The following is a 60,948-nucleotide window of genomic DNA, read 5'->3' on the forward strand; positions in this document are numbered from 1 at the left end:
GAACAACCTCAGGCACAAGTACATGCTGGGTGCTGAACCAGCTGAAAAGCAGCTCTGCAGAGAAGAGCCTGGGGGCCTGGTGCTCACCTAACTAACTATGAGCCAACCATGTGCCCTTGCGGCAAAGGTCAGCAGCTTCCTGGGAAGAACACTGCCAGCAGGTCAAGGGAGGTGATCCTTCTGCTCTACTGAGCTCTGGTGAGATATCTATAGTGCTAGGCCCAGTTCTGAGTTCCCCAAAATCAAAAAGACATGGACATACTGGAGCAAATCCTACAAAGGGCCACAAAGATGATGAAGGGACTGCAGCATCTTTCATACAAGAAAAGGGTAAGACAGCTGGGACTGTTCAGTTGGAGAAGAGAAGGCTCAAGGGGATCTCATCAGTGTATATAAATATCTGATGAGAGAGTGTAGAGGAGACAGAGCCAGGCTATTTTCAGAGGTGCCCACTGACAGGAGAAGTGACAATCAGCACAAATTAAAACATTACATTCCATCTTAACACAAAAAAGCACTTTTTTACTGTGATGGTGGTCAAAGTCCAGCACAGGTTGCCCAGAAAGGCTGCAGCACCTCCATCCTTCAAGATACTCAAAATCCAACTGGACATGGTCCTAGGTAACTTGCTGCAGGTGACCCTGCTTGAGAGAGGTAGGTAGACTATGTGACCCCTTCCAACTTCAGCCTTTCTGTGATTCTGTGACAGTGGTATTGACAAACTTTTGGGAACTGGAATGAAGTTTACAGATCTACGACCCTGGACAGACACCTCTTCTAACTCCATCTGTGCCAGCAGGTTTTACCCTTTCCATTTAGGAATTTCTCCTGAGTGCCCTTATTTCTCAAGTTATCAATGTTACAACAGGTATAGGCTTGTTGTATATCTGAGGCAATTGAATCCATTCTCAAGAAAAGATCAGATATGGCGGTCATCTAGAGCTTTTTAAGGTAATGTTGATATTTAGCTAAATATTATTTTACTTGCCTTTCCTTTACAGCCTTTGCTCTTCAGGGCAAATAAAGGACACAGGTGAAAATACATTACAATAAGAAAGTCTTCCACAGAATGGGAACCTATTCTACAATATTCTCTTAGATGCTATTGTCACAGAGAATGAGCACTTGGATGTGGCACAGGGAGGCACAGGCATGCTAGCTTTGACCTAGTGAGCCTAGGGAATGGCAGAAACCCTAACCTGGATGGGCAGCCAAGCACTGTGGCAGAAGACTCTACTTGCCAGACCGAGATGAAGGCTGTGCTGCCATCACTGCCCGTTGTCCTTACTCAGACTACCTTAATTTTTAATTATATTTTAATAATGTACCTTTATTTCACTGCATAAGCACGTCTCTAAACCCTGTTTTCATTGGCAACGCTGAGCTGTAATTTTTCCGCAATTCTTTTGAATCTGCTGCCATCTAGTGACCAGAAACCAAGCTGAAATGCATGGGGTTTGCGGCCAGCAGTGGGGTTTGGTCTTTTTTTAGTTTCTAAGACATAGGATCACAGAATCACAGAACGGTTTGGGTTGAAGGGACCATAGAGATCATCTGGTTTCAACTCCCCTGCCATGGGAGAAACATCTTCCACTAGAACAGGTTGCTCAAAGCCCCATCCAACCTGGCCTGGAACATTGGCATGAATGGGGCATCCACAGCTTCTCTGGGCAACCTGTGCCAGGGCCTCAACACCCTCACAGTAAAGAACTTCTTCCTAATATCTAATCTATATCTCCTCTCTGTCAGTTTAAGGCCATTTCCCCTTGTCCTGTCACTACATGCCCTTGTAAAAGGTCCCTCTCCAGTTTTCTTGTAGGCCCTCTTAGGGGCCAATGACACCAAGCTGTGTGGTTCGGTTAATATGCTGGAGAGAAGCGATACCATCCAGAGGGACCTTGACACGCTTGAGAGGTGGGCAAATGCCAACCTCATGAAGTTCAACAATGCAAAGTGCAAGGTCCTACACCTGGGTCAGGGCAATCCCAGGCACAGCTACAGGTTGGGGGAAGAATGGATTGAAAGCAGCCCTGCAGAGAAGGACTTGGGAGTGTTGGTTGATGAGAAGCTCAACAGTACATGGCAGTGTGCACTTGCAGCCCAGAAACCAACCATATCCTGGGCTGCATCAAAAGGAGCGTGACCAGCAGGTCAAAGGAGGTGATCCTGCCCCCCCACTCTGCTCTTGTGAGACCCCACCTGCAGTACTGTGGGCAGTTCTGGGGGCCCCAACACAAGAGGGACATGGACCTGCTCGAGCAAGCCCAGAGGAGGCCACAGAATTTATCAGAGGGCTGGAGCACCTCTCCTATGGAGACAGGCTGAGAGAGCTGGGCTTGTTCAGCCTGAAGAGAAGGCTGCAGGGAGAACTTGCAGCAGCCTTCAAGTACCAAAAGGGGGCCTGCAAGAAATCCGGGGAGGGACTTTTTACAAGGGCAAGCAGTGACAGAACAAGGGGGAATGGCTTTAAACTGACAGAGAGGAGATATAGATTAGACATTAGGAAAAAATTTTTCACTGTGAGGGTCGCAAGGCACTGGCCCATTTGTGTCTGCCCCATCCTTGGCAGCGTTCAAGGCCAGGTTGGATGGGGCTTTGAGCATGCCAGGGTGGGTGGAACCAGATGACCTTTAAGGTACTTCCAACCTACACTGCTCTATGATTCTATGATCTTTAACACCCAAAGATTTTCATTAGATTGCTCTCCACTAATAAATCCATATTTGAACACCTCAATCAAAAAGTTGTGAACATCAAGGATTTTGACTGGGTGCACTAGTTTTTTCTAGGATAGAGTTAAATTTCTTCATAGTAGCTAGTATGGGCTATGTTTTAGGTTTGTGCTGAAAACAGTGTTAATAACATAGGGATGTTATAGTTACTGCTGAGCAGTGCTTACATAGACTCAAAGCCTTTTCTACTCCTCACCCCACTCCACCAGCGAGTAGGCTGGGGGCGCACAAGGAAGGTTGCTCTGGGGGCTGCTGCTCAGGAATGGACTGGGCATTGGTCAGTTGGTGGTCAATAACTGTTTTCATTTGCATCACTTGTTTTTTCTTGGGCTCTGTTTTTCTCTCTTTGTTTTTTTGTGGGGAGGGGAGATTCCCCCCTTTTTCTTCTTCTTTTTCTTCTTCTTTTCCTTCTTCTTCTTCTTTTCCACATGGAGGCACCAACTATGGATGGATTGGCCAGATAACTCCAAGAATACAAAGATAATCTTGCTGCCTCCCTACAGGCCTGTGTCTCAGCTGTGAAGGAACCGACCCAAAAATAGCGTGAGCAATCCAAGAAGGATAGGCTTTCCTCATCCACACCCAACAAAGCCTCAGCAATTATGAGTCAGCCTTTGTCTGTTCAAGGCAGAGGGTAGCCACATGCAATGCTGTCGTTCTTCCTGCATGACCAGGAGGAGGATGTGAGGAAGTAGGATGGTGAACCCACCTGGAGACTAAAAGCTTGTATACAGGAATTGCACAGAAAAGCAACAGCCAAAAGCCATCCATCCAGTAAAATTACTGCTCCATCTGGGCAGAGTAGAAAAGCTGATCACACTTTGGACCCTGATGAAGGGACTTCTGGTTTGCCGTTACAAAAATCAAGTATCAAAGACTCTGACCAGGAATAGAGGGGTCCTCCCTTTGGCCAGGTGGAGGAAGGGGACAGCTGGGTTTACTGAACTGCGTGGGTTTGATTGCCTACCACATCAGCCCCATGGGAGGGCTGTGAACAGCAGTGCCCAGTGTTCTCTAATGCCATCAGATTACCAAGGGGCAGAATCCATCTGTATTTCTGGAGTGATGGGAAGATCCTAAGAACTGTCTATGATGGAGGCTAAGGTAGGTCTAACTGGAAACAAGTAGAAGAAGCATCCTACTGTGGCTAGTCCAGAGGCTGCATGTATCCTTGGCATAGACTTCCTCGGGAGAGGGTACTTCCAGGACCCAAAAGGGTGCTGGTGAGCTTTTGGTATATCAACCTTGAGTACAGAGAAAATTAAAGAGCTGTTTAACTTTCCCAGTCTCTCAGAAGATCCTTCTGTTGTGGGGTTGCTGCAGCTTAAAGAACAGCAGGTGCCAATTGCTACCATGACATTGCACTAGCAGCAATATCGCACCAACCAAGAGTCCCTGATTCCCATCCATAAGCTGATCCAGCAACTGGGAGAGTCAAAGAGTGATGAGCAAGACCCACTCATCCTTTAATAGTCCAACATGGCCAGTGCAACAATCTAAAGGAGAGTGGAAGTTAACAGTGGACTATAGTGACCTGAATGAAGTCACACCACCACTGGGTGCTTCCATAACAGACACACTAGAACTTCAATATGAACTGGAGTCAAAAATGGTATGCAACCATTGATACCGCTAAAAAGACGTGTTTTTCTTGATCTCTTTGGCAGCAGAGTTCAGGCCACAGTATGCTTTCATGTGATGGGGTATCCAGTACACATGGAATTAACTGCCCCAGGAGTGGAAACACAGCCCTACCATTTACCATGGATTGATACAAACTGCACCAGAACAAGGTGAAGCTCCAGAAAAATTTGCAGTATATTGATGATATCACTGTGTGGGGCAACACATCAGAGGAAGTGTTTGAGAAGGGGAGAAAAATAATCCAGATTCTTTTGAAAGCTGGTTTTGCTATAGACAAAGTAAAGTCAAAGGACGTTCACAGGAGATCCACGTTTTAGGAATAAAATGGCAAGATGGCCATTGGCACTTCCCAATGGATGTGATCAATAAAGTAACAGCAACGTCTCCACCAACTAACAAGAAAGAAACACAAGCTTTCTAAGGTGGTGTGGGTTTTGGAGAATGTGTATTCCTGATTACAGTCTGACCATAAGCCGTCTCTACTGAGTGATCCAGAACAACTTTGAATAGGGCCTTGAGCAGCAGCAAGCCTTTGAACAAATTAAATGGGAGACAGCTCACGCAGTAGCACTTGGGCTGGTCTGGACAGGAAAAGATGTGAAAAACATGCTTTACACCTCACCCAGGGATAACGGGCTCACCTGGAGCCTCTGGCAGAAAGCGCCTGGAGAGACTCAAGGCTGACCTCTAGAGTTTTGGAGCTGCGGATATAGAGGACCTGAAGCCCACTACACTGAAAAAGAAATATTAGCAGCATGTGAAGGAATTTGATCCACTTCAGAAGCAGCTGGTGCTGAAGCTCAGATCTTTTTGGCACCTTAATTGTCTGTGCTCAGCTGGATGTTCACGGGGGGGATCCCCTCTACACATCATGCAACTGATGCTACTTGGAGTAGGTGCGTTGCACTGATAATGCAACGGGTTTGAACGGGAAACCTTGACTGCCTGGGAACCCTGGAATTGATTGTGGGTCAGGCAGAGGGCCCAATTTTGGAGTGTCGCCAGAGGAGGTGACTTGTGCTGGAGGTTCCACTGTATAATAAATTACCAGAAAATTAAAAGCAATATGCCCTGTTTACAGGTGGATCCTGTTGTATTGTGGGAAAACATCAAAGATGGAAAGTTGCTGTGTGGAGTCCTACACAAAAAGACATAGAAACTGGTGAAGGAAATCGAGTCAGCTTATGGAAGTGAAAACTAACAAGCTGTCTTTAGATACTGCTGAACGAGAAAAATGGCCAGTACTTTATCTATATACTGATTCATAGATGGCAGCAAATACCCAGGGAGGTGGTTGCAGCTATGGAAGCAGACCAACTAGCAAAGCAGAGATAAGCCCATCTGGGCTGTTGAACTGTGGCAAGGTATTGCTGCTTGGGTGGAGAACGTGGTTGTAAAAGTATGTCACGTAGATGCTGACATACATAAGAGTCAGGCCACTGAAGAACATCAAAACAATGAGCAGGTGGACCAGGCTGCTAGAATTGAAGTGGATCAGGTGGATCTGGGCTGGGAACATAAGGGTGAGCTATGTATAGCTTACTGGGCCCATGACACATCAGGATATCTAGGAAGGGATGTAACATATAAATGCCTCATGATCAAGGGGTAGACTTGACTATCGAGACCATTGCACAAGTTACCCATGAATGTAAAAAGTGGGCCATAAACAAACAAGCCAAATGGTTAAAGCCTTTTCGGTATAGGGGACGATGGCTGAAATATCAGTATCGGGACGCGTGGCAGATACATTACCATAAACCCACCACAGCAAGCACTGGGCTTACAACAGCAGAACCAACCACCAGATGGCTGGAAACATACCCTGTGCCCCACGCCACTGCCCAGAACACTATCCTGGGCCTTGAGAAACAAGTCTTGTGGCGATACAGCATCCCAGAGAGAATTGAGTCAGACAATGGGACTCATTTCTGGAACAACCTCATAGATACTTGGGCCAAAGAGCATGGCATTGAGTGGGTATATGACATGCCCTACCATGCACCAGCCTCTGGGAAAATCGAACGGTACAATGGGCTCTTAAAAACTACACTGAGAGCAACGGGGGTGGGACTTTCAACCATTAGGATACACATTTACCAAAAGCCACTTGGCTAGTTAACACCAGAGGATCTGCCAGTTGACCTGACCCTGCCCAGTCAAAAACCCTGTGCACTGTGGAAGGAGATAAGATCCTCATAGTAGATCCTTGTAGTACATGTAGAAACTGGCTGGGAAAAACAGTGTGGGTAACTCCCTCTTCAGGAAAGGGTAAACCTATTCATGGGATTGTTTTTGCCCAAGGACCTGGGTGCACTTGGTAGGTAATGCAGAAGAATAAGGAAGTCCAATGTGATTTAAACCTGGATAAAAATAATCTGTGATTTAAGTTGTATGATGGCAGTGTTGTATGATGCTCTATTATAGCAGGAACCTCTCGCTGCTTCCCAAGCAGCAAGAGGAGGAATTTATTGCAATTCACTAGTCCAAAGGAATTACAGATTATTGTTATGCCATAGTCCAAAGGAACCAGGGTTGGAGAATGTAATGGATATACCTTTAAATTGTTGTAACCCATGATTTGAGTTGCATGTTACTGGAATTACTACAGCACAAACCACCTGAACCAAAAAAGGATGAACCTCACAAGAATCAGTGCTAGTGCAGCAGTGACCTAAATTGAGCTAGTTCTAGTGCCCAGTAACTCTGCACAACACACCACTTCTCTTACCTGAGTGAATACTGTAACAAGTGAAGCCCAAAGTCATAGACCAAATAAAGTCAATGAACATTTTGTGGATATCTATGGACATTTCACAAACATTTCTTCTGGAGCAGTGTGGTTAATGAAGATGTATTGCAAGAGGGTAGGACCTGAACATGATGTAAATGGTATGTAATAAAGTATGTAAATGTGCTGGGTTTGGCTGGGATAAAACTAAATTTCTTCACAGGAGCTTGTATGGGGCTATGTTTTGGACTTGTGCTGAAAAAGGCGTATACAACACAAGAATGTTTTCATTATTGCTGAGCCATGCTTACACAGCATCAAGGCCTTTTCTGCTCCTCACCCCACCAGTGAGTAGGCGCGGGGTGCACAAGAAGCTGGGAGTGGACACGACACTGGGCAAGATCTTTTCAGGTGTAAGTGGGTCAGCTTCACTGTCTTCAGGAAAATTTCACGATAAAATATCTGTGGACAGGTTTCCTGAGTTATCTGCAGGTGATTAAATCCTCCACTGCTGTAGACAAGCAGCAGCATTTTCAATACTTCATAGTAGCTTTTCAAGCTGGAGAGTGTTACAACAGTGAAATGCTGAGGTGACAAAGACAGCAGTTATGGGTGAGGTCCAGGAGATGGCTGAGTCACAGTCAAAACAGGCTCTCCACCTCTGCTTCCTACCACTCCTATGCCTGGGCAATCCCATCCCCACTGGTACCAGTCTGGCAGGTTTCTGATCCCAAATTAGCCTGATCTCCAAAAAAACCCACAGCAAACCAATCTTTTTTTTCTTTTTTTTCCTTGGTGGGCAAGCTTTCCTAAAGGAAAACAGTATCTGTTGCACAACACAAAACAAAACTATTTAAAAGATGTACCAAGTACTTGTTAGAGCTAAGTAAATGCAGTTAGAGAGAAACTGGAAATCCAATTAATTAATATAAGCTGGAGCAAAAAGTCTGTGTCAGATTCTAGATCAGTGCACAGAAATGCCACAGATTACATCTCTTAAAAAAAAAAAAAAAATTATTCTGTGATGCTCAATACTGCGATTTGTTGTGTTCAGTCTTATCATTTGTATGTATCTAGCTCATCTTACTTGATTTAGTGAGTTGTACTCTTCTAATGTTTTTCAATATCTCCTTCTTGTTTTCTTTTATTCCAGATAAATTTACCAAGATCTGCTAATTCACTTTCCCATTTCAGTATATTTGTATTCAAGATGCTAAGTTTACTTTTTCTCACAAAAGCTGACTAATGTATCTTGATGCTACCTATTTAGAACAAAATCTCAGCTAATAAAAGTTTGGGTCTTCCAAGCATCATGCGTATTAAGGACATATGACCCTTTTAGCTTACTTTCTCTTGTATTAGTCTGATCATAGAAAATGCTAGTAAGTAAGTGCAAATTATCCGTCTAATTGAAATCTAAAGAAGAATCTGTGAGTTTCATAAAGACAACAGGAATTTTAATTCATAAAAATTACAGGAACTTGAGACAGTCTTGCATGGGTGCACTAGTGACACCAGATCACAAGACATAAGACCAGACATTGTCTGACCCACGGCAGTCACTATGACTTGAAACGTGCCGAGCCTGTAGCCAGTCAAACAACCTTATGGAAGAAGGAGGCAAGACAAGGCTCAGAAATGTTTCTGTGTTTGGCACCCCAGCCACATCTTCTCACAATAGTGGTTTTGGTGAGTTAAGCTATCGTCCCATACCACACCCTCTCCCAAGAATATCTTGCCCAGAGTTCGTTCTTATTTTGAAGGGGTCATATAGGAGAAGGCAAAAGGTAACTTCCAAGTGCTGATGCGAAGCAGTAAGCTATAAAGCTATTATGTCCTGTCTTTGAAAGATACCATAAGTAATTTTGGGAAGTCTCTGCTATTTATGTCCCTTCAGAATCTGTATACTTGTACGCATTTTGCTGCGGAAGTCCGGATTAGCACACGAAGGAGAATTCTCATGAGGTCCATTTTATGAGGTGGGTTAAGAGCATCTCGTTTCCATAAATACGAATGCAAGTAAAGAACTCAGAAGAGACCCTTCTGAACTAGTCAGCAATGAGTGATGAAGAGGGCATGCAGAAACAGGAGGAAGTGGGGGAGCAAGTGCAAGCAACATCTACAAAACACACAGGTCACCTAATTCGGTGAGAAGGGTCATTTAGTGATTAGGGAAGTAGGAGCTTTTCTTTTACAGGAAACCAGGTACGTGTCCACTTCCCCACCTGCCACGGGTTTTCCCACTTCCTGTAGTTTGTGTTTCTGGTTCTCGTAATTAGCTCTGAACATTAGCTACTTGGACTGCGGTGGTTATTTTGGTGAGACATGCGGGGTATACGGGGTTGGGTTTCTATCCAGCGGCGTGGCGGTGCCTTCAGTTCTCCAACCGACGAGCAAACGACGTTACCTGCAGGTACAAGGCGCCCGCTCACCGGGGGAGCCCGCCTGGCGGCCCGCAGGGGTCGCGGGTCCCCGGGGAGCAGCAGCCCCTCCCAAAGAACCGTCACTGCGGGCGCTCCGGCCCGCCCCCAGAGCCGCGGCACGCCCCGGGGGGCGGTGGGGCGGAGCCGCGCTGCCGGAAGACCCGTGCGGCTCGGCCGCGCGGAGGCACCGGTGTCGTTTCCGCCGGGGCACAATGGCGGCGCCGCGGTAGCGGCCGGGCTGTCGGCGGCCGGTGAGTGTCCCTCGCTCGGCGGGTGGCGGCCGGGCGACGCCTGCACCGGCCGCGGGCCGTTTCCTCCGGCGCCTTCTCCCTCTTCCTTCCCCCCTCCCTCTTCCTTCCCCCCTCCCTCCTGAGCCTGGACCGCGGCCCCTCGTCCTGCGGGCTGCCCGGTTGAGGCGGCGGGGCGGGGCAGGGCCGGGCCGGGGGGGGGGGGGGGGGGCTGCGGCTCCACAGGCCACGCCGCTGCCCTGCTCCACTAGTCCCCCCGCCTCCGCCAGGCCTTTCCCCGGGCCTTGGGTTGTACGGGGCGAGAGGGGCAGGAGAGGGCTGGGGGCCTTCGTCAGCCGCGGGGAGGACGGGAGGGACGCGGCCGGGAGCCGCGGCGTACAAGCAGGGGAGCCCCGGCCCGCGGAGCGCGTTTCCTGCGTGGTGGTGACGGAGGCCGGTGTAGTGCACCGCCGTCCGGGACCCGTTGACAACTTGGCTGGTGTTGCCTGCTGTGTCTGGCCCCGCGGAGAGCCGTGCGGTCTCCCAGCGGCGTGGCTGCGAGCCCTTGGGGCAGTCCACCCCCATGTAGCCCCCGCCCCGCTCCCGGCCAGCTCCTCGCGTCGTGTTTGGGAGCCAGAGGCGAGCGTGGACTTGGTCTCTTTGCTCCCTTGCAGTGCCGGCAGTGTGTCGTCATCCCGGCTGGTGGCTGGGTGTGGGCGTTGCTTGTGGGGATGACTCTAAAACAGGCTGGTTTCAGGTCACTCTGAAATTCAAAGGTGACAGCAGTTTCCTTCCTAAAATAGGAAGCAAATTCACTATGTTTGGCTGAAACTTTTCTTTCAGGTCCTAGCTGGAATAGCTGCGTCTCTGCAGTCATACATAACAGACTGTGAATTCAGGTCATTAGGATAGGAATCCTGCTTGTTTTGTCGCTCTCTTAGGAGCAAAAAAACCCTCTTCTGCTTAAGAGGGGATAAACACTGAAAGCCTCAAGCCCATAGAAAGCAGACACCGAGATGCCTCGGGGTACCTTTGGGGTCTGCTGAACTTAGAAAACGTTTCAGAAAATCAGATACCCTACTCCCATATTAAAGACAACAGGACATTTCCTGCTGTTTCAGCGCTTCTTGTAAATGCTCTGTGGCCTTCTCTATGTCCATAATCATATACATGTGTTTTGAAAGAGCAAACCTTTTTTGTTTGATTGTATGTGGCTATATTTAAATCATACAATACTCGGTGTTGATGTGACCACTGCTGCTTATGTGTGTGCCTATGTCTTTTCCAGGTAACTCCCCCTTTCACAATCCACAAAGGGTTTATGCAAACATGGAGCTACAGCTGCCTGGAAATGTTTTACAAAAAAGAACATGGATGTGACCAACTGTTGGGAGGGGAGGAGGAGCAAATCAGTAGCCCAGATGTTTTAGAGAATACTAAAATAATATGAAATATGAATGCTTAATACTGAGTAATGTGAGACTTCAGAATTGTGGTCTAGGTAAAATGTGCAGAGTGCACTAGGAGTGTAGCATTGTTTCTCATTCATTGTGTCATATCTGTCTGACAGACATGTAGAAGTTGAGTAGCAACTATCTCCTCTGATCACAGTTTTCATTCTTAACAAGGTGAACAGTGTCTAGTGTGGGGAGAGGGGAATATTCGGATGATGTAGAATGGTTTTGGGGCCACTCGTGTTACTGCCTCCTATATTCTTATATATTGAACATGCTACAGAGTTCCTTTGGTTATTCTTTCAAACCTTTCCTGTGCTGAGCTGAGACTCTGATGTGGACTTTGAAAAGTAGTCATCTGTCCTAAAGGCATCTAGACCTTAATGCCCAAAAAAGCCGTAGGCTGTCTCTGTATTTAGTAAACCACCCATAGATGTTAGACATTTCAAGAGAAGAAACTTAGCAGAGTTTTGAACTGCCTTTCATTGGAGAAAATTTTGCTTTTCTCAAAGACTTGCTTGCCTTATGGTGTTATAGAGCTACGGCTTTGATTGTTGGGTTTTCCATAACAAATAATAGCCAGTGTTTATCACTTGATTAATTTCGAAATACAACTTTTAACTTTTTTATTTCTAGGTGCGAATCACTAAATTGAACAGCAATAACCATGGGAGATGCTGCAAAACCTTTCTTTGCCAAACAAAATCAGGAACAGGAAATTTTACATCAAGAATTAAAAGGAAGTTCCTTACAGAAAGACTACCATGACTTCATGGACGAATGCGGACATGGCCATAGCAATAAAACAGATACCAGCCTGCAAAAAAAAAAGGGAACACCAGGTCACTATGGAAGCAGTCCCAGGCGAGGGCCATGTAGTGTTTTGAGTAGCTCACATTCAAATAAAAATGCAATATACAGTCAAAGGTCAAAGTTAAATGATACCCAAAGAGACCAAATGAGGAAGTGGGTATCTGATGACCACCGTGGTACTTATGACGGCTGGAGAGAATACAGATCTGTTGCCCGGATTCCTGTGCATAGCAGGACAAGAAAGGACTCTCTTCATGAGGTTGAAGGTGCTGGAAACAGAAGTGGAAGACAACTTCAGGAAGACTTCATGAGTGAAGATGTGCCAGACATGCAGAAAGGAAGCTCTGGTAATCAATGTTTGGTTTCAGGGGTATTTTGCACAGCTGTCCAGTAAAGTAGCTTGCTGTGTCTGTTACTGAAAAGTAAAATTTCAAGATTCACTGTTAGAGCAAAAAAATAATTTTTGCTCTGTCATATGTTGCAAACTATGGACTGTACTATACTGCAGCATTTTAAAGACATTGTTACAGTGAATGATACAGAACTTATTTTATAAATTGTGGTGTTAGCTTATGAGTGGTAGGAGTAGGTAGATTGCCACATCTGTGCAGTGCCCCGTTTTCAGTTTTCCAGGTATGACGCGATTGAATCTGTTAAGGTTGATAAGGGATGTTTAAGTTGAGGTGATGCAAGTGTTGTGGTTTAATCCCAGCCCAGCAACTAATTACCACAGAGCTGCTCACTCACCCCTCCCTCTCCCCCAGTGGGATGGGGAGGAGAATCAGAAAAAAGGTAGAACCTGTGGGTTGAGATAAGAACAATTTTTAATAATTAAAATAAGGTATAATGTAATACTAATGCTACTAATAATAATGAAAAGAGGAATTACAAAAAAAGAAAGAGGGAAAGATAAAACAAAGACAAACAAAAAAAATCTACGAAGTGATGCACAATACAATAGCTCAACACCCGCTGACTGATGCCCAGGCCAACCTGTGCAGCGATCTGCCCTTCTGGGTGACTCCCCTCAGTTTATATACCGGGCATGAGGTGCTGTGGTATGGAATACCCCTTTGGCTAGTTTGGGTCCTGTCTTTGCGCTCTCACGGCACCTTGTGCACCACCTCAGTGGCAGAACATGAGAGACTGAAAAGTCCTTGTTCAGGATAAGGGCTCCTGAGCAACAACTAAAACATCAGTGTGTTACCAGCCTTGTTCTCAGACTAAAGCCAAAACACAGCACTGCACCAGCTACTACGAAGAAAAATGACTCTGTCCCAGCTGAAATCAGGACAACAGGGTGAGATTTTGGAGCTACTGATGAGGTCTGTAACAACATATGTTAATGAAGATAGAAGACAATGCTGCATAGGTATTGTGAGAACTTAATGCTAGCAATAGTAATACAACAATAACACAAAACTAATTATCCATGCATATTAAACTTCTCTATGGGCAGTTGATGCTAATAATGAGAGTACAAGCCCTGAGTACTGAAATGCAAGGAAGGACAGGCTGAGGGAGGATAAAATGATCAATATCATAAGATCTTCATTGAATATGAGTACTAAAAGGAAGTGTAAGTAGAAAGAGGAAGCTTTAAAGAAGAGAATATAATTAAATACGAAGGATTAAGGCATAGACGAGGTGCTGCTAACATGGGACAGCTGCCTATTCACGGGAGATGTTGTTTTAGTTGAGAGGGAGGCCAAAGACAGTATTGGTCTGCCCCCCTGCTGAGAAGGAAAGCTATTGCTGGTTGATACTGGAAAGTCCAGGAATTAAATGTCCTTTCCCATGGTATCAGCTGCCACTAAAAAGATAAAACTGCGAGCAGTGTCTCTTATTGTTAGAACTAAGTTGCACACTTAAACTCAACCTAAGCTGAGGAGAGAGCAAAGGAGAATGCTTTTACAAGTTTGTCATTGAATGTGCTGGGTTGAATGAACTTTTTCTGTGAAACTTCAGGAAGTCACTGAAGTAGATTTTTGGAACCACCGGCAATCGTACCTTGAGAACTTACCCAGAAGTGAGCTACTGGCATATAGGAAAGGGCAAACATCTCTTAAAATTGCAATTTTAAAGTATGCAACTTTAATCTTAGAAATCCATTCTGGAACAAATAATGTAACCTAATATAAATATTTAAAAGATAACAAAGAGATGAGTAGCAGTAAACATGGATTTGTCAAGAAGAAAGTATGCCAGCTCCTTCTAATTTATTTCTTTAAAATAGTTGTCAGTTCCCTGTGGACGTGGGAGAAGCTGCTGGTACTGGTACAGTAGCACTTCAGACACTATGAGACAGTTTTGTAAGTAGAGGAAAATTCTCTAGATGAAATTAGTACAAGAGACTTACAGAGCTATAACTAGATATATACCAAATATTTACCAAAGATTTTGTCAAAATGATAGGAAGCATTGAGCAAGCATCTGTGAGAATTCTATTCTGTTCAATGTTTATTACGTTAGTCTGATGATGAATGAAAACAGCATGCTTATTAATTGTGTGTTTTTAAATTTCAGTATGCTGTGGAGCTGGTAGAAACAATGCAGAAAAGCAGGAAGGTCAATTAAAATAACTTTGCACAATTGGCAAAATGACCTACATATAGGATGAAATACAAAATACATGTGCAAATGCCATTGCTTAAGTAGGAATGTCAACTGCACAAATAAAGGAGGAAAAGTTATTTTAAAGTAGTATTTTTTTCAGAGAGGAATCTGAAACTGTAGTGAATCAGAAAATGATCATGAGTAGTTAGTGTCATGGCACTGTGAGGCATGAAAGTGCCTGAAGTACTCACAGCCTGAAGTACTCCTGTTTCTGTAAGTCTTTGGTAAATTCAGTTGCAGTACTCTGTCCAGCTTTGCACCCCACTTGAATGAATAAAATGGAAACAGTCCAAAGAAGAGCGAAAATAATGCCAGGTCACATAGAGAACAGAAACCACACAAACTGTAAACAATCACCATTCTCTCTGCAAAAGGGAAGAATAGGGAGGCATGATAACAGTCTTCAACTATCTAGAAAAGGTATTAAAAAGCTAATGAGGTAATTGCCTTGTGTCAACACAAAGCAATGGGCTTAAAATTGAGCAGGAAAGGTTCAGATGAGGAATAAAGGGAAAGTTTCTAATGGTAAAAGGGAAGTACTGGAGAGGTTGTCTGGGCAGCTCGGGAGCATGTACCTGAGGGCCTTTAAGAACAGGTTAGGTGAGCATTGCTAGGATTGACAAAGATAATTTCATTCTGCTGAGAAGCACAGGCATGGCATAGCCCATCTCTTGAGGTCTCTACAAAAGCTCTAATTCTATATCAAGTAGCAAACAATTACTAAAAATGTGTCACTTAGCATTTCTTTTTACTTGAACTCTTCTATGCAGTTGTCCCTTTCCTTTATGGCTTTTTACTCTAGCTTATAAGGAAGGAGTTCACCAAATCTCTGAGGCACTGATTTTTCTGCAGAAGCTTTAGCTTGTCTTTGGTACTTCATTTAGTCATTAACCTGTAATTAGATTGTCACTACCATAACTACCAAATACTAGAAGTGTTTGTTTACTTTGGAAGTTTGTTTTTAAGTTACTGAGTGGTTACTGAAATAATTGGTAGGTAGGTAGTTGTGACACGGTTTCCTGCAATGACATTAATGTAATAAACATTTTTGTCATAAGTTCTGTTTAGGCTGATCAGTAAAATTGTAGCCAAAGAACTGTGGCAGTCTTTGGAGTTTGAGCAGGAGAGTCAGGGTGAAAAATGGAAGGAAGGGAAAGATAAAGTTTAGAAACTCAGACTTCTGTTTCTCCTCCTTGAACTTCTTTTGGAGTACTGTTCCCGCAACCCTCACAGCCTCAGTTCTGTTTATTCCAGCATAAACTTGTGGTGCTGCTGAAAGAAATTATATTGCCATTCTTGGTCTGGTCCTGTTTACAGCACTAGCACATGCATGCTGCTTACTGAACTGAGTCAAACAACTGGTTGAAAATACACAACCAGATAGTTTCCCTTTTGCCAACTGTTAGAGACAAAAATTGTGGTCCCAGCATAGAAACTTTTTAAATGTGTTTGCTAGAGCAGTCGTGTTACCTTTTTAATTATTATAAATTAAAACCTAATGCTATGATAAGGGTTTTGGAGTCTTAAGAAGTTACATAAACTTTCCCAGAAGCAGGGAACTTTAGGAATTCCATGCATTCGGACATCCTGTATAGCCGTTCAGGTGAAAGGTAAGACGTGATCTAAAGTAATGTGTGAAAATCTGGCCTGTGTGTATTCATACCCGGGATTATTTTTTACAGGTATTCTTTGGACCAGTAGCAATTCCTGCTTCAAAATGATGACAAAGTTTGCTTAAAAGTAGAAGTTGAATTTACATTCATGTGTGCTAGAACTTTGCTGTCAATGTAACAAGCTTTCTAAGCATGTTTATTCTGCCCATTTTATAGCTTTATTAAGCAATGTGTGCAGATACTTAGCAAGTTCATTATTTACTGATTTATGTAGCCAATAGAGGTTGGTTTTGGGTTTTTGTTTTGTTTTTCACTTGTCTGTTTAAAAATGTAAAGGCAATACTGATTCATATGCTGGTTTAATTGAAAGGCAAGTGACATTAACAGCCTTTATTGCTGGTGATAATAAATTTTTCTATGTCACCTAAGCCAAGGAAATGCTGTTAGCTCATACAAATCATTCAGATTGGCCTACGCTCACTAATTCTGTGATACTCACAGTGGTCTATGGATCAGTTAACTTTCTAGTTTGTTTGTCTACCTAAGCCTGACCAGGCATCCTGAAATCTTTGGTTATTTTCTACTTTTTCAATATAGTGATATACAGGTATATCTCACCTATTGCATTTAGTTGTATGTTTTTAGCCAGTTTTTACAAAGCTATTTAAATAAGGTCAGTGACTTCAATGGGACAAATCAGTGTTTTATAGTAGTTTGGAACAAATGCGTTATGACACAAATATACTTTTGCTATTATCAGACTTGCACGTGGCAGATTATGCAACTGTGCAGGGTAGATGATTTGTATCTTAACTTTGCCTTGCACATAAGAAGAATGGTAAATTAAAGAAAAAAAGAAAAAAATGCTTTGTGGTACTCTGAAGTTATTTGACATATTTGCTTTTATAACTCTTTTATAAGAAATGAAGAAGTTTAGGAAACCAAGAAAATTGAGAAGAAATAGAAAAGATGAGTGTGATCACGATGAAGCGGATGGTCCAGTCATAGATGAATCTGTGCTGTCAGAAAAAGAACTTCTAGGATTGCAGCAAGCTGAAGAACGATTGAAACGAGACTACATTTATAGACTGAAGAAGGTGCCATTGTCTTTACTTGTATAGACCTCTCCTTTTTTTCTCTGTAAAAACAATATAGAGGGTACACTTTGAGCAGTTTCTCTGATTCTAGCTAGAAAGTCTATTTATAGAATTGATGTAACATACGAAATGGGTGCTGTTAATGAATTCTCAAGAAAAGGTAGATTATGCTTTGAGTATTTTTTTACTAGAATAAATCTTCGTTTGGCAGCAATTTAAGCACAAAAAATGGCTACTCCTCTAGTTCATGAATTAACATTATATCACTAGATGCTGGGGTAGTGGACGAGAAAAGTTTTATTGTGTGTTTGTTCAGTGTTGTGGTTTAAGCCCAGCCGGTAACTCAGAACCACGCAGCTGCTCGCTCACTCTCCTGTTTCTCCCTCCCTGCTCCCGGAGGGATGGGGAAGAGAATCAAAAGAATGTAAACCCCACGGGTTGAGGTAAGAGCAGTCCAGTAACTAAGGTATAATACAAAACCACTACTGCTACCACCAATAACAGTAATGATAAGGGAAATAACAAGGGGAGAGAATACAATAGCTCACCACCCGCGGACCAATACCCAGCCCGACCCGAGCAGCGATCTGGGCCTTCCGGGTGACTCCCCCCAGTTTATATACTGGGCATGACGTGCTGTGGTATGGAATACTCCTTTGGCCAGTTTAGGTCAGGTGTCCTATCTCTTGTTTCCTCCTGGCTTCTTGTGCCCCTTCTCACTGGCAGAGGATGAGACTAAAAGTCCTTGGTCGGAGTAAACATTATTTAGCAACAACTGAAAACATCGGTGTGTTATCAGCACTGTTCTCAGGCTAAAGTCAAAAACACAGCACTGCACCAGCTACTAAGAGAAAAATGACTGCTACTGCTGAACCCAGGACATACAGTTAATCCATTCTTCCATGGGCATTGGGTATTTTCCACTGTAAAAGACAGGGTGTTGATCTTGATTGAGAAAGGTCCACCATTCTTCTCATGTTATATTTGATATGTGAACTTTTTGACTGTAAAGATGGAATTAGGAAAGCTAAAGTGAGTATTTCTGGATTTCGGAGTTAGTCATTCAATTTAGCAAGGGTATTGAATGAAGTGAAAGTAGTATCTTTCTATATTTTAGGGTTTTTTACTGTCTTTGTTTTAGCAATCTCGAAGCTACCCATCAGCAAAATATACCTGCAAATTGTGTGATGTTTTGATTGAGTCGGTGGCTTTTGCTTATAAGCATATTAAAGAAAAAAGACACAAGAAAAGCCTAAAGGTGAGTTAAGAACAAGAAAAAGTTCAAAATGCACTTTTATGAAACTGTCCTCACCCTGCTAAGTACAATGAGACTGCACTGCTTCAGTGCAGTCATTCCACACTGATTTTTTTTGCTATGTTTGAATCTTCTTTAAAATTATTACTTAATGATGATGGTAAAAAGAGTAAGCTGAGTAAACTTGGGACCTGGACTTTACTTTCACCCTCAGTTTTGGAATTTAATTTGTAGTTTTTCAGGCGTATTCAAATAAGTCCTCATTTTAAAGTATGACTCAGTAATATTTTGTTAGTGGTGATTGAAGTATAATAAAAGCTCGGTACCAGCTGACTCTTCTGTTTTGCTGTTCTGTAATTCTTGTCATAGACTAGTTGTGTGTATTCTTCTTGGTGTATATTTCATTGGTATATTTCAACAAGAAAGAATTTTGATCAAGTCCAGAGCAATAAGGAGTAGCAATAAGTAAATACAGTTGGTATGACAGAATTAGCAATTATAACCTGTATGTCATAGTGAAGATTTCAATTCAAAAATACTATAAAAAGAACTTGTGGAGTATTACAGACTTGTTTGTATGTAAAGGGAATAGGTTTGTTTTGAACATAAACATCAAAGTAACTTCCAGCAAAATCTGAATTTTATTTTACTCTTTTTTTTCTTTTTTTTTTTTTTTTTTTAAGTTAAATATCTTCTGTTCCTTCTACTTTCTCAGCTTTAAGTGGACAAAAATATTTGTAGTCCTCAGGTTTTCTATTTCTTCAGCTCTTACCCCTTCCCACTTCATAGATGATGAAAGAATTGGTGACTTTTCTTAATGTTCCAAATACGTGTATATATACCTCTGCGCATTACTGAAGCCTTCTGAAATATCTAGTTCTTTATACTTGTCACAGTTTCTCTTGATGTTCTTGCTTCCAATTACCTCCGCTATCTGGAAAACATGCAGTGGTGTTACTTGTGAGGAGTTGCAGGCATTCATTCTAGCATATTAAGCTTCTCAAGAAAATCATTAAAACACCAGCCTTACTATCTTTAAAGGAAAAGCAAGAAGAACAGCTGCTGACTGCTCTGCCTCCTCCAACACCTTCCCAGATAAAAGCTATTGGTGTTGCCATTGAAAATGTAGTACAGGAGTTTGGCTTAAGTAACGAAGATCTAGAAGAAAGGCTCAACATTAAAACAGTGATGGAAAACTTACTGCATCAAAAATTGCCAGGTATTATTTGCAATTTGTTTTAAGTGCTAGATATGCCAACTTTAAATATATTCTTAAAAAAAAGGAGGGGGGGAGAGGACCCAAAACCAACACCAAAAAACCCAAGAAAAACCCGACAAATAAATGAAAAAATAAACAAACTAAAAAAGGCAGACAAACAACAGCATAGAAAGTGAAAACTTAATTAAAAACCTTGGCTATCTAAATTCAAAACAGTATGTTTAGTGGAACAGCATGATGTGGCAGTATCAGAATTAAATTACAATGGTGCTCATGACCCAAACAGACCTGTAGTAAAAAGTGAAGATGAACAGGACATGGGAGACATTTGACCTTCATGGTAAGTCTTTGCTAGCAACAGCATGGAAGGCAGGATTTACTGACATAGGTCTGTGCTGTTGGAAGACTCTTCATTTCCTGTAGTTATCAAAACTAAATGTAGGCTTAAAAATCTACTGACAGTGCTGTACAGTAGTTACAGACTTAGAATTAGGTATAGAGTAAATGCAGTATGATTCTTCTTTGTTGCAGAGTGCTCATTAAGATTGTATGGCTCCTCCTATAGCAGATTTGGTTTCAAAACTTCAGACATAAACATAGATATCCAGTTTCCTGCCAATGTAAGTAAGACCATTTTATTAAGTATGTCTAAGTGGTTTTAAATGTTTGCACCTTTATGAGGTTATAGCTTAAATATAACTTACGGTGTGGTTGTAGCACTTTCTATGAAAATGCATGGGGTACAACAGAGCTATCACATTAAAATGTCTTAAAATAACATTCCTTGCTTCGTACACTAGTAATAGTCCGGCAGTATAATACAACTTTGTGTTATATTAAATCTGTCTTCTCAGAAATTGAAACATCTGTACTCCTAGCGATCCTGTGAGACAGATCATTATTTACCTTCTCTTACAGCTGGATTAAATGCATGGGACTTCCATGATCTTGTTTCTGTACTGATATATGCACACCAGAGTTTTTGATTTCTAGGATATTTTTGAGCCATGAAACCATCTTAGGTTATTTATATGTGAAGTAATTTAAAGTCTTGATTTGTTGTGCTAGTTGTTTTGTATACATCTATGTGCTTGAACATTGAAAAGAAATTAGAGACTGTGAAAAGCTTTTGTTTCCATACTTAAACTTATTCCTGATGTAATTAATTTGGCAATAGTTACAATTTAGTATTTCCTCTAGGAAAAGAATATGGAAATGTTGTAGGAAAAAGTTCATAAAGCACGTATAATTCAAAAAGGCTATGATGCCAGTCTTTGACATGTCGTAGATCCAGTATGTCAGAAGGCAATCATATTTAAGCACACTGGAATAGTGTTTCTGTTGGTGGCCTTTTTCCACAACTAGGGCTTTGACAGAGGTAAAAATAGCTTTCCTTGCAATTACTTCAGGATGTTTTTATTTTCTTCAAAATAAGCAAAACTCTGTTCCTTTGATAGAATTTAGCAATAGCCAAAGACTAAGAAGCTTTTTCTCAGTTGCTTTTTTATTATTTCCTTCTTGCTGCTCTCCGTGGAAGAAAAACAAAAGTGGCCTAGGGCTGATGTTTTAATTTTTTTTGAGTTGTGGAAAATCACCTTTTTGACAGCTATGAAAACATCTTTATTACTTTTATTGACAGATGACACAACCAGATGTTCTCTTACTTGTGCAAGAAAGTCTTCAGAACAGTGGTAAGAAAAAATTGCTGCCTTTTCAGTTCTGTTAAAGTATTACTGCTTAGTATTGTTCAATTCCACCTTGAACAGGTAAACCATGTGCTATTCTGGGTTTTTTTTTGAAAGATGTGAGACAGAAAAATACTGCAGGAAATAATATATTGTCAGAATTTACTTTAGTATTCACTTTTATGACTATTGAAGTCCCATTATTTGTGTTGATATGAGAAACTCCTAGTGGGAGGTTTTCTTCTACATTATGAGTGAAGATGTCATCAAACTTACAGTAGACAGTGTTGCTTTTCATTCCCTAGACTGTTCTATTAGCCATGCATAGAACAGAAAGTAGCCTAAGCTCTTCTGACTCTGACAGAAATTTGGTAATGTCCTTTCGGGTTGTGGTCGTTTTTCCTATAATGTGCACATGCCTGCTAGTGCAGGGAGGCCATGTACAAATGACTGCATACAGACACATGTGTTTTTCAGGTAGTGAGTATAACTCTCTGCACTAATATAGGCAAGTGAAATTTAAGATCTTAAAGAAAAAAATTGCACTTATTCAAACCAGTTCAAGCATATGCAGGTAAAAAACCAAAAAGGTGGGAAAGAAACCGTCTTTTTTAAATGCAAATTGCAAAAAGTAGCTTTACTACTTTCTTCCTTGCTTCATGCCCACAGTTGGGAAATCACACCATATGGTTCCAATCATGTATATTAAACATGCATATATTTACTAACCTAGATTTTTCTCATTGCCATCCCCACCCACATTGTATGTGCATCTTCTTGTCTGGTCAGATAACCATTATAGTCTTTGAGAATGGGATTATTATCAAACCAGACCGGAGAATGAAGACTCAGATCCCATAGAAAGTTAGGATCCCTAATGTGTTTGGAAAACAAGCAATATTTGGATTAACATCTTGTGCAAAGTCTTTTTCTGTGAGTCAGAAAATATAGAGACAGAGCATTAGGCATTTGAGGTACCCCAGTGGCAAAAGCAAGATGTTTTTCAAACAAGCCAGGTGTCCAATTGGCTACGTAACATCAAGAAAACCTTGTCATTCCAGAGTTTTTGAGCTGGGTATCTAAAATTGTTTCATAGTTTCCTTTCTACCTGGCTCAGTGGAATAGTGACACATCAATAAACTCCACTTGGAGAAAGGACTACAGTGGCATCTGAACTTTTTTAGTGTTGAGATAAAAATGTAGCTGAATTGTATTTGGAAAGAATAAGGAAAAAAAAAAGAATTAATCATAGCGAGAAGACATTGCATCATGTCAGTAAGCCTGTTCTATACTTACATAGAACATTTCTAGATTACCAGGGAAAATAAACTTGGATATTTTCTTTCTGTCTAGTACTGACATAATGCTCTCATCTTTCACATTAACATTGTTTTACAGATGTCATTGGTCTGTGTATGCCTGGATCATCGAAGCCAGCACTTAACCAGAATATACCTACTTAACTATACCTACTGTGTATATGAATTATGAAAAGTTCCTTTTTTTTCTTGAGTATTTTCTTAACAGTGCTTATCATACAGTCTAGACCATACTCTTCACATATGAAAAACTTGCTTTAAAAGGGTGGCAGGATTAATATATCAGATGTACTGAGTTATTCGTCTCAAAATTAGTCGTTTTATTAAGAAGTTGAGGTTCTAGCTGTACTCCTCTAGTTGCATCCAGTTCAATGCATTTTTTTGTCAACATCATGCTTAACATTGCTTCTTCTGTTTCTTTCTTCCACCTAGAATCTTTTACGGAAGTTGATGCAGATTTCCATGCTAGAATACCAGTGGTGATGTGCAGAGAAAAGCAAAGGTCTCGGTTGTCACTTTGTGTGTTCTAATATATATAGCAATGTAAAATACATGTACCAACATCTGAAAAATGACGTTTCTGTACTAAATTATTACAGTTCCATGGATCTTGAAACACAAACTAACACTCATGGGCAAGTCATTCCTAGCCTAGAATAAGAGGGTAAGGGTTGTTCTGTCCTCAGCTGTGTATTTCCCAATCCCTTCCACCATTATGGCTTCCAGCATGTACCCTTACCCTTCCATTTGGGATAACTGCTCAAGCAGAAACTTTCCTTCCATGTAGTATAATGCAGATACCATGTTAAATTATGGGTTACTGAAGGGCAAGATCAGCTTGCTTAGCCTTACTAGTATTTTGAGAACAAGTGAAAGTTTTTTATTTTGCCCATTTAATGGATATCACTTAAGATTCATGAAACATTCTATAAACAGCTACTGATACAGAAGTATTACCAATTATTTGCTGCTACACCTCAATCTTTTGGTGTTGGAAAATATTTTTTGCTGTAGAATCAGTATAGAAAATGTTTTCTGATGGGTGTGGAATGGGAGGATGGTTTTGATTCATGAATGAAATTAGTACTGTGACTTTTTTTAGTTCAGTGAATTAGTCATTAGAAACATACTTAAATTTTAATTGTATTTGAAAACACTTTTACAGAAAATTATAATGCATATATTATCAACCTAACCATAAACAATCTGATTTTCCATGCTGCTTTTAATTTAGATAAGATGTCTTTGAGAGGCTGTTAAGTCTTTCCTTACGGCCTCCTGCTGAACTGTTTTGTGAGATGTTATCTGACCTGTGGCTGTTCTTACAAAACATCCAAGATCTTTCGTTTCTTTTTGGGTTTTAGTGGCCTTATTTGTAAAGTGAGTGCAGGGAATGAGAATGCTTGTCTGATAACAAACCATTTGGCTGCACTTGGGAAACTGGAACCTACTGTAGTACCTTTAGTGATTGCCTTCAGGTACTGGGCAAAGGTAAGAGTAATTTGTATTCTCCCATCTGTGAATAAATATTGAACCAATGTTGATACTATGCTCATAGGACTGTCGGTATGGTTTAGAAAACAGTTGTTGAAACTGTCTTTTGAAAAAGAGTTGGAAAAGGTATTTTAAATTTTTATAAATTTGAAGTTTTATGTAACTGTCATCTGTGTGTTGTATTATTCCACTGAATTTCAAAAGTGGAATTTTAAGGTTCAGCCAGTAGCATGCAGAATCTAAGTATCCTGCTGTGGTACCAAACCAGTCAGAGGAATGTATATGGAATGGACTTTATGTGAAATGGAATTACAAGTTTCCCATAAACTTAATCCATCACGGGAAAAAATGACAGGAAAAAGCTGCTTGTTTCCATATGTAGGTGAAAACTTTATTATGAATTAAAATAAATTGTTCCAAGACTTTGTGTGCTTGCAACTAACGTATGATTTAAGAAAAAGAACAGTCTTTAAGAAACACTTTTGACTTGTACTATATCTGTGTAAAATGAGTCGTCATGTTTTGCATATGTGCTGTATGCTATCTGTTTTGCCACTCTGCATGCTATGACTCTTAAAATGAAAATATTATGGTAATAACATGACACTAGTAAATACTCAGGCCTTAAGAACAAAGTCCATCCCAGTAGAGATTAAAGATGTCTGAGTTTCTGTTGGTATTTAAGGTGACAGACTTCTGAACAGTAATGAAAAGAATATTTTTTCACAGTATCACTTGAAACCTTAATGATTGCACAATTTATTTTCACAGTTGTGCAGTGTTGATCGTCCTGAAGAGGGAGGCTTGTCACCATATGTGTTTGCTTTGATGGTTATTTTCTTTCTACAACAGAGGAAAGAGCCTTTTCTACCTGTCTATTTGGGATCATGGGTATGTGTATTAATACACTGAATAGTATGAGTGAGAGGACCAGTCACTTGTCGTGGTGTGTAACCTGCCAGCTTCTTGCTATTCTGAGCAAGCCATAAGCGAGCCATTTCTGCAGGATTTCAGAAAGATGTGAATTCAGCCAGACTGCACATAACATTTGTATGCTTGGCTGTAAGGATGCAGTTCACAATCCTAGTCATTGAACTAAGTACTTTGTTGCCCCTTTTGTAAATAAGGAGAGCTGGGCATTGAATGTACTTCATAACAGTCTGCTTCCTTATTTCTTCAGCCTTTCTTCTAGACTCTTGAGAATTTTGAATTTACATAGCTACATCTCAAAACAATGTATTGTTGGTATTTATTGCTTGGATATTGACACCTAATTCTTGAAAATGTAGACCACAGCTGGGGAGCACACTGGTATGATATCCGCCCAAGGGATCAGACTAGGGGTTTAGAGCATGTATTTCTTGGGTGTAGAAGCTGAAATGCATCTTAATATCAGGAGTTCTCTTATGGACACAAATCCAGAATCCAGTTCACCAGGATATGGTTCAGGTGTTATATTCATGGCACCCACTTTTGTTCTTGTAGTCACCTGCTGTATTTAGTGTGCATGTTCCAATTACATGGGCCTTGTAGTTAACATTTTTCTTCAGTACATGGCTTACTCATTCCCAAAGCCTCTCCACTCTCTGCAGTGAAGGAGAAATGTCCTGCAGTATATGTTCATATAATTAAAAAATACATATTTCATAGAATCATAGAATCATAGAATAGTTAGGGTTGGAAAGGACCTTAAGATCATCTAGTTCCAACCCTCCTGCCATGGGCAGGGACACCTTGCCCTAAACCACGTGGTTCAAGGCTCTGTCCAACCTGGCCTTGAACACCGCCAGGGATGGAGCATCCACAACCTCCCTGGGCAACCCATTCCAGTGCTTCACCACCCTCACTGTAAAGAACTTCTTCCTTATATCTAATCTAAACTTCCCCTGTTTAAGTTTGAACCCATTACTCCTTGTCCTACCACTACAGTCCCTAAGGAAGAGTCCTTCCCCAGCATCCTTATAGACCCCCTTCAGATACCGAAAGGCTGCTATGAGGTCTCCACGCAGCCTTCTCTTCTCCAGGCTGAACAGCCCCAACTCTGTCAGCCAGTCTTCATACGGGAGGTGCTCCAGCCCTCTTATCATCCTCGTGGCCCTCCTCTGGACTCGCTCCAACAGCTCCATGTCCTTTTTATGTTGAGGACACCAGAACTGTATGCAGTACTCCAAGTGAGGTGTCACAAGAGCAGAGTAGAGGGGCAGGATCACCTTCTTCGACCTGCTGGTCACGCTTCTTTTGATGCATCCCAGGATACGGTTGGCTTTCTGGGCTGCAAGCGCACACTGCCGGCTCATGTTAAGCTTCTCGTCAACCAACACCCCCAAGTCCTTCTCCTCAGGGCTGCTCTGAATCTCTTCTCCGCCCAACCTGTAGCAGTGCCTGGGATTGCCCCGACCCAGGTCTAGGACCTTACACTTGGCTTGGTTAAACTTCATAAGGTTGGCATCGGCCCACCTCACAAGCGTGTCAAGGTCCCTCTGGATGGCATCCCTTCCCTCCAGCGTATCAACCGAACCACACAGCTTGGTGTCGTCGGCAAACTTGCTGAGGGCGCGCTCAATCCCACTGTCCATGTCGCCGAAAAAGATGTTGAACAGGACCGGTCCCAACACCGATCCCTGAGGGACACCACTCGTTACAGGTTTCCAACTGGACATCGAGCCATTTACCACAACTCTTTGCGTGCGGCCATCGAGCCAGTTCTTTATCCACCAAGTGGTCCATCTATCAAATTGATGTCTCTCCAATTTAGAGACAAGGATGTCGTGCGGGACAGTGTCGAACGCTTTGCACAAGTCCAGGCAGATGACGTCAACTGCTCTGCCCCTGTCCATCAGTTCCGTGGCTCCATCATAGAAGGCCACCAAATTGGTCAGGCAGGATTTCCCCTTAGTGAAGCCATGTTGGCTGTCACCAACCACCTCGCTGTTTTTCATGTGCCTTAGCATGTTTTCCAGGAGAAACTGTTCCAAGATTTTGCCAGGCACAGAAGTGAGACTGACTGGTCTGTAGTTTCCTGGGTCTTCCATCTTCCCCTTCTTGAAAATGGGGGTTATATTACCCTTCTTCCAGTCATCAGGAACTTCACCTGACTGCCTGATTTTTTGAATATGATGGACAGTGGTTTAGCAACTTCATTCGCCAGCTCCTTCAGGACCCGTGGATGGATTTCATCAGGTCCCATGGACTTGTGCACGTTCAGGTTCTTAAGATGGTCTCGAACCTGATCCTCTCCTACAGTGGGCCTAAGGTCTTCATTTTCACAGTCCCTGCATTTGCTTTCCAAGACTTTCGTGGTGTGGTCAGAGCATTTGCTGGTGAAGACTGAGGCAAAGAAGTCATTAAGAACCTCAGCCTTCTCCAAATCCATGGTAGCCAGTTCTCCTGATAGCTTCCGGAGAGGGCCCACATTGCCCCTAGTCTGTCTTTTATTTGCTACGTATCTATGTAATCCTTTGCTGTTATCTTTCACATCCCTTGCCAAACTTAATTCTAGCTGGGCCTTAGCTTTCCTAACCTGGTCCCTATCTTCCCGGGCAATGCTCCTATATTCTTCCCAGGCCGCCTGTCCTCGCTTCCACCTTCTATAAGCTGCTTTTTTCCCCTCTAAGTTTCCTCAGCAGCTCCTTGTCCATCCATGGAGGTCTCCTGGCCCTCCTGCTGCACTTCCTTCTAGTCAGGATGCAACACTCTTGAGCACGTAGCAGGTGATCCTTGAATATCGACCAGCAGTCTTGGGCCGCCCTGCCCTCTAGGACTGTATCCCATGAAACCTTACTAAGGAGGTTCCTAAAGAGGCCAAAGTCTGCCTTCTTGAAGTCCAGGGCAGTGAGCTTGCTGCACGCTCTTCTCACTGTCCTGAGGATCTCAAACTCAACCATCTTGTGATCACTAGAGCCAAGGCTGCCCTGGAGCGTCACATTTCCAACCAGTCCCTCCCTGTTGGTGAGCACGAGGTCAAGCATGGCACCTCTCCTTGTTGGCTCCTCTATTGCTTGAAAGAGGAATTTGTCTTCCACACAATCGAGGAACCTCCTGGATTGCTTGTGCCGGGCCGTACTGTCCCCCCAACAGATGTCAGGATGATTGAAGTCCCCCATGAGGACAAGGGCCTGCGAGCGTGAGGCTGCTCCTATCTGTCTGTGGAGCGCTTCATCCACAGAGTCATCTTGATCAGGCGGCCTGTAACAGATCCCCACCGTAATGTCCCCCATTGCTGTTTTCCCTTTGATTCTGACCCACAAACACTCTGTTACCTCATCACCCATCCCCAGACAGAGTTCCATACTCTCCAGCCTATCACTGACATAGATAGCAACACCCCCTCCCCGTCTGCCTGGCCTGTCTTTTCTAAACAGCCTGTAACCTTCCATTCCAACACTCCAGTCAAAGGAGCCATCCTACCATGTTTCTGTGATAACAATGACATCATATTCCCATAGCCTTGCATACATCTCTAATTCCTCTTGCTTGTTCCCCATACTACAGGCGTTTGTATAGAGGCACCTTAGCCGAGCTCCAAATGCAGCCGACTCAATGGCTGGGGCAGCTGGAACATCTCTACATCGCTCCAAGCACTTATGGGTGCTGGCAACTGACCAGGAGTGTTCGGATGGATCAATGCTCCCCTCCCCCAACACGTCTAGTTTAAAGCTTTCTTCACCAGCCTGGCAAGCCTCCTACCAAAACAGCTCTTCCCCTTCTTTGTCAGACCAGCTCCACCAGCCTCCAGTAGACCTGGGCTCCCAAATTGAGCCCCCTGTTCTAAATAGCCAAACCCCTGACTATGGTACCACTGTTCTAACCATTTATTAACCTGCCAAACGCGCCTAGCTTTTTTAAGGTCCTCCCCTTTGTCCTGGAGAATCGATGAAAAAACTATCTGAGCTCCAGAGCCCCTAACCACCTCTCCCAGGGCTCTGTAGTCCTTCTTAATGTTCTCCAGGCTACTGCTATCTGTATCTCTAGCACCCACATGGACCACTAGAAGGGGGTAATAGTCAGCAGGACTTACTAGAGCAGGCAGCCTCTCAGCAACATCCCTGACCTGAGCCCCTGGCAGGCAGCACACCTCCCTCGAGACTGGGTCAGGCCGGGAGATGGGTGCCTCTGTGCCTTGCAAAGTAGAGTCCCCTACTACTATGACCCTCCGCTTTTTCCTGGAGGCACCAGTAGTGATCCTCTTTACTGGTGCATCAGCAGGATGCTCATTAGGTGTGGTGGGTGCTTTCTCATTAGCCCCCTGCAGAACTGCGAAGTGGTTCTGGGTGGGGACATCAGATTTAGGAGGAAGCCCCTTGTCGTTAGTTGTCCTCTTCCTCCTTTTTTTGTTAGTTTTTCTCATAACTAATGCCCAGCTTCCTGGGTTGCTGCCCTCCTTCTTTCCTATGTGAGCAATGCTGGACGTTTGGGCCTGGAGCAAGCAGCCCAGCTTCCTCTCAGCTTCCCTGGCATCTTTTAGCTCTCCAACAGCCTCCCGCAGCTCAGCCACCTGCTGCAGGAGGACCTCCACCAGGGCGCACCGAGTGCAGCCCTGCCCATTGTGCGCCCTCGCCTCAAGAGACCAGTCGAGGCACTCTCTACACCCCGAGGTCTGTGCTGCAGCCTCCCCTCTCGTCGGCTCTGTCTGGGTGCCCACGCTGGCCACCGCCGGGGCAGAGCTCCCAGAGCGGGCCTGGTCCTGAGGCGAGTGCTCACCATCCCGCTCGCCGCCCGCTCGCCCTGCCTGCACCAACTGCCGCGCCACGCCCTGACTGACGTGCCACGCCCTGTTCGCAGCGCTTTTTTACCCACTGGGGGCTGGTGCCGTCACTCCTGGCGCCGCCCCCTGTGAGTCAGCTGCTCGCGTCAGCTGAGCTGCCGGCTCCTGGGCAAGTCCTGTCGAGGACTTGAGGCTCCCCCGGTCGCTCTTGCCGCTCCGAACCGAGGCTCCGGGACGCTGTGCTTCCCCCCGCTCCGGTGTTAAAGGCGTCCTCTCTGGAGATACTCACCTCGGCAATTCATACTTATGCTTGTGTAACATACAAACAAAAGGTTCTATGACATGTGGATACCTTTCCAAAAGCACTGAACTCTTGAGAGCCTTTTGTATAGGGAGAAGAGAGAAGCAGGTTGGCATATACTAGAGGCTACTTTTAAACTTTGTTCTGTTTTAGTTTGTCTTACTACCATGGGGACATAAGATTTAAAGTTCACGTGATGTTTACTATGTTTCTTTTTCTGTTTCCTTTAGATTGGAGGATTCTCATTAAACAAATTAACTAATTTTCATCTGAAGGAAGTTGAAAATGATGCTGTAGTTTGGGAACATAATCCCATTGATGATTCTGATTTGCTACAAGAAACTTTTCCTAGAAGGGGCAAGGTCTGAACTATTTAATTTACTTCTGTTCTCACAAAAAGAACCATCTTCTAGTTTAGTTATGTGTTTATGTTGCAAAACCATGAGCTGAACTAAGAGATTGCGTGACTGCTTGATACAAGGTTCACTATGCTCAACTCTTGGTGCTAGAGTTCATAGAGTTATGTCAATTTTATTTCAGAATTAGTTTAAGCATATGAAAAATATTTCCTCTTAGCTTTGAACTGTTCTTGCAAATTATAATATCTTTGAAAGAAACAATATCACTATTATTGCATGTTATGACAGTTAACTATACAGCTTAGGCTTTGGTGAAAAATAGGCTATATAATCCATTCTGTCTAATTAGATTAGATGTGATATTTTCTTGGAAATTTATGAATTATGGCATAAAAAAATAAGCAGTTGTTATTAGTTATTGCTATTCATAACCATTTAGTATTCATAGCCATCGCTATTCATAACCATTGTTGCAGTCTTTGATTTTGAAGTTTTATAATCTGAGTTTATACTATCTCTCCCAATTTTTTAATTGCAGTTTTTATTGCAATTGCAGAAGTATAGAAGTAACTATGAGTTTTGTAATATTACGTTACAGATGAAATACAAGGAAGTGTAACAACCAAAAACCTGTGCATTAAATATTATTTAAGCTTTTCTTCTATAATTTACAGGTTCCCTTAGTATTTGACTCAGGACAGCAGTGTTCAGCACCTGCTGGTCAGCTCTGGCTAGAACTGCTTCGTTTCTACGCCTTGGAGTTCAATATGGCTGATTTTGTTATTAGCATACGACTCAAAGAAGCAGTGTCTCGTGAATCAAGGGACTGGCCTAAAAAGCGCATTGCTGTAGAAGGTATATATATCTCCCAAAAAACTTCAAAGAACTGTTGTTTTAATTTTCTAGGGTACTATCTTGACTGTTGACATTGTGTGTAATAAGTTAGAATTTTTCAGTAGTGGACTGTGATTCCCAATATTATAGGAGAATATGTTTTGGGAAAAAAAATCCATTTAATATTTCTCTTGGGATTTTTTTTCAACATTATCAAAAATAATTAAGTGGACTTAAAAATTGTCTTCAGTGCAATTCATAGATCTTATGTCCCTACACAATGTTTTAGAGTAACTAATGTTAGGATATGCAAATTTTGTAAGGATGGAAGTTTATTCTTTTTAAAAAAAGTTAACTCTTGCACTGCTGGCTCACTTCTTCTTTCTACTAGACCCATATTCAGTCAAAAGGAATGTGGCAAGAACTCTGAACAGTCAGCTAGTGTATGAGTATATTCTTCACTGCCTGAGAGCAACTTACAAATATTTTGCCTTGCCTCACAAAAAAAGTGCAAAATCAAGCAAAAAATCCATTCTAAATGCCCATGAAGAGAAATCCCAAATGCTGTACCATGGAAAAGATGCTATAAATAATAAAAATTCTGATTTGCAAAACTTGGATTGTAGAACAAGCACAACAGTAGTGGAAGATTGCATAACAGAGACTACAGGTATGCCCCAGACACATAGAACTGATGCTTCAAAACTGTGTGATGGCTCAGAAAGCTTCGCAGATGAACTGGCTGATGATATAAATGATTTGGGAATTGCCCATGAAGATTCAGACTGTATAGTTGAGGAAGTTATTTCTGGAGATAATGAAGATTTTAAACCAAGTTGTGAAGAGACAGAAAGTGGAAATGAAGAGGAAGAAGAGGAGGAAGACGAAGAACATGAACAACAAAAAAGGTGGAATAGTATCTTGACTACTGAGCAGGGAATAGATGAAGATAGCGATAGTGGAGATCTCCCTGTTACACTAAATGAGCATGATATAGAGACATGTAGTACTTCAGACCTGGAAGGTTTTCAAAATGCTGCACTTATAGAGAGTGATGAGTTTGTCTTAGAGTGCAGTGGTATAATGGAAGACAAGATAGATGTTGATGAAGAGAGCACTGAAGGTTCTGATGATCTGCATGAATCCCTAAACAAATTCACATATTTAGCACGGAGTCAAATATCCCAAATGATTAACTCGGATGATGAGGAGGAAGAGGAGGAAGAACCAAGTCATCTAAACCAGAGAGAGTGTGCTGTTATAAGAGCTGGAGACGAACTAGATAATGCATACATTGGATCTGGTGATGATGATGCACTGTCAGAGGAAGAAGATGATTTTTCCCTCTGCAATAAATGTGAGAACAAACATATTGAAGAACATGTGGATGGACTGCTGAGAAGCAATTTGAGTCAAGAAGATCTTACTGAGAAGGGAAGCCTTTTTGAAGAAAACACAGCAATAGAACAGGGTTTAGAATATGAACTTTTTTATGAATTCAGTAAAACAGCTTTTACAAAGGGCAAGGTAAGCAAGCTGAATCAGAACATACTGCTTATGTTCTATTATCAGTTATATTAAAGTGTTGCTCAAATTCAGTGAAGTAAAACCAGTCTCGCTTTCTGTTCATGCAGTCTCCTACAGTTGTATGTAGCTTGTGCAAACGGGAAGGTCATTTAAAGAAGGATTGTCCAGAAGACTTGAAGAAAATTGAGCTTGACCCACTGCCAGAACTGACACCCAAATTTTCAGTTATTCTAGATCAAGTTTGTGTTCAATGTTACCGTAAGTTTTTTCCTTTGAATATTGTGCAGTAGAAAAAGTGCAAAAAGTAATGAAATAATCATGTTAATGATGTTATAAAAGAGGACAGTTTATTGGCCACGCTGCATCCAACTCTTAAATACTATTCTCACATTTGTAAGGGCTTTAATGGGACTGCTGAGTAGTTCATATCTAGAGAATAGGAGTTTGTAATTAGATACTTATCATTATCTACAAAATGTTTAGGTTTATCTTCCACACTGTGGCTGTCTTATTACTCTTTTAGACATCTTCGGAATGATACTGAGTTTAATTTTGGGTGAATTTTTTGACTGATGCTTTTACATTTCTATCTGAATTTACTGTTCCTTAACTTGTGTTTTTTAGTAAGCAATGATTTCAGAGTTCTAGAAAACATGGAGTCAAAATACTGTTTTATAACAATTCTCCACTTGTGTTCTTTTCAGAGTGACCCAACTTTCCTCCTTTCTCTCTCACCATTTCTGACCAGACAAAATGCATTATTTGTCTAATTAATGTTTTTCTTTGAGCAGGTATTGTGCTTGTACTTCATCCTTGCTTGCTTTACTTCACATGTGAATCTTTTCTTGCTTTCTCTTTCTCCCATACTCTGCTGTAAACTCCTCACTTTTTTCATTTGAATCTTTGCTTTTGACTCTCTACAGATGAGTTTGCCTAAATTGTTGTTTTGGGGTTTTTTTGGTTTTTTTTTTTTTGTTTGTTTGTTTGGGGGTTTTTTGGGTTGTTTTTTTTTTTTGTTGTTGTTCTGGGGTTTTTTTTGGTTTTTGGTTTTTTTTAGATGATTTTTCTCCAAGTATTGTGGAGGATCAAGCTCGGGAACATATAAGGCGGAACTTGGAAAACTTCATTAGACAGGATTTCCCAGGTAATTAGGCAGTTTTAGCTTTCTATTTATAGTTTGGTGTGTTCGTACTTGTGTGTTTTCCAAGAAAACATCTTATCAACATAATAAACACTTTAGGTTTGAACACTTAACCTATATTATTGCTCAGCATTGCTATAATTAATTACATTAATTTATGTTTTCTAAGGCTTTGGTTTAAGTTGTTTTTTTACTTAGTCATATATACAACACATTAGTAGGAAGGAACAATGGCAAGTTAAGGAGAAAACTATCAAAGCAGTAGAGGAACAGCTTGTAATTATTTTAGCCTTAAAAACAAGTTTTTTGTAATCCTTCCTACTGAAACTTACTCATTTCGGAATATTTTAAAATACAGGTACTATATTTGCAGTACCTACCTACTTGAATTTTTTTTGTTTTGCTTTGTTTCTGGAGTCCTTACCAGGTGTTTCTGTAACTGCTGGACTTTGGTTCATGGTCTTTTAAAATTAGCAACAGATTCTGTGGTTGGAGCTTCATATGTGGACAACTATACCCCTTATCCTGAAAACCTCTGCAGAGAACAGTCTTTTTTTTTTTTCTCCTTCAATCAGATATCAGCTTGTTGCTGCATGCTGATGATTTAATTCTTGGAAAACCTGACTTGTTTCTGGATTTGTCATTTGAACCAATGAAAGTAGAGATATTTTCCTCATCAGCAAAGTTAAGGAGAAAATAAGTTTTGATGTATCATGGAAAGATCCTAATGTTTTCATGCTTGTATTAAAAGACATTCAGTGGATTGAAGTTTTATACAATTTGAGATTCTGTGTCGATATGGGGTTATAACCCATCATATCTCTTACAGGAACCAAGCTGAATTTGTTTGGCTCATCAAAAAATGGCTTTGGCTTCAAACAAAGTGACCTTGATATTTGTATGACAATGGATGGGCTGGAAACTGCTGAGGTAGTTTGAAAAGTGGTTTGGGTTTGGAGTTTGGGTTTTTTGGGTTTGTTTTGTTTTGTTTTTTTTTTTTTAAACAAATGCAAAATTTTATAGTTATATTGTGTATATATAGTGTAACAAACATTATTTTATAGAAGCTTTTCAGATTGGAAGAAAACACAAATCAGTGCCACAAAGATTATTTTAGGGGGTTTTGTTGTTGGTCTAGGCAAAATATAAACTTTAAAAGCTTATGTTAAGATACGATGTATTGTTGATTTTGCAGGTGCTATTCTGAAACTATTTCTGGTCTTCACATAATTGTATATGATGTGAAATTCTCAATTATACAGCTTTAATCTTAATGGCTAAATGTAGCAGGTACAACTGTGAACTTTTTTTCTTAATGTCTTAGGGACTTGATTGCATCAGAATCATTGAAGATTTAGCAAAAGTTCTCAAGAAACAGTCAGGTAACTTTCTTGAAAATTAAAATAAGTGGTTCTGTTTATGTGACTTCAGTTGCTGTAGTGACAACATTCTGGGGCACTATAGATTAAAATCATTAAGATAAAACTATACTGAAGATCTTAACATTAGTAAGAGTGAGGTTCTATGTTGTCAACATTCGAATTTATTTTTGTTTGCATATGTAGGTCTGTGAGGTTATAATCTTATAGGACCACATCTGAATTGGACAGATGGTATATTTATAACCTACATACATAAGGATAAAGCTTCAGGTTTCAAGGCAGTAGTCATGTTGTAGGCTCAGTGCATAGTAAGTTAATAGTAAAAGGTAGGCTGATACAAGTTTGCAATGAGGATTCTGCTTTTTCTAGAAGAAATTACAATTTATAGTGCTTGTTTTGGTGTATTTCACATGAATTTAATGTAATTGAAATGAACTATCAGTGATCTCTTAAGCTTATTTTTCTATAACATTTAGACTGATCTTTGTTTTATTGGGGAGCTAAATGTATATTTGTATATATTTACCAGATTCGTCATGTTTGACAAATGTCTAAAATCAATAGTAAAATATAACTGAAATAAAATTTTGGTACCATAAGATTTTATTTTGTAGCCTTTTTACTACAGTTTGGAGTTATTTGTATTGTAGTCATTCAGTAATTAAACATTTCATCCTAGGTTTAAGAAATGTCTTGCCTATAACAACTGCTAAAGTCCCAATTGTCAAATTTTTCCATGTCAGAAGTGGTCTTGAAGTAGACATCAGTTTATATAATACTCTGGTAAGGTTATTGCCTTTTTCAATTGTTTTTCTAACAGAAAAATGTGGATCATCATCTTAAGATTGAAGTGACTGTTTTGTTGAGGTTCAATAATCAACTGTTTCCAGTTACCTCTTGCACTTTTAGATTTTCAAACAACCTTTTTTTTTCCTTTTCTTTATTTCACTATAAGTGGAGTCAGTTGCACAATTGTGACTTTAGAGTTGCCACTTCCCTAAGATAATATATTCGTTCTTCAGCAATATTAAGAACTAGTGGTTTAGGTGTTTAAGTCTTTCTCTAAATGAGAGACAAAATAATGTAACTTCAGTGTTCTAACACTCCAGTTCCCATCATGGCTCTTGCTTTGTCTTGAGACCTGGAATAATGATTTTGAACCTAGCTTGCCTGAACTGGAACATCTTAGAATTTATTAAAAGCCACAAGTTCTTTGGGCAAATACTATAAAACCAAGTTTTGGGTGGGGTGGTTTTTTTTTTCAGTACCTCTGAACTTCAAAGCCGGTTCCTTGAAATATTAAAGGAAAGTAAGATTTAGAGCCAAGTATTAAACTTCCTGAAGTTTTTATACAGGCTCGAGGGAAGTCTTGAGAAAGATACCTCAACCACAAATTTTTCCTCTTATACATCCATATGGGTCAGTTGACTAGCTCTCACTTTTCCAGGCTGAAATCATTTAGTTCAAGAACTTACCTTCTACCAAACACTTTGAAAATGAAGTAGTAGATTAATGCTTCCCATTCTGAAGCACTGTTCTGTGAATACTGCTTTGTGTGCAGATCAAGGATGTTGATCAGCTTTTTAACAGAGCAGGTGATAACCTCATGAAGTGCCCCCTTTCTCAGTACACATTCTGCAGGGCTTCGCATCTGCATTTCTTAAGCACACAACTTAGAGTTCTTGGGTTTTGTGTTTCAGCTTACTACTTCATTTCTTCACAGCTCTTGTACTTTCTGTATGACTTTCTTCTTTTTATAGGCCTTGCATAACACAAGACTCCTGTCATCATATGCAGCCATTGATCCTAGAGTAAAGTATCTATGTTACACAATGAAAGTCTTTACAAAGGTAAGTATATTTCAAACATTCTAGAAGCAGTAGTTCCTGCAGCAAGAGATTATAACAGTGAAAGATACAAATTTTGTTTCTTTATCTAGATATGTGACATCGGAGATGCATCTCGAGGTAGCCTTTCTTCCTATGCGTATACTCTTATGGTGCTTTATTTTCTTCAACAGAGAAATCCACCTGTCATCCCCGTTCTTCAAGAGGTACAGTATATCAAGAAAGAAATTACTATCTGTACACAGTATTGGCCAGAAGAATGTCAATGCTGAATCTGAAGGGCTTTTCTGATGAGTTTAATGTTATGCTTTCAGATTTACAAAGAACCAAAGAAGCCTGAAATTTTAGTTGATGGCTGGAATGTTTATTTCTTTGATAAGATAGAGGAGTTGGTGAGTAAATCAGGTTAATGTGAAAATGAAAAAGAATTTATTTTAAGAAATATGATCCTCAAATGTGGTGGCTAAATATCGAAATGGAAGTGGAGTAGCTATTGCTTCGAAAATTCCAATACCAAGATGTAAAGCTTTAAGAATATGGTTGGTTGTAATTCATCCGGCAGCTGGAATCTACAAAATCTGCAAAAAAATACATTTTTTTTTTTTAAAAGTATTTTAAGGTATTAATGATGATTAATTGCTCTGTGCATCACACTACTGGGTGAAGACAGTCATAGTTTTTAGTCATAGCAGCTTAATCTCATTGAATAATTTTGTGTTAAATAGGCACATAAAATGAATTAATAAATTCTTTTTATAACAGGCAAAACCAGTTGTTAGAAGTTCTATTAATTCTCCACTTTTGTTGCTATTTTAAATAATGTACCATTTAAAACTGATATTGGATTATTAATACCAATTATGAAAGCACTCTCGTGTAACTCAGTTGTGTTTCTTTATAAAACAAGACTTACATTGTTTGAGCTTCCAAGTTATGAAAATTATTCTGCTTAATGTAAGTACTGGAAGTAAAAATATTTCTGTATTTTCAGCCAGTTGTTTGGCCAGACTATGGCAAAAACACTGAATCTGTTGGGCAACTGTGGCTGGGGCTTCTCCGTTTCTACACAGAAGAATTTGATTTTAAAGAACATGTTATCTGCATTCGGAGAAAAAATCTGCTTACAACCTTCAAAAAGCAGTGGACCTCCAAATACATTGTAATTGAAGGTAAAAACATGTAAAGTACATGAATATGTGGAATTTCTTTAATGCCCACATGAAAAATTTTGTTCCACAAGGCTTATTTATTTTTGTATTACTAGGTTATAATTTGTTATTTGCTGATGTTTTGAAATCATTGCAAAATTTCCATTGAGTTTCACTAGTGATAAAAATTATTCTTAGGGGGTTTTTTTCTCTACTGAAAAGAAGGTGCAAAGCAGACTTCATACTTATCATGATGACAGTAACTGAAAGAGAAATAGATTAAACCAAAACTTTTGGAAAAGAAACTACCTGTATTGTAGTTGAGGTTTCCTCACAAATACCAAGTTTAGCTGAGTCCATATTTACATGACAGATTTAAAAGCGTGTGTTTTTACAATGTTAAGTGATACCATGGTCTCTATCAAGAAAATACAGTGACACATTTTCAAAATGTTCCCTAAACCACTTTCTGGCCCCAGTGACTTTCATGGAAAGAATTTCCACTTCTTGCCTGTGCATTCAACTTCTAGAGTAACTTCTACGATACTTCAGTCAATTCAGAGCTGGATGACTGTGATCCTTTGTCCATGGAGTTAATTTATTTTCAACAAATTGACGAACAGTTCAATTTCAGTATCTTAATTCTGCATTGGGAATAGCTGCCTTGGGTTGTTAATGCATATGTATACATTGTTGATCTAGGCCTGGATTTAAGTAATGTCCATAATGCTTTTTGTACAGACCCCTTTGATTTGAACCACAATCTTGGAGCTGGATTGTCAAGAAAAAGTAAGTCTCCTGTTAACAAATTTGGTTACAGAATGAAGATCTTATCTTAGACCATACTTTACTGGCTTGTTTGATGTTTGTTTTGTTTGTTTGTTTTGGTTTTTTTTTTCCTTCCTAGTGACAAATTTTATAATGAAGGCTTTTATCAATGGCAGAAGGTTATTTGGTACCCCTATAAAAGTATTTCCTAAAGAATATCTGTCAAAAATGGTAAGTTGCTTCTAAGAACAGTAGGTGCATGCTCTTGGGTGTATAACTTAGCAGTTGCAGGAGTAATGTTACACTGTCTTTAAGGTCTTAAAGTTCAACAGTCCACTAGAAATCTTTATGGGAGTTACTACTCACTACTGGTCTTGTGTTGTTTGCATGTAAAATGTGTTGGCATGCAGAATACTAAACAAGTCAAAGCTTTGTTGTAGAGGCTTACATATTTTAGTCCCTATCAAAACCAGCTTACTGTTTCTTAAAACTGCATTTTTAAAAGAGAGCTTGCAGACGTAGTGGTCAGCAGGCTGCCTGTAAAGGAAAGAGGCCAGCAGTCAGTTCATCTCAGTGGATCTTTCAGCTACCCACACCACATTTATTCTTCTCTGTAACTCTTACTGCTGTTTTAACACTTGCCTATCTGTCTTCATTCCTAGGTGTATGGATTTTCATTTAAAATGTGTTATTTCTTCCTTAGGAGTACTTTTTTGATCCTGAGGTACTAACAGAAGGAGAATTGGCACCAAATGATAGATGCTGCAGAACTTGTGGTAAAATTGGCCATTTCATGAGAGATTGTCCCATGAGGAGAAAGTGAGTATAGTTTTGGCATGTATGTAGAACTTTTCGTTGGGTTTGTTTAGAAGAAAGATTAGGATAGTGATGCTAAAGCAGGACTTTTACATGCTGCAGATTATTTCCATTACTGTTGGCAGCAGTGGATAGTATTGTTTAATTCTTGGTCTGTGTTAAGTCACTGCTTCATTTTTCCTAGCATCGTCTGTAGTACTCTTTTCACAGAAGACTGCAAGACTACTTAGCTTAAGGTAGTAATGCTGACTCTGCACCTCATTATATAGCAAAGCAGCAGTCAAAGAGAATTTAAATGTAGAGCTGAAAAGCTCTGTGCTGTGAAAAGCACTTAGGAAAGCATTTTATGTGTTTTCATTTAATAGCTTTTACTTCTTGAGTCCTGCTGCTTCCAGCAAGAAACACTTCTGTCATGGTCACAGAATCATGCAATTCATGTCAAAAAGCAAGAATGCATGTCATAGCATTATTTTTCTTAAGCACACACATGAGAACAATGTCCTCTTTTATATAGAAGGGAAGGTTGCCTTACTTTTAGTAACCAGATGTCCAAAATTCAGCAACTATCTTCTTGTAACAAACAAATGCTAAACTGATCTTCGTACTCTTCAAAACTGTCTAAATTTAAAACTGATCCACTGATTTTCTCCAAGATAAGACAAAGTTCTTTAAAGACTTCATATCTATAAAATAGTGAAAATTGGCAAATAAAACTTGAAGAGTATGAAATCTTGAAAGCCTTCATGCTCAGTTTTAAGGTGAATGGAAATATCTACCCTTTGCTTAGAGTCTGTTTATGTTAAGAGCTGTAATTAAAAATCACCTGCAATTTTATGTAAGTAGGTAAAAAGCTACTTAGATCAGATGAAATCATCTTTCTGCTACACAATAGAGAATTGTGAACTCACATTGTTGACATTGTTAATTTGGGAATTTATTCAACTTTAGCAAATGCAAGTAGCTGATGGTAGATTTAAAATAAAGAATGCTGAAGGTGGTGTGAAAACCTACTTGATGTCTAAACTGCTGTATCAGATGCAATGGATTTTTAATCTTGCATTCTGGAGTGAAATCCCAGTTCACTGCACATATGCAGCTATGTCCTATACAAAATCACATAGAATGTTAGAAGCTTCTCCAGTAGAACAGACTTTTCGAGATACTGTAAATATACACAGTTTGAGAAGGGAGTTCTGATTGAATTGTACAAGTAGACAAAAAAGCCCAACAACCTACAGCCCTATCTTTTTCACCCAGATTTTCTGTTGTGTTCATATTTTTTGAGATATAATTTTAGAATTTAGGGCTGTATTGTAATCTCATTGTAAAGTTAGATTATTAAATACATTTTACATCAGTGTAGCATTATTTGGTAGAAGGGTCAAAGGGTCAAGTACATTAAATCACTTTATTTAACCCACTGAAGAAATACATGAAATGCATCTTTTATTGATAGACAGCACTTGATTTGTCAGATATTCTTTTTTATTCTCCATGTATGTATGTAAACCCTATGAACTCTGCAGCATTTTTCTGCTCCTGCAGACTAAGACGGCGTCGTGGTTTTGAAGATACGAAAAACCAGAGGTACACAGAAAGCAAGGAGAAAAGAAGCAATGAGGACAAAGAAACTCAGCTTAAAACAACAGAAAAAGAGAGCTCAATCAAGGAGGGAAAGTTGCGTGTGTGTACACCTCAGAAGAGGAAACTAGGAAGGACAATAGTGGAAACTGGAAGAGAAAAGACTCCAAGGCAATCAGCAGAGAAGTGGAAGCGCCTGGAAGATAAAGACTTAAGAGAAAAACGTTGTTTTATCTGCGGAAGAGAAGGTCATATTAAAAAGGAATGCCCACAATATAAAGGAGCTGCAGGTATGAAACTGGATCAAACTGAGTAGTCTAAACAGAGCTTACGTTTTTTGATATTTTTGGTTGACTAACAAGGTTTTTGCTTTGAATGGCATCGCATAAATGCTAACTTTTTTTTAAATGTAGTTACATTTAGCCAGTTTTCTCTTCACCCTCGCCCACCTTTCAGAACTTTGCCATATCCCAAAAGATTTAACATAGTTTCTCTTAGCAGGTAAGGTGCTTGTAATATAAAAGGTATGAATGTCTAATATGTTGAAATTGCTTCCATTGTCCTCACTATGTAAGAGTTTGCTAACACTTCAAATTGCAGCTTCTCTTTCAGTATATCATAAGTGCAGCAAAAGCTCGCCTTACAGCTCTTCACATCACCTAAACCAGAATTATTCCATAGACCCTAAAGTCACCATGAAATCGTACAAGATAGAGTATTGTGAATGAAATAATATTCCTGCCAACTCAGCAGGAAGGATACAGCAATCTGTCTTACTTTTCAGAGTCAGTTTGCAACTTTGACTTTAAAAAATAAAAAAAAATGACTACAAAAATGGCCCCAAATCCAGATCCTGACAGACCTGAACAAAATAACTAAATACTTGCTTAGCAGTATCTCAGTCATCCTTCAGATAAGACAGATCTTGCATCATCTGCGTTGTAAAGAATATCCTTCTAAGATAAAACTGAGACTTCTTAAGGCAGTGAATGGTACTTTTAGTTAGCTTCCAAAGAAACATAGTATTATTATTTCCCTGTAGGTAAACCTAGGAGCATTTAAATTCATGCTGGATGAACTGGCTTATAATATGATGAATTACAGATTAGTCATGACTTGACCTCTGAAAGTAACAAATAGGAATCCTTTGTATAAGCATAATTTCAAACGTGTACTAGCAACAGTGTCGTGTTTGGCTTAGATCAGGAGACTTTTCTTAATCAGATGTAACTGGCACAAGAGAGCGTTAGACTGTGCTAACAAAGTACTGGAAGTAGGAGGAAAAATGTGCCAATATACTTAGAAGTGTTCTTAGTTTGATAGGTCACTAGAAGTGTTGGGTGGACAGAAAAGATGTTTAAAAATTGATGCCACATTTTATTCAGCTTTTGACCTTTTGAAGCTGTATGTCAAGTATAAATTTAAGTTCTGAGTTTCTTTATCTTTCTTTATCTTGTCTTGTTGAGCTTTTCTTTCTACCATTCCATTTGCCATGATACTAAATTTGCTGAAGTGAAGGGCCATGTGCCTGACTGTTCCGTAGTTAGTGACATGGTTATATTTCATAACATTCATCATAAGAGAACTATGCTGAGGCTGTATGGTATGTATATTTAAACACATGAATTACGGAGTAGGTGGGTTTTGTCTATTATTAGTATTTTGGAAATGAGTATACTTGAGTTTGAAGAGAATTGCTGTAGGTTGGGCTTTGTCTTTTTTTGCATGCTTTGTGCCCAAAGTGTTCTCTCTAGTTGAATAGAGCACTATGAACATGTAGACTTAAGAGATTATATTTTATTTGCTGTGTTACGTTCTGTAAGATTGTGGACAATTCAATTACCATCATATCTTCGTTCATTCTCTGAAGTTCCCTATGGCCCTCTGATTCTGGAAACGGGTACGGAGCCTAATTTATTGTAGGTTCCTAACTTAGATGCATAACTATATATGCATCTGTCATGGTTCAAGCCCCGTCGATAACTCAGCATCACGCAGCCGATTGCTCACTCCCCTTTTATTTCCCCCCACTCCAGGCAGGATGGGGAGAAGAATTGAAAGAATGTAAATTCCACAGGTTGAGATAAGAACAGTCCAATAACTACAGTATAATACAAAACTACTACTACTACCACTAATAATAATAAAACTACTACCACTAATAATAAGGGAAATAATAAGGGGAGAGAATATAAAAGGAGAAAGGAAGTAAAGCAAATGAACACAAGTGATGCACAAGACAATTGCTCGCCACCCACCGACCGATACCCAGCCTGACCTGAGCAGCGATCTGGCCTTCCAGGTGACTCCCCCCAGTTTATAAACTGGGCGTGATGTGCTGTGGCATGGAATACCCCTTTGGCTAGTTTGGGTCAGGTGTCCTGTCTCTGCTTCCTCCTGGCTTCTCCTGCCCCTCCTCACTGGCAGAGCATGAAAGACTGAAAAGTTCTTGATCAGGGTAAGCATTACTGAGCAACAACTAAAACCATCGGTGTGTTATCAGCATTGTTCTCAGACTAAAGCCAAAACACAGCACTGCACCAGCTACTAGGAAGGAGAAAAAGAACTGTTACAGCTGAACCCAGGAGAGTATCCACCCCTTATTCCATACCATTCACATCATGCTCAGGTCTCACATTTTTCAACATACCATTGCTTTTTGTCTTGACATATATATATACACACACACAAAGAGACAGATACCATTCCTTAGTCCATGGACCATTCCTGTGAAGTTCACTGAATTCATTCAGTCCATGACATTGGGCTTCATCTTCGTAACAGTCTTTCAGGGAAGGAGGTACAGTGTGAGAAAATGTCTCCTTCCTAGGTTGGCCCTCTAAGGTGGAGAGAAAAAAGACGTGTAATGTTAACAATTCCCATTAAATGCCTCCCAAAATATAGAGGTGATGGCCATGCTGAGAATGCATACCAGATCAGTTTCATGACTGATGATTCTATTGTATTACAAGCCATTGCCATAAAGTATAATGAAATGAGAACCTTACCCCAGGCCCCAAAGCTGATAAACACTAAACCAGCAAATGCTGGCTGCAGGTAAGGTACGACATGCTGAAACTCTGAGATCAAGTGCAACAACTCCAAGAGCAAATAAATCAACATTGTGACGAGTTACTATTAATCCAAAACAATGAATGCTTATCACAAACATGGTTAGAGACACTCTGGTCAGATCTGTCATTATCTCAACCCTTTGGGCCCCAAGTTGGGCGCCAGAAAGGACTGTCATGGTTTAAGCCCAGCCGGTAACTTAGAGCCACGCAGCTGCTCGCTCACTCCCCTTCTTTTTCCCCCCAGCTCCCGGAGGAGAATCGAAAGAATGTAAACCCCGCGGGTTGAGATAAGAACAGTCCTATAACTGAAGTATAATACAAAACTGCTACTACTACCACTAGTAATAATAATGATACGGGAAATAACAAGGGGAGAGAATACAGTGGCTTAACACATGCCAACCAATACCCAGCCTGACCTGAGCAGTGATCTGGGCCTTCCAGGTGACTCCCCCCAGTTTATAAACGGGGCATGACGTGCTGTGGTATGGAATATGCCTTTGGCCAGTTTGGGTCAGGTGTCCTGTCTCTGTTTCCTCCCCACTTCCCATGCCCTTCCTCACTGGCAGCGCATGAGACTGGAAAGTCCTTGATCAGGGTAAACACTACTGAGCGACAATGAAAACATTGGTGTGTTATCAGCACTGTTCTTGGACTAAAGCCAAAACACAGCACTGCACCAGCTGTGTAGGAAGGAGAAAAATAACTGTTACAGTTGAACCCAGGACAGCATCTCATCTCATTGTGCCAGCTTTCCATGTTATAAAATTGAGAAAAATAGCAATATCCTAAATATCATGGTATTTTTGTATCTTTCAGTACCTGAAATAGAGACTAGTTTTAAATTAGCAAATCTTTGATATATTATGATTTTTTCAGGTGGCTCAAAACCAGAAGCGTTGTATGGATCCCTTTCTTTAACCAGTGCTTCCAAACATGCTGGTAGATTAAATCAGGTAAACACCAAGTGTCCCTCTTCTTTGATCTTTTCCTCTTTAAATGTTCTAAAGTCCATATAAAGTAATTAAAAATAGCTTTACTTAAGCTTTCAAGGAGAACCTTTTTTTTTTTTCAGTTATGGAATGACATAGTACAATTTTCTTGGTTCATCAATGTGTATTTGTTTTTTACAGGGAGTGCTTACACATGAAGAAAAAAAGAAGCAAAAAGGAAAAATATTTTTGAGTCCCCAGTCAGGTTTGTGTATCTTCATTTCAATTCTGAAATTCTGTGTAAAAGCATGTATCTTTAACTTGCTTTCTCCATCAGTCCTTATGGGAATTCCTTATGGGAATTCTGCCTAAATGGCCGAACACAGCGGCAGTCGGCACAAGTTGCTAGATAACTCTGTGAAGCCACTCTTTTGGTCTTTTCTTTAACTGGAAAAGTGCACAATTTTTCAGCTTTGTTTTGGAAGCAAAATTTAGGCATGTCAGTTCTGTGCATTTTATTTTTTCTCTTACAACTCTCGTAGATCTATTCTGCAGAAGGATATGGTGGGGCTTTATCAGTGTCTCACCTCTCTCCTGTTCTGGCATACATGGAGCTCTGTGTTTCTTCAGTGACAACATATGGAGCACTTTCTTTTAAGGGTTCTTCAAATAATTGGCTAGAATTCCACATGATCAACTAACTTGAGAGACTATCAAAGCACATCTTTGGTTTGAGCTGCAAAAATGTAGGGAAGTTAAAACTGCACTTACAAGTAGAACTCAGATGACAGTATAAAGGCCTTTATGTACTGTCTCTGGAGATGTTTTATGTTAGATGCATGGTTACAAATGCAGCTTCCGTACAGTAATTTCACAAACTTCCTAAGAGGTACAATGAAGATTTTAAAAGGGTTTTTAATAAACTATATAAATATCTTCTGGGACACGTGAAGGGGAACCCAAGTAGTCTTTGCAAACTATGGAAAAATAAACTGCAATTAATTATCTCAAATTAAATTCTCGGTTTTGTTGGAAGACAAAGTATTTTCTGTTTTCGGTGCAAGGCTTTTTCAAATCCAAGTTTGGGGATTTTTAAAGTGATTGTCATTTGGCTAGGTATTTAGTTGAAAAAATGTTAGTTTTCAATTTTGTATTCTAGTACTTCAGTATTTCGTAATGTCCTTCAGCACGTAATGATCTAAAGTTGATCCGTGTGCTTTCATTACAGTTTGACTTAACAAGAATTTTCTCCTGATTGTTTCAGTTGTTTTACATCTTGTCTTTCTCTTTTTCTCTTTTTTTTTTTTTTTTTAAATTCCTAATCTTAGGCAGCCTTTCCAACAAATACATGACTCAGGGAAAAGCCTCACAGAAGAGGACCCAACAAGACTCATGAGGGATATTAAGCACTATTAAATTGCAATACAGACCCTTCATTCATCTAAAAAATTTTCTTTGGTTAAAGCATCTGGATTCATGGGACAGCAGCATAGACAACCTTCGACTTAATTTTAATGAAATATGGGTGGTTTATTTTAGATTGCTCGTACAAGCAATACCAACCCCTGCTCTGAAATAGATTGTTGGAGCATTTTAATAGAAAGCCATAATTTTTTGTATTTCTTTTTATGTAAATCGTATAAAAAAGGACAGGTACTAAAAATGGACTGTTTTCAAAGTTTTATTGTTTCATCTGATCATTTTAAAATGCACTAAAATTGTGTGCAAGCCAAATACATTATATTTTCTTCAAAAATTGATTTTTTGAGGGAGCAAATCATATTTATTAACGTTAATTGTATACTGAATCCTTGTTTAAAAGTGTTTTAAATGTTTGTAGATTGCTACGTTTTGGTTTTGGTTTTTTTCCTGTGGAGAACTGAAAACACAGATGCTAGTAAACATATGTAAAACGATCTCTGGACAAGCATTGCCACTGAGATTTCTCGGGGGTTTTTCTGTTCTGTGATTCTTATGGGAGTTCATTAGCTGCTGTGTACAACAAGAAAGAAAGACTAAGAAACAGGTCAGTCCTCTTTGATGCTGCTAAGAATCTTTTTCAAGCCCTTGGGCATAAAGACAAAAATGCTTTAAAGAATAGAGGTATTATATTTGGCAACTGTGGAAAACACATGCCCATTTTCATAAAATGTGAAAAAGATCCTTACACTAGCTACGAACTTAATTAGGAGTATGAACTTGAGCTTTACTTGAAGTTCTTCCAGAGCCGGCAACGTACTGTCTTATCTTGTTCAGGAAAGAATTAGTTACATTGTGAAATTGAAACCACTGTTATTTATGACTTTGAAATAAATTAAAAAAAAAAATAATAATTAAAATCAGACTTAAGTTTCTGTATTTCTTCTTAGGTTGCAGTTTTTAGTATTCCTGACTTAAATGTAGAGTTAATGACAACTTACTAGAATTATCTGGTTTAGAAATGCCATGTTTCATTTTTTTCCTTATTCATCTGTTTTTATTAAAGTTGAAAGCTAGAATTGACCTAAAGTTGACTTAGGGAACTGGGATCCTAACTCCTCTTTTGGTTTCAATCCATCTGCAGCCAGCTATCTGTAAGCTTTTAGACATGCAGCTTTCTCAAATAATTTCTTTTGTAGACTTTCCTCAACATATTTTCAAGCAAAATATTAGCTAGCAAAAAACCCAGAAAATACTTCCAACTGTCATCTTTAGCGTATTTCATCATATGAAATAAAGTCAATTTTCCCTTAAAAATAAGTCCTGTAGTTTTTAATTTATAACCCCCCAAAAAATTAAAGAAAAAAGAAAAATTAGAAAAAAAAGCAGGCTGACATGTTCTCTGCCTTATTTAGCCCTCTATTCAGAGTTACTTTCAGTTTTGCTGATGGGAATGAAGTATGTAAGCTTCTAAGGGACTATGTCATAATCTCAAGAATAGAAGTTATTTGAAGAGGGAGACAGGAACAAACAAGATTTAAGCATTCTCACCCTTTCCATTTGTGATACTTGTAGTTTAGCAATGAAATGTCTAAACTCGCATCAGAGTGAAAACTCACTCTGCAGATCCACCCATCTTCTCACTTCGAAGCTGCTGCAACTACAAGTTCTCTATAGCCACTAATCTCATAGCCCTAAAATGGGATATATATTACAAGCATTAAGCCAGTAAGCAATAAATCCTTTGTTTGCTTAAGGAGTAGTAAAAGAGCAGAGCCATAATTTACGGAATGATACATGACACAGAAGAAGCACAGTTGAGGAGGCATACGTACCTACTACGTTTAGTTGTAAAATTTAGGGAATGAATTGAAAACTAACACTGAAGAAAAGTATGTCCTTCGTAACAATTTTTGATACCCAAAATCGTGTTTGCCTTATGGGAGTATTTCCTCAAGAGAGTAACTTCCCACATACAAAGAAAAGCTCGAAAGGACACACCGCACTAGAAAAAGAACAGTATCAAAGTAATAGCAATAAACTAATAGTTTACAACTAAATTCATACTAATAAAATATAATAATAAATACTAATAAACTAAAAGACCTCTTCTGAACCACCTGTATTCTCGGCCCCTGTAATGATACGGGGGAACACTGAGTTGGTTGCACTGCTGCTGTATTTTATTTATTTGTGCTGCTGGTTTTTTATTAAAAAAAGAATAAAAAATAATTTAAAAAAAAAATTGCTGTTACCTTATTTCACAGGAATTTCAGATGCTGTTTCCAAAGTTGGAAAACATCCTGTGAGTAGTTAGTTATCAGTGTTCAAAAACGGAGAAGGATTAATACATGTCATCTCCCCTAATTTAATTATTCTGGTGGAATTTGTTGCACAGCTATGATTAAAACCAGTTTTTCATCCATTCAGAATTTTATGTAAATGTATTTAATACCCATTGATTTATTTTATAAACCTTATCACATTTTTATAAGAGCAGCAGAAGCCACGTAAAAAGTGAACTTGCTGGTAACTTTTTGGGGCTTGAAAGAGTTGCTTGGAATGGGAACTTGCTAGCAAAGAAAATATTTTAAAATTTTTCCTATATTGATAAAGTTATCAAAATTTTTTCTTGTTATTCACTTGAAGTATATAGATTTTAATACTGAATTTTGCTTTTATGTTATTTCCATAATGTACTGAACATGAAAAGCACCTTAGAACAAGGCTGCTGTTCCAGCCCATGCTCAGTATTTAATGCTGAGATTCATTCTGCAGACGGGTGACTAAGGAGTGATGATTGGAAGCATCCTAAAGAAGTACAGGAGGGTAAAGGTCTTGGTGCCTGCATGGTAGACTGTGACCGATGAAGAAGGTATTAGTTGCATTCATACACAAGTGTCCCCACTCCAAGCATATGTATTGCTGACTTCAGCTTCAGGCTTATAGGGCATTTAAGCCCCATACTCCTCAAGTGGTTGTGCTTTTTGCCCAAGTTGCATGTAATGGTGTGTGAAAGACATGTTTTGTGTAGCTGAAGAATATACAACTTTTTTTTACACACTTGCTATCTTTATCTGTGAGGGAGAAATACTGTGCCTCATTAAACAGTAGTGGCATAATTCTGTATGTATGTAGAAAAGAAAAATATCTGCATGTTTATTATCAAGCTCTTCAAAACAGCTAACCCCAGAATGAGGTACCGAAAGCAGGCATCGCAATGATCAGGGGGCTGGAGCACCTCCCGTACGAAGACAGGCTGAGAGAGTTGGGGCTGTTCAGCCTGGAGAAGAGAAGGCTGCGTGGAGACCTCATAGCAGCCTTCCAGCATCTGAAGGGGGCCTGTAAGGGTGCTGGGGAGGGACTCTTCATTAGGGACTGTAGTGGTAGGACACGGGTGAGTGGGTTCAAACTTAAACGGGGGAAGTTCAGATTAGATACAAGCAGGAAGTTCTTTACAGTGAGGGTGGTGAGGCACTGGAACAGGTTGCCCAAGAAGAGGTAAATGCTCCATCAGTGTTCAAGGCCAGGTTGGACAGAGTCTTGGGAGACATGGTCTACTGTGTGGTGTCCCTGCCGATGGCAGGGGGGTTGGAACTAGATGATCTTAGGGTCCTTTCCAACCCAAATCATTCTGTGATTCTATAATGCACACTTGTTGCTTGCGCTTGGACTTCGTAAATAGAAGTTTAAAGCATTTAAGGATGCTGTCAGGCGGAGGTAATGAACAACGGCTATTTGCTTTCTCTCCGGCCTAGCCGTCACTCAGTTCAAAGTGATGGGATTGACCTTGTCAGGTTTCTTTACGGGTGCCCCCAGGCCGCCCCAGTGTCCCCTTCTGCTGCGGGGCCCAGGAAGCTGCGGGATCAGTCCGAGGCTGCCGGGCGGCTCCGCGCCGTGGTCCCGCGGCAACAGGCAGGCTTCGAGCAGAGCAGCGCGGCCGCGCAGCCCGCAGCCGGCCCCGGAAGGTATAAGCCCGGCGAGCAGCCGCGGGTTAGCACGGCTCGCACGGTGCACCCTCCGTGGCGGGCCCACCGGCCACTGACTGTGAGAGGGCTTGTCCACGCCGCCTCACGCCGCGGACGGGTTTTGCCCTCAGGGCGGGTGCTGCCGGCGGAGCAGCCCGTGCACAGCCTCGCTGCAGTGCCCGTCTGCGTGACCGCCGGTGAACAGCCGCGTTCCCCGCCTGTGCCCGTGGAGGACGGGGACTCCGTGTTCCCACACGGAGCTGCCTCCCTGCCGTCAGCCGGGGCGGCGGCGCAACTGGGGAGAAGAGCCTCCCGCCGCGGCTGCCCTGGCCCAGGCTGCGCTTATCTCCGCCAACAGCCGCTCCAGCCCGGCCCGGCCCGGCCCCGCCGCCGCGGGCGCTGCCGCAGCCCCCCCGCTCTCGGCGCTGTGGAGCGGGGCGGGGCCGCCGCCGCCGCCGATCACTGCCCGCTGCCCAATCGGGGCGAGCGCCGGAAGCGCGCCGTGCGCCGTGGCGTCACAGTGTGACGTCGGCGGTGCCCATGGCAGAGGGCAGCGGCCGGGGCGGAGGGGGGCGATGGCCTCGTCGGTGGTGAGGGCCACGGTGCGCGCCGTCAGCAAGCGCAAGATCCAGGCTACGCGCGCCGCCCTCACCCTGGTCAGTGCCGCGCCGCCGCAGAGCGGGCGGGCTCCCCGCGGCCCCTGCTGCCTCACGGCTGCGGGAGCTGCGCCACGGGCCGGGCCGTGCCGCGCCGCGCCGCCGCCCTCCGCCCCCGGCCTGCCGCCCGGCCTGCGGCAGGTGGCGCGCGGCCAGCCCGGTGCAGCGGGGCGGGGCGAGCACGGACCCCCGTGGGCAGGGGCGGCGGGACGCGGCCGGGCAGCGCCGTTATCCCGCGGTGCCGGCGCTGGGCTGGGCTCGGCAGGAGAGGGCTGCGGCGAGGCTGAGGGGTCTCTGACAGCCACAACTCGCCCCGTGAGTTACCGGAGGGAGCTGCTGCTCCTGGCTGATGCCGCCGGCAGCAGGCCCCGCGCCCCTGCTCCTGTGCAGGCAGCCTTGCGGAGGGCAGGCAGCGGGAACAGCGGTGCGCCTCTGCGCGCGGGGCCCTTCTTGCGCAGTCGCTCGGAGAGTTGTACTTCTTCTGTAAAATTACAATAAAGCGTTATCTAGAGTAGCTGACGAGTAGGTTGTTCCCAGTGAGGCTTTGTATCCTTTTGTCAGTTGAGGAAACGCTACTGGCGGCAGTGTTTTGGAAGCTGTATGTTTTAGAGGGATTACTCTCAAACATACTCAAAGGAGGGTACAGTCAGTTCCCTGCAGGAACAGGGACAAAGTGCGTATAGTCCAGTCATTTGTCAGAGCAGATGATTCCTGTTAAGTAGTGATTTTACTTCATTCTGCAAATGAAGATTAATAGCGGTATTTAGAAAAGCTTTTCTGCTGTAAGTCTCCTTGGAGTTTGCTTTGTCTGCTCATGGTAAGAACTAAACGTTGCTAATGGTCTTCCTTTTCTCAGTGTCTTAGAAACCTAAAAGCATGCAGTGGGAATTTCTGTGTGCGTACTGCGTTCTTGCATTTCTGCAACAACTAGTTCTGCATGAACAGTGAGTTTACCCTCTGTAAAGTCCCAGTTCCCCTCTAGGTTAGTGGGAAGAGAGAAGTAGGCCATAAGCACTTGTATGCCTAACTGATTTTTGTCTCTGATGTGTACATGTTAAGAAGTACTTAATTGCATTGTGGTAGTGATTTTTTGGGGAAAAAACCCAACCAAACACTCTAAAAGGTTGGCAGTTCTTGAGATGCCTGTTTGCTGTCAGTGTGGATGCAGAGGGGAGTGAGAGGTATTGTTTTCTGCATGGGTTAGATTCAGCAATCATCTGCTTTGCAGCAGAATGTGTATCTTCTGATCAGAGTGCAGTTTCGAGTAGAACTCGGGCAAGTCAGTACTGACAGGTGGCTGGTGCTGAAGCAGGCATTCACACATAGGAGAGAAATGTAAACTAAGAAAACTTAAGTACACGGGATTGGAACAGGAATTTTTATAGTACAGCTATAAGTATGTTGCACACTCTTAATATGTGCAAGCATTTACTGCAAACAAACAAAATATAGACACCCTTTCAAATTAATGTATATGTTTTTGTTTTTCAGACCCCGTCAGCTGTTCAGAAGATAAAACAGCTTCTGAAAGATAAACCTGAACATGTAAGTATAAACAGGGCCAACCTGTAGATGGTGCTAAGGTATCAGCACAACTCATAAAACATTTGTAGCTAACTTAGGAGTTTGAAATAAGCACCTACGTGCTTATTAGAGATACTGGCATTTATTTTTGTTTGTTTGGTTGGTTCTTTGGTTTTTGGGGGGGTTTGGCTTTTTATTTGAGGGGAATATGTGAGCTTGTTTGATATATCAAGCTTCATTTCTTTATAAAATGAAATGCAGAAAATAACTGACTGTAATGACATTTCACTTTACAGTTGCTTTTGAGAGGGAAAAAGTTGAAAAAATTTCAGCTTCAAAATATTTTTGATCTATATTTTAGTGAAGCCTTTTAATATGTCATAGTGCTGAGTTCTGGTATGGAAAGAGATCTTCAGCTGTTGATAGTAAGATGTTGTTAATTAAGTTCTTGTAGGAATTCTCATTTTGAAGTATTTAATAATAGTATTAGACTCATACCCACTGGAAAAATCTAATTCTTGGGACACTCGCCAGAAAGGAAACTTTTTGTTTTGGTAATCAGCATTTCTCTAAGTAACTGTTTGTTAATTAGAGCTTGTCATCTCTGCCTTTTGGGGAAAAACTCAGAGTCTTGCTTTCTAATCATTATAAAAACAAGCATTAGATTTTCTTCTTTACAGTAAGTATTATTTCAAGGAGAGTATTTCTTTTTTAAGTTTCAGACAAGGCCCATTGTTTCTTCTGCTTCCTGCACATCTGCAACTGACTGGACTCTTTGTAAATGTTTCAAACCAACTTAAGGAAGCCTTAAGCCTACAGCTTAGGTGGTCAGTCATCCCCTTGCTATAAATGTTGTTTACGTTTTCCAGCCCATTATTTGTAGCAGTTCCTGTAGAGAAAGGTATTTAGTCTGAAAAGATAAAACATGTTTATCTGAGACCTCACTTGATGAGATGTGCTATGTTTTGATACCTTTTTGTCACAAGATTGATTATGGAGATAGTATAATTTTCCTCTTCAGTTCTGAAGCATTGGTGTGTGGAAAGCGGTATAGATACTTCTGAAAGATTGTTGTGCATTGTTGTGCACAAATAGTTCTGTTTCTTTAAAACCTTTTCTTTACTTACATGGTGTGCTTTTTGTCAGTTGTTGGGTACTGTGAATGTTACAAACATTGACCAGGTTGGCTTTTAAGGTTGATTAAAACAGCAAGCAAATAAACATAATTAGTTTAAGGGGGCATTGCTTTTTAAGTGAGACTGGCAATAGAGGTAATGAAAAAATTGAAGTATGTTATTCACAACTTGTGTTTGAAATAAGTTTTCTGATGGTGTCATTGCAAGAATTCTGTGCAAATTCAGTAACTGCCCTTGTCTTGGCCTCATAATTATGTTACTGTCAGTACAGAATTGGCATCTAAGTAAACTTTAATTTGGAGTCACAAAAATATGTCTTTGAAATGTGACTGTCTTCAGGAGAGCAGGCACCTATAGGAGTGCTAACAGTTTATTACTTCAAAACTTTAACATAGTTTAGTGCTTGATCCACAGTAGCAAACGTCTGATGTTTGCTTTCACCTTGGCAGTCAATTTTGTAAAAGGAAAAAAAAAAAAAGTTACCTCTTAATCTGTTAAGGTTATTCACTTCTGCTTTGAGGCAGTGGAGAATAATCATAGAATGGTTGGAGTTGTAGAGGATCTTAAAGATCATCTGGTTCCAACCCCCTGCCACAGGCAGGGACACCTTCCACTAGACGAGGTTACTCCAAGCCCCGTCCAGCCTGGCCTTGAACACTGCCAGGGATGGAGCTTCCACAACTTCACAATAAACGTAACATAAACAACAACATAATAAATGTCATTGTTTTGTTGTTCTCCATACTTTTTATCTTGGCGTTCCAGAATAAGTTTAAAAAAAACTCATGAATGTTCTGTTGTTTGGCTGTGGGTTTTTTTAGGTGGGTGTGAAAGTAGGTGTTCGTACAAGAGGATGCAATGGACTTTCCTACACGTTAGAATATACGAAATCAAAGGGAGACTCTGATGAAGAGGTAGTTCAAGATGGTGAGTTTCTGAACAAACTTCTGTGGTGGTGGGGAAGAATAACCTATTACGTTTGCCAAAGTACAGGCTAGAACTTAATTGAAATAACAAGTTACAGTAAGAGGTCCCTCTGTATGGGAATTGTTGTCACCTTAGTTTGTGTTTTGAAGAAACCAGTTAGTTAAAATAAGCAGCTTTGCAGTATCTACATCAGAGGCTACTCCACCTGAATTCTTTAGTCCATCGTTCATGTCTTCGGAGGTGGCTAATAGCGGATATTTAGAGAATAATACAGAATAATGCATATATAATTTAATACTTTATCAGCATACCTAAACCAAGGCTTCAGAAAGTAAAGATTTTATTTGCAAGGGATTTTCCCAACTACTTTAACTAGTCTTATTCTTCACTGATTCATAATTTCATTTCTTTGTGCCTTTGACCTTTACATGGCTTTGTAAAAACGGGTTCTATGATTTTTATTTAAGAATACTTTCAAAATTTTTTTCCTATCCTGATATTTATGCTTTCTGCCTCATAATTACATTAAGCATCGCATGATAGGTCTATTGCTAAAGTTCCTATAGTGGTTTAACCCCAGCCAGCAGTGAAGCCCCTCGCAGCTGCTAACTCCCTTCTCCCACCGAACTTTTTCAGAACAGTAAAAGTGAGAAAACTCATGGTTTGAGATAAAGACAGGTAAAGCAAAAGCCGCATGTGCAAGTGAAGCAAAATAAGGGATTCATTCACCGCTTCCCATCGGCAGGCAGGTGTTCAGCCATCTCCAGGACAGCATGGCTCCATCTCGCGTGATGGTGACCTGGGAAGACAAACACCATCGCTCCAGATGTTCCCCCTTCCTCGTCCTTCCCACAGCTCTTATTGCTGAGCATGACGTCATATGGTGTGGGATATCCCTTGGGCCCATTGGGGTCAGCTGTCCTGGCTGTGTCCCCTCCCAACTCCTTGTGCACCCCCAGCCTGCTCATGGGTGGGGTGAGAGGCAGAAAAGGCCTTGACTTTGTGTAAGCATCTGCTCAGTATAACTAAAACATCCCTGAATTATCAAGCTTCTTCCAGCACAAATCCAAAACTTAGCCCCATACTAGCTATTCTGGAGAAAATTAACTCTACCCCAGTCAAAACCAGCACAGTGCTGTACGTTTTTCCAGTTTTTATAAAAGTTTCTGTAAGTGGTCTTTTTGTCAAATACAGATTGATAATCGTGTTTTGGTTTCTGTTAGTTTTCTAAAGGTTCGTAGAATTCTTTTTGTGGGGGTGGTTTTTGGTTCTTTTAGGTGTTACTGAACAATAGTACATTCAGGAATGTTACTTTTAATTTGGTGGCAAAGTAAGAGATTTAAATATAAGTAGGATATCACAATTGTTTTCCTAGAGAAGCTATGCTGCTGGTCAGAGCCCATCTTCCAGCTGTCTTCAGAATACCTGTGGCCAACACATAGATTTTATTCTCTTAAACAGAGAATTAGTTGGAACTTCAGCAAATGGTTAAATTGAAGCAGAATACGAGCTTGAGAATGTGAGCTGGAGGCTGACACCTAATTCTGCAGGTGCCTCTTGATTTCAGATTCAGCTGGCTTCTGGAGTTACCTCTCCTGCTTGATTCGAAGCTGCTCTAACTTTACAGGGCTGAAAACACATTTTTCAGAAGGCATTTCCTGGTTTGGATCTTAAGGAAACTTAAAAGCAGTTCCCGCAGTCAGGTCAGAGACCTTAAGTTCCAAAGCCAGAGGTTTGTGTGTGCCTTTGTCATTTCTGTTTTGCTTCAGTTGCGTCTAGACAGACTTCCAGTAAAGGCTCTGACTTTTATACAGCTCTCTGCTCAGTGGTGGCTTTGAATCCCAGCACAAGTTTGCTTGCTTTTAGGTAGTAAGTGACAGCTTCAGGAATCAGGTCCATAAACTCTTTGATTAGGTTTAGCCTTCACTGTCAGTTACTGTCCAAACTGACCCAAAAAAAGCGTAGATTCAACTCTGTTACCCAGACTTGAGTTGTGTTAGTAATATGTTTTGTCTCAGTGTCTGCTGTGATGAAACAGCTTTCCAGCAATCTCTCCTGTACCTTAACGAGGTCTTGTTGCTGTGTACTGGTACAATTTTACATGTTTATTTTTATTTCATAGTCTGTGGACAGGTAAAGCAGTCCACTTGCACCTTTGTGCAAATTTGCAGTTTTAAAGTTCAGTAACTTTATTCCAGAGAGATACAGACTTTGTATACTTTAGGAAAGAAAGCTCCTTCTACTTCCCAAGCTGAACTGCTAGTTTTTAATCTTAAAGATTGTGGTATATTTGAATGTTCACACATTTGCCTAATTATAAGATTCAGTATTGCTAATAGTTGATGTAGTATTTTTGGCAGAGCAGAAAATAATCATTTTGAGAGAGAAACATTCAGATTTTCAAGGTCTTTGGGCATCTTGTTGGATGCACAGACTTTAAGAATGGTAGGAAGTGGGTTGCTGGCTGTAATGTATGGGAATTTAGTATCGAAGCTGGGATCCGTTCCCAAGTTCTGCAGCTTGCTTTCCCTAGGTGTCATGTTTTTAAATCTCCCCTCAAAAAATACATACATAAATGACACATAAATACACATAAATAATGGTTCTAGACTGTTGCTGGACTTGTATGGTAGAGTAAAAACAGTGATGAAAGTGCCCCATGTTAGGCCAGGGAAACTAACTTACACTTAAATACTTCATATTTAACTTCCATTTTTTTATCACTGGTTTAAAGAGAGTTCCAAAGTGAGTCATGATTTTGGTGTATGTAATTTTTTTTTTCTTTGATGTCTTCAAGGGGTTAGAGTGTTCATTGAGAAGAAGGCACAGCTGACACTTCTAGGAACTGAAATGGACTATGTAGAAGACAAACTGTCCAGTGAATTTGTCTTCAATAATCCAAACATCAAAGGAACATGTGGCTGTGGAGAAAGCTTTAACATCTGAAATCTCAGGACTACTTCTTTGACTTTGAACACCCCAAAACACTGCTGTGGCTTTCAGAAGCAAATGCTTTTCTTCAGGTTCGTAGGCTGCGTGAAGTGTGGATACCATTAAGAAAAATAAATCCTTTTGAAAAAGTAAATTGCTTGTTAAATTCCACCACTGATGTAGTTATACTATAATTTGTGATGAGTTGGGATTCAAAAGGTAAGAACAGTAAGTGCTGTAGTAACATCTCTGTACTTTCACATGCCAAGGAAATAAAATCTGTCTGTTCTTTTCCTTCGTCATTTTCTTTGTCCACTCTACTCAGACTTCCCCATCCAAAACCTATCGGAAAGAACATGTTACCTATGTGTTCTGCTTTGATGTAGGGAGGAAAAAAAACCACCACCAAAATAAAACCCCAAATCATTTATATGAGTTTGTTCATAAAAATTTATATACACAGTCCTCAGCTTCAGAGTTCATTATGATTATGTGTATGCTTGCTTTGGTTTTGTAGTTTTTTGATGCTTTAATCTTTTTGCATTTGGGTTTTCTGGTGGTTTATTTTCCTATAAATCTGGGGAGGTCCAAGAAAATGTTCATGTGTTAGTATAGGGGTAGGTTACCATAGCACTGCTTGTAGAAATACTTCAGAATGGACTAACCCAGTTTTAATTCTGTTTCTTTCCTTGTCGAAGGCACAGTGTCTGCTGTACTTCGTAATTTTCCAGAACATGAAATACATTCGGGCAGTGGAGTACTAAAGCAGATACACATGGGCATGGTTTCCCATGTTTCTGTTGTTTGTCTGTCTTGACTTAAATTGAAAAGTTGGTAAAACTGCCTGCAGATTTTTTTATTCTTTTTTTTTGAGAGGAATCTTGAACTTCTCATTACTTTTTTTTGTAGATACGTCTGCTATGAATTTTGTTACAGTTAAAACTCTTTTGCAACTCTGTAGGTACAAGTTTTTTCTCTAAAGCTTATCGTAACTTCTGTTTAACGCCTCTCTCAAAGTTAAGTTGGTGACAGGGGAAAAGGCATTTATAATTTAAAAAACCCTAGTATTTTGTAATTGTTAAATGAATCTAGACAGTAATTAAAATACTGTGTTTATAGGAGGCCATTTTTTATTTGGAATTCAAGCTTTCTCCTAATCAGAATTTTGGTTTTGTACACCAGTGTTCTTCAAGCTTACAAAGTCTGCAGCACTTCTTCACTGGTGCTCAGGCAGAAGTATAAATGTCTCTCCAGGCCTTCCCAAAAGCTGATACGAGAGAAGTACTCTTCCGTCCTTTTATTTCCATGTTTCCCTGGTTGTCCAAAGACGACATTGAGCAGCTAAGCTGCTTGGTTGTACTGAAGAGAATATAATGTCTTCCTGGGCAGCTGATGGGAACAGCTGGTGAAAAGGGTGCAAATCAAAAGTAGGGGACAACAAGGACTGGGATCTTGCAGTCAAGGACAAGGTGGTGGTTGAGATGGAAGTGAAAGGAGAACATTAAGGCTGCATGTTGAAAATCCAGAGATGACACTGATCTGCCCAGTTGTACCCACATGCCTTTCAATCACGTTGGAGTAGTAACTCACTGAAGATTGAGGATTGCAGCCACATTTTTGTTCTTCCTTCTACACCTGTGGGAAGGTGTAGAGGGAAAAATAAAAATGAAAAAAATATTTCTTGATCTGTTTTATGTAGTGCACAGGAACAGAAGGTCAGAATTTCCACAATTACAGTTCAATATTAAATACTTGAATTTTGGTTGTATGCTGTATCACCTTTTGATGTAAAAATGCTATTTCTTTCAATAGTCAACTGATGTACACGGTTACTTTATATAGCAATTCAGGAATTACTGGTAATACACTGTCTAGGTGCATTTTTGGTGCCACAAGTCTTTGTCTTGCCAAACAAAAAAATGCAGTTAATGTGATACAGCTGCATTAACATGTCTAAAACTCCAAGCAAAGGGCATTTCTTCAGATTGTGTTCCTCTGCTTCTTGCTAGGGGATAAGACTTGGAACGTGGTAGCACTGGTAGGGCTTGCAATAAGTGCTAGTACTTAGTCATTTAGCTTGTTTTGGTGTGTTTTGGAGTACAGGGGATTGGCTTGGGGATTTTTAAGACCTGTGGCATGTATAGCAATCTTTTCACGTTTTGTGTATATGCCTTGAATGAAAGTTTGCACTTTCGTACTCCGATGAAATAATCCTCTAAATTGTCACTTTACTAAGACACCTAACGCACAATGTGTTCAACTTCTGTTAAAAGAGCTATTTACAGCATAGAAACATGGTTTTGATGATTGGTCTGTTATAATTTTGTGCAATACTATATGTAGAGTTCTCAGTTGTAATAATAAATATTGCCTGCTGGTAACCATGAAATATTCCTATCTTGAATGATTCTATTTACAGTAACAAGCACTGGAGGGAGAGAGTAGGTTTATATGCTGGGGTTATAAACTTGACTTCATATTCCTCAGAAATATCTAATATTTCAAAATATTAACAGCTTTGGAATAGCATAGAAACATATGGCAAAAAAAACCAACTGTGTACAGAAAGGTATTTATACTACCAGAAGGGTGGGCTGCTAATGTACAAACTTTGTGACTTCTATTAAACTTTGTGACATACCCTTCCCAGG

General features: G+C 40.7%; 2 protein-coding genes across 5 annotated transcripts; both read left to right on the forward strand.

Moving 5' to 3' along the window:
• The first annotated feature begins 9,656 nt into the window (after positions 1-9,656).
• TUT7 (terminal uridylyl transferase 7) lies at positions 9,657-48,942 on the forward strand. Of its 3 annotated transcripts, none has more exons than XM_030512190.1 (29): positions 9,657-9,781; positions 11,848-12,371; positions 17,175-17,350; positions 18,492-18,608; positions 19,647-19,824; positions 20,356-20,444; positions 21,464-21,515; positions 23,261-23,330; positions 24,193-24,319; positions 25,094-25,213; positions 30,558-30,689; positions 31,361-31,541; positions 31,912-33,047; positions 33,155-33,305; positions 34,105-34,191; positions 35,018-35,118; positions 35,513-35,570; positions 36,250-36,353; positions 37,331-37,420; positions 37,510-37,623; positions 37,732-37,809; positions 38,409-38,586; positions 39,307-39,354; positions 39,473-39,564; positions 40,037-40,152; positions 41,695-42,020; positions 45,684-45,760; positions 45,938-46,001; positions 47,065-48,942. In XM_030512190.1, the coding sequence occupies exons 2-29, from the start codon at positions 11,879-11,881 to the stop codon at positions 47,130-47,132; spliced, it is 4,623 nt and encodes a 1,540-aa protein (XP_030368050.1). In that variant the 5' UTR covers positions 9,657-9,781; positions 11,848-11,878; the 3' UTR covers positions 47,133-48,942. The 3 variants fall into 3 exon arrangements, 2 of the variants coding, with proteins under 2 accessions (XP_030368050.1, XP_030368051.1); XM_030512191.1 differs by having other exon boundaries at positions 9,674-9,781; positions 11,848-16,250; positions 47,065-48,080; XR_003995070.1 differs by lacking the exons at positions 39,473-39,564; positions 45,684-45,760; positions 45,938-46,001; positions 47,065-48,942 and having other exon boundaries at positions 41,695-41,743.
• A 2,667-nt stretch (positions 48,943-51,609) lies between these two features.
• Positions 51,610-60,686, forward strand: ISCA1 (iron-sulfur cluster assembly 1). 2 transcript variants are annotated; one of them, XM_030512193.1, is made up of 4 exons: positions 51,610-51,779; positions 53,271-53,324; positions 55,261-55,366; positions 58,164-60,686. In XM_030512193.1, exons 1-4 carry the CDS (start codon positions 51,699-51,701, stop codon positions 58,310-58,312), a joined length of 390 nt encoding a protein of 129 aa, XP_030368053.1. In that variant the 5' UTR covers positions 51,610-51,698; the 3' UTR covers positions 58,313-60,686. The 2 variants fall into 2 exon arrangements, with proteins under 2 accessions (XP_030368053.1, XP_030368052.1); XM_030512192.1 differs by having other exon boundaries at positions 51,625-52,094.
• The last annotated feature ends 262 nt before the right edge of the window (positions 60,687-60,948 follow it).

This window comes from Strigops habroptila, chromosome Z (assembly GCF_004027225.2).
Source record: "Strigops habroptila isolate Jane chromosome Z, bStrHab1.2.pri, whole genome shotgun sequence".
Taxonomy (NCBI): Eukaryota; Metazoa; Chordata; class Aves; order Psittaciformes; family Psittacidae; genus Strigops; species Strigops habroptila.

Coding starts and splice junctions, on each gene's coding strand:
- TUT7 (XM_030512190.1), top strand. CDS start 11,879: ATGGGAGATGCTGCAAAACCTTTCTTTGCCAAACAAAATCAGGAACAG. Junction 17,351..18,491: donor ACATTTATAGACTGAAGAAG/GTGCCATTGTCT, acceptor TCTTTGTTTTAG/CAATCTCGAAGCTACCCATC. Junction 40,153..41,694: donor GATTGTCCCATGAGGAGAAA/GTGAGTATAGTT, acceptor CTGCTCCTGCAG/ACTAAGACGGCGTCGTGGTT.
- ISCA1 (XM_030512192.1), top strand. CDS start 51,699: ATGGCCTCGTCGGTGGTGAGGGCCACGGTGCGCGCCGTCAGCAAGCGC. Junction 53,325..55,260: donor TGAAAGATAAACCTGAACAT/GTAAGTATAAAC, acceptor GGGTTTTTTTAG/GTGGGTGTGAAAGTAGGTGT. Junction 55,367..58,163: donor TGAAGAGGTAGTTCAAGATG/GTGAGTTTCTGA, acceptor GATGTCTTCAAG/GGGTTAGAGTGTTCATTGAG.